This window comes from Triticum aestivum, chromosome 6D (assembly GCF_018294505.1).
Source record: "Triticum aestivum cultivar Chinese Spring chromosome 6D, IWGSC CS RefSeq v2.1, whole genome shotgun sequence".
Taxonomy (NCBI): Eukaryota; Viridiplantae; Streptophyta; class Magnoliopsida; order Poales; family Poaceae; genus Triticum; species Triticum aestivum.
The window spans coordinates 2275361-2347449 of record NC_057811.1 but is presented as its reverse complement, the minus strand read 5'-3'; the positions used below and the strand labels follow the sequence as shown (position 1 = coordinate 2347449).

The following is a 72089-nucleotide window of genomic DNA, read 5'->3' as shown; positions in this document are numbered from 1 at the left end:
TGTAGACGAATTTCTCTTATCCCTCAATCTTAATCTAATGATTAATCTGTAGTCTTCTTTTTACAACAGTAGTGTCCTTGGAGTATGGTGTTGCCGACTTGAACCGGTGGCGGATGAAATCCATGCGCCGCCTCAAACCCCCAACCCCCCCCCCCCCCCCCCCCCCCCCCCACACACACACACACAAACACACACACACTTTAGCTTCTCTTTCCACCTGTACTCGTCGGAGGGACAAAGAAAAGTCAAGCAACCATACTGTTTCAGAAAATTTGAAACAGTATTAAGTCCAGAAAACTTAGGCATCTATTAGGCTCCTTGGAGCCCGGTATTTTGAAAGAATTTGAAACGATATTTTTAAATTTTAAAACAGTTAATTATGGATGGTAGGCTCCCGACATGGATTAATTCCTTGTTTCTTCCCCTACCTAGCCTTGAGTCGAATGGCTCTGCATGATTTAAGGGAGCAGGATATGGTGAACCTTAGGAGTTTGCCAAAGCTTATTTGCCTTTGGAGATATGTTGAGGGGCCGCACGATGTACTCCCTCCGTTCCTAAATATAAGTCTTTTTAGTCATTTTAAATGGACTACAACATTCAGATGTATTTAGACATATTTTAGAATGTAAATTCACTCATTTTGCTTTGTATGTAGTCATTTATTGAAATCTCTAGAAAGACTTATATTTAGGAACGGGGGGAGTATCAATTATGGGGGGCATGCTTCTTTGTTTATCAGGAGTGTATTTTTAATTCGCTAACATCATTCATCGGGGAAACTACCATATTATGGTTTCTACAAAACTCAAGACGGTGGTTGGATCATATCCATATTATGAGCCCTTCTAGAAGGGGGTTTGGACAAAAATATCAAGACCTTCCATCCCTCTTAATCTGTACCATCCTTGAAGATCCAACAGTACAAATGCCTGGATTGCATAATCACACGTGACCTGTCGATCCTATACTAGTCTTCCTCCGGAAAAGTCAGAGAGCATCTTGTTAGGATGATCTCCATCGTGTGGGCCCAACGGCCCACCGGACCCATAGATCCGCGTTCTGATTGGAGGCGCTCAACCCATTATGGTTGACGGGCCCCTGTCACCTGCACTATATAAAGAGGTGAAGGTCGCGGCTCGCAACACGAGGTTTGTCACGACGACGTACACCCACCTACATTCCCTACCGATTTAGGGTTAGTGCAGTGCTGACAGGAAGCACCGCCACCGCTACTCTCAGTCATCACCGGCACCAGCACCATGGCCGGCACCGGGAGCTCCTCGAGTCATAAGGAGAAGGTAGAACTACTGCTAATTCCTAAGCCTATACGATCCACAACTCTATCACATCTTTGTCTCGCTCTTTCTTAGGGGAGCAACTAGTTGAGGAGCGCTCCTTCGGAAGCCTCCACAACGATCACATGGGGTGGGCTGAGAGCGCGCGACGGCACGCTCTAAAATGAATAGTTTTGTTCGCCGGCAACACAACCAGCGGTCGGCAACACAGTCAGCCTCCAAAATGAATAATTTTGTCCGCCAGCAACACAGCCAGCCTCCAAAATGAATGTGTTTCTCGCCGGCTGACAGCCAGCGGCCCGGCGGGTGGGAGGCACCCATGCCAGCCTAAAAAAGAACGGCCACGGCCGATCGGTCGACCTAGTTCAGGCCGTCGTCGTCGAACATCTCCTTCTGCCTGGCCTCGAATCAGCTCCTTGTCTTCTCGCTCATCTTGGTCAAGTCCACGCTCATGATCGCAAGGGCCACCTCCTTTGCTTTGGTTGCGGCATTGGTGGCCTCGATGTCGAGCTGCCGCTGCCTGGCTGAGACATTGGCGGCCTCGATGTCGAGCTGCCTTTGCCGGGACGCCTCCTCCATGTCGATCTTCCTCCTCTTGGCCGCCTCCTCCATCTCAAGCTTCTTCCTTTGAAGCTCTAAGTATTGCTTCATTTGCTCGTCCTTGCTTTACCGCTTCTTCTCGTCCATCACATCCTTTTGAGACACCATGCCATGCAAAGTCTCATGCAAGGCCATGGATGAGGCATCACGTATGTCATCCACCTTGGAGTTGGTCTTGCCCCTCGGCCTCTTCAACGCCTCGCCATCTCCACCTCTGGCAAACTTGGCCGTCTTCTTGCATCTCTTCCTTTGAAGTTCACGGTATTGATCCTTGAACTTAGGGCAATTGTTGATGATCCTCCAACAATGTGTAAGAGTGAATGGCTTGTCATTGTGCCGGGCCTTGAATGCTTCCAAAGATTGAAATGCCTACACCACATGATCAACAACAATTGAACATGCCAACATATACAAGGCCGAAGTCTCATGGCCGTAGCAAGGAAAGGACTAGGATAAGGAGAGCATACCATGTCCCCAACGCCGAGACCATTCACGGGCCGTGCTTCAACGCTCTCAAATGCGGCGCAATACTTGTTACACTCTTGGATGAACAACCACCTCTTTTGAATCGAGGTGATGCCACGGTTGCTTGTAATTTGGTAGGGCTCAAACATCTTCCTTTCATGGGATGTTTTGTGGACTCTCGTCCAAAACACAAGGCCCTTTTGTTGCGCGCCGGTCTTTGGATCTTGGCTAATCTCCATCCAACATTGGCAAATCAACTTGTCCTCATCTTGTGTATATGAACCTGGGTGAATGCTCTTCCTCCTCTTTTGTGCTTCCGCTCTTTGGGTGAGCTCGTCGATAAACGATGGCTCGCCACCAATATCAATCTCATTGCCTTCTTCTTCATCACCATCACCTTCGCAATAGATGTCATCGTCTTCATGCCACGAGTCACCATGGTCGTAGTCAGCACGGTCGTCGGCCTCTTCATCGGCAACGTACTGGACGCGGCCATCCTGACTTTGGGTCTCGTCGGGGTCATAGGCACGGCCCTACCCACCCTCGTAGATCACATCCTCCATGAACTGGTTGTAGAAGGGGTCGTCGACCGGTGGCGTTGGTGTTGGCATTCCGTCAAACAAGACGCGGGGGGACGGCATGGTGCCCATAAACAGTGGCCGTGCATGCTTTCTTTGCATCTCGACGGACGGCGGCCAGCCGCCGCTACTGGACCCAGGCGTGATGTTGAGGTCGATGACGGCCGAGGGACGCGGGGTGGACGGCGCGATCACGCCAACGTCCGGCGACCTCGAGAAACGGGTCTGGGCATCGTGCCTTGGCGGGGGAAAGCCGGGCGACATAGGCGTGGTCCGCGACGTTGGCGACTGGCAGTGCGGAGGCCGGGCGACCGACGAGCCTGTGCTCGCCGGGCCGACGGCCGCTGCAGGGAAACCGGCCGGACGGCACATGCCAAGCATGAGGAGGGCGTGCGCTTTGTTGATGATGTCCTCCTTGTCGACCTCGGCCTTGCGTCGTGCGGCCTTCGGTTCCTCCTCTTTGCCGATTCCGCGTCCAACTTGGCGATCTTCTCCGGCGTGCACTCCGACCGCGGCTTCCTTGGCGCCTTGGCCGCCTTCTTCTTCACCTTTCCGGGCGGGTCGACGGCCAGGCCGCCAGAATTTGGCTGGGCGTCGGCCATGGACAGGGGAGGGAGGGGGCAGCGGGAGGGACGTGGGAGGGTTTGGGAGAAAATGGCGCCAAATGGGGCGCGGGGGGGGGGGGGGGGGGGGGTTCTGCTTTGTGCCACCGACACGCGGGCCAGGGGAGGACAAGCGCGTGCGTCCCGCCCGTCCGCGCACTGTCCGTTTCACCCCAAAATTGGCGCAAACTTGGGCCGGGGATGGGTCGATAACATGAACCACCTCAACTAATAATAACACTAGTATTTAGTTTTTTTGTTAAAACTATATTTATGTTGGGTTGTTATTTTTTTATTAGGTACGTTCACTCTTTTGTTAGGTCATTGGGGTTAAGTGACAAGTCTCTCAAATATCCAATTATGAACCCAGCCTCATCTGAACTAGGTTAAGAGAAAATTCAGAACAAACACTTCAAAATTTCAAAAATAATCTGACTCTTTTTCCATGGAAGAAGATTTGGTGCATGAGGTCCGCTTTAAATTCCAGATCATTTGAACATATGAGTAGCTCTCATCAAAAAAGACAAATTCGGTGAGAAACAGCAGATGAACAATAAACTGTTTCACACATCCCAAATTTGTCGTCTAAGCATCTTCCATGAAAAAAAATCGGATTTTTATGAGTTTTTCTATTTATTTTTTAGAAACGGCATCCGTCTGCCCGCCTACCTCCATTAAACCAGCTCTTGTGCCGAGTAACCTACTCCGTCGTCCCGAGCACCACATGTTTGTCCCTGTGCCGACCGGCATTAAACATCTCTCCGGTTGCCACCTCGCATCTTCCCGCTATTTAAACGTGGCTAGGCACTGGGCAGGAACCACACTTCACACCTCCACTGTCAATCCTCTCCATCTACCACACACGGCATGGCCTTTCGCTCCAAAGTCTTCTAGGACGGCTTCTCTGGCATTGCTGTGGCCTAGGTTGCCCAGCGAGCTAGCAGGATACGGGCTGACTCCAGGCGCCAACCTGAAGTTGGAAGGAATCACTGAAGCCCTGATGGCTTTGCTAAAACACTCTGGACCTGAAACATGAACTCTACTACCAGTCGGGCGATCTCTGTCAAATCCCTCTTTGTGTGCTCTGTTCCTGTCGACTAGACCCTGAACGAGAATGGATCTCGCATCAAAGCCTGGCTCCCTTGGGTCAGCCGGTGCTCTTTGCTCACCGCCGTGAGCGCGTCTGTCATCATATTGCCGAGGCACATATGACCCACTCCTTGGGGGAGGTGTGGGCACTCGACGACGGTCATCACGGCCGAGTCGGTCATCATATTGCTCGCGGTCTCTGTACTGATCCTGTAAGCGCGCGACGGGTCGCCGCCGTCATCACCGCCGTCGTTGTGGTGAAAGCCGGGCGGACTACGAGGTCCGTCCACCATCAAGACTTCAGCCGCGGGGTCGCTGCTATCGCATTCGGATGTGGTCTCGACGGAGCCAGTTGTCAGATCGAACATGCCTTAGAGAGTTTCGTCGGGCTCGATTGCCGCGACTTGTGGGGTGGCCGACTGACGGGCCACCGCATATTTCACCCACTGCTAGAGCCGCGACCGACCGGATCGCTTGCGTCGGCGAACAGCGGGGAGCGAAGACACCACGGGAGCCGACCGATACTCAGTCGACGGCTGCCGAAGAAGGACGCCGCGATCGCATGCACGAAAGTGCGTCGCCCCGCGGATGGGGAGCGTCTCGACGTCGAGAGGAGCTTCCTGGAGCCAAGCGGAGTCGTCGGCAACGAAGACGAGCGCGCCGAGACGGATCTCACGGCCCTCAGCCAATCCTCCTCCGGAAACCATGATGATGGGATTCGGAAAAAATCGCAACTTCACCAAAAAATGCTAAGATGTCTGCCCCACGGTGGGCGCCAACTGTCGTGGTTCTAAGGCTGACAGTAGAAAGGGGGTAGATATGAGGAGGCAAGGTCTCTGCTATGGTGAAGTTGTACACGCGGTGTTTACGAGTGCAGGCCCTTCACGGTGGAGGTAGCAGCCCTACGTCTCGGTGCCCGGAGGCGGTCGACTGGATTATACGCGTGTTGAGTTACAGGGGGTGCGAACCTTTGTCCCTGAGGAGGGGGTGGCTTATATAGAGTTCGCCAGGCCCCTCCCGCCCTCAGTTACACAGGGTTTAAGGTACATTAAGATAGGACGTTTCCGGTAACGTCAGTGATAAAGTGACATAAATGACCATTAAGTCTACAGAGTAAACGCCCGACCGTTGTTATGCAGAGTGGCTTTAGGTCTTCTGGTCGTCGAGTGACAATTTTATGGTCGAGTGACATTGAGTCTTCAGAGTGGAATGCTTCTAGTCGAGTGGATGATGACATCCCTTGAATGCTTCTGTCTTTGGGCTGATGTCCTAGCGGAGGGTATCTAGGTCAGGCCTATGACCCTACCCTAGGTACATAGCTTCATCACTTGTTACTGAACCCCAGTAACCTAACAAAAGAATGAACGTACCTACTAAAAAATAAGTGACCCAACAAAAATATAGTTTCAACAAAAAAACCCTGAATACTAGTGTTATTACTCGTACTTTTTCAAATTTGTGAACCTTTTAATTTTTGCGAACTTTTTTCAAATTATGAAAGAATTTAAGTCTTGAATTTTTTTCAAACTCCTAAACTTTGTTTTCAATTATTTTGAACTTTTTTCTGAATACATGCTTTTTTTTGGAATTCAAGTCAACTTAATGTGATGGTCAATGGTTCAAGTCAACGGTGAATGGGTCAGCCAGTGGTCTGCAGGGTCAAGTCAAGAGATCAAACCAAGTCCCTATGAAAAAAACAAACCAAATTGATGGCTGGAGTGACTCGAGCGAGCGATCAGCTCATGTTCGTGGGCTGGCCATCAATTTGGTTTCCTTAGTCGGCAAGCTCACGGGGCGAATTGATGACCAGTTGGCTTCCGCCATAAAGGCACCGAATAGTACATATCTTGTGTTTTTTATTTATTTTTCAAAAACATATATATTTTGACGCATCCAGATCGGATGGCTATGGCTCAGTCGATCGAGAATTACCAAATCCGTTATTTCATTTTTTGTATTTTCAATCAATGAAAGAAGACTCTTCCAATCACGTGGGATGGACCGGGCGTTGACTCCAAGTTGCCTCCGACGACGGCAATGCGCTTGTGATGGTTACCATACAAAACTGTGGAAAAAATCAAGCATGACGCCAAACCAAACGCGTCCTTTTTCTCCTTTGCTCAACGGCGACAGAACTGCTGAGCTCCAATAACAATAATCCAGGTCTATATATCACCCCTACACCCAGCTGCTTGCTTCCCAAACCATGGCGGCTATATATGAGTAGGTGATGACTGATGAGAGGCAAGTGAACCACAGCGACTCCCTCCATCGATCTGAGCGATCGTCGTAGATATCATCTTGGTCAGGCCTGCATGCGGTCAGGTAAGCTCATCAATCCCCCTCTTCCTTATGATATGATGCTGCCTTCTTCTTCTGCTGCTGCTGCTGCTTCTTCTTCTTCTTCTTCTTGCACAAGGAATGGTGTAGCTTGCTAGTATCATCGATCCTTTTCGTTTATATTATTAAGTAGTCATATGCGTTTTTCCTCTCTTTTTTTCCGTAAAGAAATACCTACCTCTGTATCCTCCTACATATGCACACGTCCATAATTTTGTTAAGTTATTAAGAGGATGGCGATCATCCACGTATATCCAGCTTGCAGAAAATATAAATTGATAAAAGACCATCCACATATATATGGACTGCAAGACGACATGCTATTTGTGATAGACAGTTTCACAGTTCATTTTGTGCAGAATTTCCTCCAATCACACTGAGATGACATGTTGCCGATAAGCCCATCGTCCCGAAAATCATCAAAATTCAAACCGTCCCGCCATCCCACATGCCATCCACCCAGAATTCAAAAACCCGCCGTGGGCCGGCACGGCCCTGGCTGGCGGGCTTGTACCCACATACCAACCGCGTTCACAACCCACCTCACAGAGCATCGGAGATTTCCGGCCTCGTCTCTGCTTTTTCCTCCTTCTTTACCACCTCCCCCCTTACTCCTCTAAAACCCCACTCCTCCTCACTGTAAACACTCCCTCGCTCGCACACATCTCTCCTCTCCTCTTTCCGATCACTCCATTGAACTCCGCAAACCCCTAGCTAGCAAGCGAGCTGGAACCAGCCATGGACAACCCTTCTTCGACCACCCGGCCTCGCATCAGAATCCCCCTTACGGGCCTCATCCCGCGAGCGCAAGCCCGTAATCAGGTCTAGCAAGAGGTGGCCGTCACCAAGCGCCTGTGCTGCAGGATATTTATCAAATGTGGTGGCTATATAAGTAACAAGATATTTACTGGTAACTAACAAGATATTTACTCAACAAGAAAATGTGGTGTCTAGCTATATAATAATATTTCAAATCGCATAACATGATATTTATCAAATACATTCAACTCATTAAAAATGATGCAATCGCATTTCCAAGGGCTTCTGTACTAGATTATACTTAAAGTACAGACTTACAAACTTGTGTATGTCTTTTTTTTTTTGATTAGTTGATTGATAAGAGAGATATGGGTAGGAGCTTCGGTTGAATCGTTTTGTTTTGGATGATAAGATCGATATGGCTTTTCATGCATATTGTGTGTTTTTGTATGGAATTGGCCCCCTCTTGTGCTTTGATCACGCTACGCCACTGTATGTCGTAGTCATGCATGCATACGCATTCCTTGCTTTTTCTTATTATGCCTATAGATAATCCATGGAGGTAGCAACAATAATTCATTCTTTGGCTTTATGATTTACAGATATTTTTACAACGAATTAAGCGATGTTTGGAGGGCCACTGCACGTGTGGAACAAATATGCGATCCAAGTCCTCGTACTACTCAGCTTCGGTCTGCAAATCATTCTCCTTATCCTTGCCTCTACCCGCCGGCGCAGATCCTCCACCTTGCCGCGGATCTGCCTGAGGGTGCTCCTTTGGCTCGCCTATCTCATGGCCGACTCCACCGCTATATACACTCTTGGCCACCTTTCCATCAATGGTTGGTTGCCCGAACACGAGCTGGTGGCATTCTGGGCGCCCTTTCTCCTCTTACATCTTGGTAGCCAGGACAACATCACCGCCTACGCCCTCGAGGACAACCAGCTCTGGCCACGCCACCTGCTAACCCTTGGTGTCCAAACCGTTGGAGTTTGTTATGTGATGTATAAACATATGACCCACGAATCAGCCATGGTGGTAGCAGCCAGCTTGATGTTCATGGTTGGTTTCCTCAAGTACTTGGAGAGGACATGGGCCCTCAAGCGTGCCACCCTTGACAATATCCGAAGCTCGATCAAGGCTCGACCCTCTAGGGATGCGCCGGTAGGGTCAAAGAAAAATCATACACGAGACCCGGATGAAGAAGAGCTTCTGTTATTTGCTCACCATGTGCTCCCAACTTGCATGGCTGCACTGACTGATTATTCTGAGGATTCGGGTAAAGTTTCCCGACATTGGAAAGGGGGGCATATTGGCAAGGTAGTCGAGATGGAGCTCTCCCTCATGTATGACATCCTCTACACCAAGGCAACGATGATCCACTGTTGGTATGGCTACTTTCTCCGTGTCATCTCACTGATCTCCACTCTTGCTGCATTACGGTTGTTTCATTTCTATGGTAAACATGGTCATGCCAAAATTGATGTTATTATCACCTACATCTTGTTTGGTGGTGCACTGTTTCTGGACACGGTGTCGTTAGTCAAGGCTGCAATGTCAACCTGGACATGTGATTTGTTGGACAATAAAGGAGGATGGGGTAAGACGCTTTCTAATGTAATTCAGTCTTCCCGTCGCCTTGTGAAGGCGGCATCCAGTAGAGGGTGGTCAGGATCCGTTGGGCAGTATAATTTGTTTCACGTGTGCTCTCGTGACACGACCAAGACAAGCATCAGAGTATTACGGATGATGAAGCTCGATGATTGGTGGAAGAAATATCAGCACAAGGGGACCTTAGTGATTCAAAGGGATGTCAGGGAGTTGTTGTATGAAGCGATATGGTGCACGATAAAGAATAATGATGATCTCTCCGGGCTGTTCGACATGAAATTGCCGGAAGGTAATATCGAGCTTCAGGATGTGATCTTTGTCTGGCACATCACCACCAATATCGTCCTCTCGTATCCCGAAGCAAACGCAGTACAATCCCCGTGTGTGGGGGCGATCAAGGCCCTCTCGAACTACATGATGTATCTGGCGGTGGCACGCCACGACATGCTACCAGCCCTTAAGGTCCGCAGCATGTGCGAGCAAACCAGCGATGCTCTGCAGGACATATGGAGTGAAGCGACTTCGTGCCAAAGGACGGCAGGTTTTGGCCCCATACTGCGTGCCCTGGATATAAGGAGGCCGTCTTGGTACCACGACTCCGACCGCCCGTATACTACGGTCATCTATGGAACCCTGTTTGCCAAGGAACTGCTACCTGAGGCAGTGGAACATTCCGCTTCCGCCAATGAACTCCATAGAAGCGCACACTCGGAAGATCGCATGGATAAGCGTTGTCGTAACATTCTTTGGCGCATAGTGCCCGAGGCATACACAACTGGTAATCTGTCTGTGGAAGTGCTTCTGAAGCTCATCTTGGACGCATGGGTGCGTATGCTGGTCGCTGCGTCAATCAGATGCAGCAGGGAGTCCCATGCCAAGCAGCTCAGCCGTGGCGGTGAGCTCATAACCATCGCGTGGATCCTGACGGAGCACTTCCATAGGCCTGCTCGTCGGTGACCTGCTAGCCGATCACAAGTCCTAACATTGCCAGGTTGAGCAGTCCTCCTCCTCCTCCATGTAAAGAAGACCACTTTATTCAAGTTTGTAAGCGAAAAATATTTGCACGCATGCTGTTGGTCCAGAGTAAATCGAAGCTCGACCAACCTTTTTTTTTCCTCTGTACGGACACACATAATATCTTGTTTATTTCATCTACAAATTGAGTAAATTCCATCCATCGGACATCAAATTGTGAGGCGCGATCACTTTCATGCATGACGTTGTAAAGTGAATACAAGCAGACACCAATAACTGCAACCGAAAAAGAAGAAGGGGAAATCGAAAAATTCCAAGGTAGCCTCAAACTGCTGCCGCTGCTGCGGAACAGGACATCGATGATCAGAGGTGCTCCCTCCGTCCCATAATATAAGAACGTTTTTCAAGCTATGAGGGAGTATCTCTGTATCACCTCACAGGGGCTCAGATCTTGTCAGGCAAAAAATTGATACAAACTGAGTTTCCCATGCATGCTGAGCGAGCGAGTCCAAGTAGTTTTCACCCCTTTTGGGCGACTCTTTCGTTTTTCTGCCGTGCACAATAGGCAATTAAGGTGAGGCAACGATGGAAGATGAAACGAAGAGAGGAGGAAGGAAGCATGCAGCTGCAGGAGAAAGAGAAGACGAAGAAGATAAGGTGTGGCTTTGAAAGCAACAGGCTAGGCTAGCTGGTAAGAGTATTGGAGCATTATTGGTCCATCGTGCTTTATTCCACAACTTTCCTTTGATGTCCGAGTCTCAAGAGCATGAGCCACACGATCATTCTCCGCAGTATGAATGGATCATTTTCCACAATTTTTCGTACCGTGTGCTTGCTCATGGTGGCGGAGGTGGTCTTCAGCGGGCACGGTGCCTGGTTGCTAATGTGATCATTGGTAACATCACATATACCAAGACAAAATGAGTCTACGACTTAATAAATGAAGTATTGCATAACATCACACATATGTTACTCCCCACTATAGAGGTAGTAACATATGCATGTTACTAGTTTAAGTTACTCCCCACTATGGATAGTCTAATGCCTATTGTTGTGCTGTTAAAAAGGTGAAAGCAGCGGTGAGGCAACCAATCGACACCCATCCCAACCATCCCACCCTTCATATCTCAATTTCTAGTGAATATATCTGGAGTAAATGGCAAAAAAACTACCACATTACAGGTTAGGGTTACAAAAGCTACTCCCTCTGTCCGAAAATACTTGTCGGAGAAATGGATAAAATGGATGTATCTAGAACTAAAATACATCTAGATACATCCATTTGTGAGACAAGTATTTTCGGACGAAGAGAGTACATATTTTCTTAATCTCCCAAAAAACTACCACAAATTTGGTTTTTATTGTTCCAAAGAAAAAACTAGTTGCTGAAGCGTTAAGTTTTAACCACGTTTATGAAAGATTGGGTCAACTTGTCAGGCCACCATTACACTGGACCGTTAGTTGACCGTTATGACATATGAAGCCCACATGTCGGTCCCTACAAAAAAAAACAATCAGCTGAAAGTTTCTAAAGAAGCAATCACATCCCCATAAGTTAAAAAAAAAACAATCAAGCCCTTGCAAGTTTTGTAAAAAAAAATCGGTTCCCTGTTAGTTTTGAAAAACAATCAATCAGGTCCGTGTGGCCATGTTTGCTGGCCAGAGCACGCATCCGAGCTCGGGCATGGTGCTCTCCATGGTAAACATGGCCGCCGGAGCCGGAGCCGATGAAGGGATCTGAGCTTCTTCTCCTCCGCCTCGCTCTATCTCGCTCCCGTCAGCCCCGACACCATGGCCGGAAGCTGCCGCTGCTGCGTGCTGCTGCTGCTCACAGAAGCTGCTTGCGGCTGCAGCAGCCACGACTGGTGGAGTGGAAGATTGTTGCTGCTGTTGCAGACAGCAGGCCGCTGCTCCTTCATGGGCGGCCGGCCCTTGCCGCCGCTAGTGCTCCTTCATGGGCGGCCATCCCTTAGCGACGCCGCTAACCATGCCCCTTGACGGGAGCACTGTACATGTACGTTGACAAAACTCAACCTTAGCATCAATGAATTCAGTCTGGAGAAGGAACTTTGTCTCTCTGCTAGTAGCTAGTGTTGACAGCTTGCTTCTAACAGAAAGCAGAGTTGATGTCACCCGCCGGTACATGTCCTCCGGTGCCTCAACTGGGCAGCAGCAGTTCCGCTGCTCCTGCCACAGCAGGCTCACACCAACGTGGCTTTTCAGGCAGCAGAGGATGACAATGAGGCTGCCCAGCCCTGAATGATGGATTAAACAGAAGTATCCTAACATGATAAGAGGAACTTGTTGTTTCCATTCTCAATGATGCCTCATACCAATCCATCACAGAAAGCAAATAGAGGATGCAAGTCAAGATCCAAAACATATCTGCAGGACAGAAGACCTCACTCACGTATCGGATGGCGACGCCGACGCCGCGGGCGACGAGGGTGGACCCTCGGGCACTCGGCTCGGAGCGGCGAGACCAAGTACGATGAGGGGCGGCCCCGCCGGAGAGGGACGACAGCCGCTCGCCGCGTGGGCCTCGGCCTAGGCCGAACTCGGCGTGGGTGTTGTTTGCCGTCCGACGCGATCTGCGATCTCTCATAGTTGGCCCACGTCACTTCCTACGGTTGAGTGCCACCAAAGAGAACGTCAAATTCAGAGGTTATCGTTTCCTACGGTTGGAATATGAAGACCGGCTATTGTTTAAAAAAATAAACTTGTTCAAGTTTTCCTATGTAAATTTTTTGAAAATCTTCCTTTTATCCGAAAAAAAGTTGAAGAGACCAGCTAGCTACTAGACAAGCAGTAAAGACCCGGCACCGATTTACACGATTTTCACATGAATTTAGCTAGGTTATATTCTTTTTGCTATTTTTTCAGTGAAAATTCTGTTTATTTGTAAGTAAACGCTAATAACCATCCCATATGAGCATTGACTTTGGGAAAAATGCAAAGAGATGAAGAGATATTTGAATCAGGCAAATAGTCACTCCCACTTAGTTATGCAAATACAAATGTAGGCTGGGAAATAACTCTTCTTAAGTCAGACCAAGCACTAGTACAGAAGATATCGTCTCGTGTCAATGCCTTTGTCGAAATATAACTTCATCACTAGAGGAGAACTAGCTGAAGACGAAAATGAGGTTACCATACAAGTCATCAACCTAGAGACTAGAGGAGCACATAAGAGCTTCATTTCAGAACGTAATGCTTTGAGAAATGTGCGGCACCGTAATCTAGTCCCTATCCTAACTGCATGCTCAAGCATTGATTCCAAGGCCTTAGTATATGAGTTCATGCCACGAGGAGACTTGCATTAACTACTATAATCAACCGAGGCTATGAAGGCTCTTCAAATTTGGATCTTGTTACAATGTCTCAAAGGATAAGCATGTGATGGATATAGTGGATGCATTGGAGTACGTGCACCATAACAACCAAGGAACAATGGTTCACTGACATCTAATTCTAGTAACATTCTTTTGGATGACAATATGCAAGCTCATGTTGGAGACTTTGACCTAACAAGATTCACGGTTGGTTTCACAACGTCATCTCTGGGCAACTCAAACTCTTCTTCCACTCCACTAATTGGAACGATTGGATATGGTCACCACACTATTTCAACATCTATGTTAACCAAGGAAAGTGAAATTAACTCCTCTTTTATTCATTACTTAGAATATGCAGGGGGTGGTCAAGTTTTGATCGCCGGGGATGTTTACAGCTTTGGTGTTGTTCTCCTCGAGATATTTATTCGAAAAATGCCGCCTGATGACATATTTAAGGATGGACTGAACATTGTGAAGTTTACATGGACCAGCTTCCCTGATAGAATATGTAGGGGAACGCAGTAATTTCAAAAAAATTCCTACGATCACGCAAGATCTATGTGATGCATAGCTACGAGTGGGAGAGTGTTGTCCACATACCCTCGTAGACCGTAAGCAGAAGCGTTAAGTGACGCGGTTGATGTAGTCGAACGTCTTCGCGATCCAACCGATCAAGTACCGAGCGCACGGCACCTCCGCGATGTGCACACGTTCAGCTCGGTGACGTCCCTCATACTCTTGATCCAGTTGAGGCCGAGGGAGAGTTCCGTCAGCACGACGGCGTGGTGACGGTGATGATGAAGTTACCGGCGCAGCGCTTCGCCTAAGCACTACGACGATATGACCGAGGTGTGTAACTATGGAGGGAGGCACCGCACACGGCTAAGAGAAACTTTGTTGTGTCTTTGGGGTGTCCCCTGCCCACGTATATAAAGGAGGGAGGAGGAGGAGGCCAGCCCTAGAGGGGGCGCGCCAAGTGTGGGGAGTCCTACTAGGACTCCCAAGTCCTAGTAGGATTCCCCTTTTCCTTTCTGGAGTAGGAGAGAAGAAAGAGGGAAATAGAGAGGGGGAAAGGGCAAGGGGGGGGGGCGCCACCCCCTTTCCCCTAGTCCGATTCGGACCCATGGGGGGGCGCCTCCTTCCCTTTGGCCTGCCTCCTCTATTCCCGTATGGCCCAATAAGGCCCAATACTTCTTCCGGCGAATTGCCGTAACTCTCCGGTACTCCGAAAAATACTCGAATCACTCGGAACCTTTCCGATGTCCGAATATAGCCTTCCAATATATCGATCTTTACCTCTCGACCATTTCGAGAATCCTCATCATGTCCCTGATCTCATTCGGGACTCCGAACAAACTTCGGTCATCAAATCGCATAACTCATAATACAAATCGTCATCGAACGTTAAGCGTGCGGACCCTACGGGTTCGATAACTATGTAGAGATGACCGAGACACATCTCCGGTCAATAACCAATAGCGGAACCTGGATGCTCATATTGGCTCCTACATATTCTACGAAGATCTTTATCGGTCAAACCGCATAACAACATACGTTGTTCCCTTTGTCATCGGTATGTTACTTGCCCGAGATTCGATCGTCGGTATCTCAATACCTAGTTCAATCTCGTCACTGGCAAGTTTCTTTACTTGTTCCGTAATGCATCATCCCGCAACTAACTCATTAGTCACATTGCTTGCAAGGCTTATAGTGATGTGCATTACCGAGAGGGCCCAGAGATACCTCTCCGACAATCGGAGTGACAAATCCTAATCTCGATCTATGCCAACTCAACAAACACCATCGGAGACACCTGTAGAGCATCTTTATAATCACCCAGTTACGTTGTGACGTTTGATAGCACACAAGGTGTTCCTCCGGTACTCGGAAGTTGCATAATCTCATAGTCTGAGGAACATGTATAAGTCATGAAGAAAGCAGTAGCAATGAAACTGTAACAATCATAATGCTAAGCTAACGAATGGGTCTTGTCCATAACATCATTCTACTAATGATGTGATCCCGTTCATCAAATGACAACACATGTCTATGGTTAGGAAACATAATCATCTTTGATAAACGAGCTAGTCAAGTAAAGGCATACTAGGGACACTTTGTTTTTGTCTATGTATTCACACATGTACTAAGTTCCTGGTTAATACAATTCTAGCATAAATAATAAACATTTATCATGAAATAAAGAAATAAATAATAACTTTATTATTGCCTCTAGGGCATATTTCCTTTAGAATATTGTATATTGTTGATTCCCAGCTGTTACGGAGTTGGAGCTTTGCCAAGAAACTCAGATGGCCATTAAGGAAAAAGGTGTACGCTCTCTGATGTCTATCCTAAAGTTGGCCTTTGCTGCACCAAGCCGTCTCCTGGGGAACGTATCAATATGCAGGAGGTGGCTGTCAAGCGACATCAAGCGCGATACACACAACCATTTTATTATATAATTTAACAAAATGTGATAAAATAAATACATGGACCAACGCAAAGCCACCCGCCCCGCAATCATTCTCGCTACACCTACAAGCTTGACGATGTGCCCTCAACACGTATCAACACACTATCTAATCTGGTGGCCTCATCAAGCCGCCCAACGCCGAACCGGGAGCACCAACCGGTCTAGCAGACCCTCTGCGTGCACCTCATGCACACGCTGTAGAATCGGTTGCCGCCATTTTTCTGCTGTCCCGCCTTCAGGAGCGATCAACACATTCACCTTGCTTGGTCATGGACTGGTTAGACCCACCATCCGCACGACTGCCTAGTAAGGTGCCCAGAACAACACGCGGAGGTGCGCTCCACCACCAGTCCACTGTCGTTCGACGGGAAGCAAGTGACGATGGGATACACGGCCATAACCATGATCTTCTTGTTCACATCTAGATCCGACACGAGAAGCAAGAGTCATGCCACCGCCGACCACCGCCTGGAGCTTTGCCCGGACGACACCTGCTAGTGGCGGTGAGGGAGAGAGAACGCGAGGGGTCCTAGAGTGGCGTTGATGGTGAGCCATCAGAGTCGCCCGATGGGACGACGCCTGTGCGCTAGATGCATTTTCCTAGGATCAGAGATGCATATCTTATAGGACATTGAATAAGCACTTATGTTTCTTCAGTATTGTATTAGCTACATGAATATGTATTGTATAATTGACGTTTATCGCAAATTGTATATGCAACGACCTGGATTTTCAAATCTGAACCATCTCGGTGTTACTACAGCAATCCTGCTAGTGCACAGTAAAAAGCAGATATGAATTTTTCATGTACGATATTACCAAAAAAATATTTATATTTTATTGATCAATACATGATGTTCAGAGTTCATTTTTTCTTAATACATACCAGTTGAATTGAAGCTGTTGAACTATTCTTTTTGCTCATTCTCATCCTGAACGGGGCTGGCCCGAATCCATAGTACGGAGTATTACATGTGGCTAATCAAATCTTCAAGGAGCCAGTTATGTTATTGTGACAGTATGAACATTTCTATAACCTCTCGATGAATTTTGTCAGGTTCCCTTGAACTTCATTTTGTGTCAGCTCAAATATTCTCAGGCTACAAAGGCTCATCACTGCATCTGGTATCCTTCCCTTTAGAAGTTACCCCTCAGCTTAAGGACTTCAAGTGAGCTCAAGTTTCCCAACCATGCAGGAAACATGCCAATACCTCAAATATTCTCAGACTACAAAGGATCTCAACTCATGGTTGAGATATTTGAGGCTCATTGAGCCCCAAACCCAGCTAATAGCGTCCAACTGCATTTGAATTGAATTGCCATGATGTCGAGGATCTTAAGCCTAGTGAGGTTCGAAGGGGACACAAAGTGGCATGTGTTATGTAGAAAACAGGCGGATAACCTGGGGAACTCAAGAGAGGCTAGTATGTTCACTTTGTTAACCCAATCTATCACGGTGTGAAGGTTCACACAAGAAAAGAACATGACGTCAACAGTATTACGGGGTAGACAGGGGGCATTTGCCCCCCCCCCCCCCCAGCACTGCGCCATCGTGTATTTGTTTAATAGTTGTTTATGGTTGAGTACATATATTTATAATCGTTATATGCAGTGGCGGAGCCAAAGGGGGCGAGTGGGGGCAGACCTCCCCCTATCGATCTTTGCCTTAGAGAACCTTTTTCTCGAGCCACGGCTCCGGGTTTTCTCTCTCCCACCAATCGTCTTGATCGGCGTTTTCTTTTTGGTTTTGCGATCTAAAATCGATTTGCGTCGCCCACCGCTGTCGTTGGCCCGCATGCGCCTCCATTCCAACACCGGCGCGACCGGCCGGCCTCTCCTCCAACTTGGCGGCCACGCATGCCGAGGCTGCCCGTAACGGTATGCCGCCGTCCGCACGTCGGCCCACCCGTCGCCCTGCGCCGGTCGTCGTTGCCCTGCTCCGACCAGGAGCCCTGCATCACCACCCCACCTTCGCCGCGTATGTACGACTGTCTCCACACAACGTTGTGTTCAACGCTCGGGGCGGGCTGCTCGGGCGCTGCTGCTAGGTTAGCCGCCCAGGCACCGGCGCTGACGCGCTCGCCCGCACGTTGTGGCACGCCGGCCGTCGTCGCCGGTTTCATTTCGGACTCTGCCACCATCTCACCTCCACCGAGCGATGTCCACGACCTCACGCACGATCGGATTGATCACCTGCCCGTGCCACGATCCGCCCCGCCCACGTCGCGAGACCGATGGGGGGCCGTCGGTTGCGTGCGCCTCAGCAGGTCCCGTGAAGATTGTCTCGAGTACAACACACCCCTCTACCCATCGAGCATCGGCCAGCCGGGGCGTTGCCCTGTCGGGCCGCAGCGGCACCGCCCCATGGTTCTCCCTGTGGCTGCATCGACCCACGTGCTGCCGCGGCATCGTCCCTTCGGGTCGTAGTGCCGCGGCCCACGATCTACCGCTGCCCCGACATATGTTCTAGCTAGGTCATCTCCGTGGCTGCACCGACCCTCGCGCTGCCGCTGCATCGCCCCATCGCACTACTAGGGAAAAGCCTTGCAGTAGCGCGGATTATTGGCCTATCAGTAGTGCTGGCAATCGCGCTACTGATATGGCGCTACAGCTAAAGGTTAGCAGTAGCGTTTGCTGACACGCGATACTGCTATATCAACTTAGTAGTAGCGCGTGCAGCAACAACCGTTAATGGTAATTACTAGTAGCGCTTCTCTCTGCCCGCGCTACTACTATTATTCCTTATTCTATTTCTTTTTTAATTTTAGGTCGTATTCATACACCTTTATACAAGTTTTCATAAGTAGTAATTTAGAGATTTTTTTACATTATAATGAGTTACTAAATCACTAGGTGAAAGAACCGCGGATTAGTTTCAAATGGATGGATTCTAAGTGACCAAGTCATGGATTATCACGATAATCCATGACTTGATCACTTAGGATCCATCCACTTGAAACTAATCCGCGGTTCTTTCACCCAGTGATATAATAACTCATCATCATCATCATCATCATCATATTAATATAAAAACTCTTGCATTATATATTCACCAACAACACTAGCTAATAATCATCATAGTTATTGCCACCAACACTATTTAATCATCATAGTCATAGCTAATCACCACCAACACTAGCTAATAATAATCATCATAGTCATCACCACCAACACTCATTCTAGCTAGCTAATCACTCCTACTGCTCTCTCTCAGGTAAAATAGCATAGAACATGTGTAGCACTCCTGATTCCTCATATTGGGAGCATGCAGATGAACATGTCTCCTAATTGTGGGTTGCACTTCTGATTGCTGCTCCCTAGTACTTCTGTGCGATCCTTCACAATTTTGTTCCAGTCTTTGACTATTAAGACTTGCTTGCTTTTAGAAATCCTGAATGCACTCATGTGCAATGTAGGATGTCTTGGCCGTATGCAAACCATGGACATGCAACCTTTAGCCTCGATCCATTGAGGCACAACTATCATCGGGAGTCCCTGTTGAAGAACATCGTAGTAACATAGTTAGCAACAAAGTTTAGCTTAAAAAATAATGTATGCAAAAGATGCACCGAGGACAAAAAGTAAAAATCTTACCATCTTTCCTAAATAGATGTGACCGTAGTTTAGTACGAACACTATTGGTCGCACGTTTTGAGTACTAAGATTTTCAAGTTCAGGAAAATAATTTGTCTTGACTGTATGAAGATCCTCAAGCCTTGAAACATAATGACTTATCTCATCGTAGTTTAGTTTAGCCCCAGGACAGTAGTAGGTCATGTCTACCAAGCGCCGGACATGTTTGCTTGAATGGAAATAAGCTGTCAATAGAAATTAGTTGTCAACTATTTTTTGAATGAACAATGTCCAAGACATAAATATGGTTGAGAAACTCACATAATGGTAGAACTGGAGGCGTCTGCACATTGACCCAGATATCGATATTATCTTCAATATCATCTTCCGGACGAATATCAAAGGTGATAAGCATATCATGCTCAAATGCATAAGCCTTGCATAGTGCTCTCCATTGTTTGCATTCAAAATGGGTGTAGATGTCTGAATTGTATAATTTTGCGGTAAACCTATAACCATGCTCGGTCCTCAAGTTAACTCTATTTACTTCCATAGTTTTCATAGTACTGAAACGAACCTTATCCAAGACATACATTCTTGCATGGCAGGGGATACACTAGTAGAATAGCAAAAAATTAAAATTATAAGTTGAAGCAAAAGAAGTAGAAGTCATGCTTAATTACGAAAAAAGACTTGTCGTTGTGACTTACTGTGTCCACTTCGAAGGTGTCATCCAGCTTGATGCTGAAGCGCCTACCACCAACTAGGTGAGGCTTGTCGCACAGGCCGCGCTCGTCTTCGCAATATTCGCACATACCGAATTCCTTTTCGTCGCCAGACATTTCCTATGTTCATAGTTGAAACATTAATTAAAAATAAGGAGACTACCACGAAACTCAACACACAGATCACTATTACTCAATATGCAACGGGTTGACTTTAGGTCTGTCGAGTCTTCATTCCTAATCTCTCATCGCACATATATGGTGGGCACTCCCTCTCTGATATTGCGACCGTCGGTGATGGTCGCTACTCTTCCTTTCCCTAGTGCATTACAAATATCTAGCACAAGGAAAAGAAAGAGAAGCGACCCCCACGACAACAGTCGGCATTCTTCTGTGTGTTGCCGAAATATATCAAGCAATGACATAAAAAAATGCCCTATGTTTTGCCGAAATATCATTGAATTCCTGTTCTAGCAAATCACAAGCAGTCGATATGCCCTACATTGTAGCACAAGTCATGCTAAAATTCATGAAAAATTTCGGCATGACCTTCGCTAAAGACAAGACATATCGAGCGCCTGAAATTTGACGGGACGGAAACAAATCAACATTCCGGCAAAACATAGGCCACTCGGAGGCACATTGCAAACAAGAACACCAAGACATTCTATATATTCAGAATGCATCATCATCGACATCAATGACATGTCAACTATATAGCACTAGCATTTTCATCATCAACATTTACAACACATTATCATTTGGCTATTCTCACCTAGAGGTCTTAAGCGGTCGATGATGGGGACGACTGCGGGGATGAGGCAGGGGCAAACTTGATTTCTGCATAAACAAAATATATTAACCACTTACTATAAATAAACTAATTGTATTAACCACTTACTATAAATAAACTAATTCTATCAAGCACTTACTATAAATAAACTAGTTCTATTAAGCACTTGCTATAAATAAACTAGTTGTATTAAGCACTTGCTATAAATAAACTAGTTGTATTAAGCACTTATTATAAATAACCTAGTTAGTTAACCTAGCTAGTTAACCTAGATAATTAACCTAATTAAACTAGTTAACCTAGCTAGTTTGAATTTTTACTAATTCACTAAAATATTCTACTCTATGCAAGAACAGAGTGAGGAGAGATGAGGGAGGGAGGAGGGAGCAAGGGGTGGGGGGAGGGAGGAGAGAGGAGGAGGGGGAGGAAGGAGGGAGGAGGAGGAAGGAGGAGAGAGGAGGAGGGGGCGGTGGTGGGGAAGGGGGCGACCGGAGGAGAAGGGAGGAGAGAGGAGGAGGGAGGAGGGGGCGGCCGGAGGAGGAGGGAGGAGGGCGCGGTGGGAGGAGGAGGGAGGAGGGCATACCGAGGACGGCGGCGGCGATGCGGTGGCGACGACAATGTGGCGGCGACGGAGGAGCGAGGCAGCGGGGAGTGAGGGGAAGAAGAAGATGGTCGGGGCGCGGGGGAGGAAAATTTGGGGATAAGTCCCGCATAGAAGTAGCACGTTCACAGGACAAGCGCTACTGCTAAGACCAATAGCAGTAGCGTTGTCCATGTACCAGCGCTACTACTATACCTAGCCTGCCGGCAATGGTGTGGCAGTTATAGTAGTAGCGCTTTTCGCGTGGAACGTGCTACTGCTACTTACATAGTAGTAGTGATCTTGCACACAACGCGCTACTGGTACATAGTAATAGCGCATGTTTTTGACCATCGCTACCGGTAAGCTTCTGCGTATAAGCTAATCTTGTTGCTCCAAACTCGCTACCGTAGTCGAGGCTCGGTCTTCGCTGGTAGTCTTGTTGCTCCAAACTCGCTACCAGACAGACCTGAAGATAGATACACCGCCGTCTCCTAGCCGGCCACCACCAACACGCAAGCTCAAGGCAGGAGGCGATCGCAGCCGCCACACCGCCGGACGGGCCGAGCCCAACCTGGATGCCCGACCAGGGCCCTAGATCCTGGAAGGATCGCTAGATCCAAGCCGTTGAGCAGGGACCACCCAGGCTACACCGGCACCACAGCGCCCGCAACACCATGCCCTCCGGAGCGATGTGCTTGGCCCAACCCATGGCGGTGGCCGCCGCCGTCCGCAGCTCCTCTGCAGCGCCGAGTGCCCGCACGCCCGTGCCACCATAGGGGAAACCAGGTGCCCCACCGCCACCTTCGTCAGGGCCATCCCGTCCTTTGCCAGGGAGTCCCTTCCGGCGCCGGTGAGACTAGGAGGGGCGGAGAAGGAGTCGCGGCGGCTGGGCTGTTTCTCCTCCCGAGCCGCCAGGGAGGCGACGCGGTGGTCGTGACTGTTCTAACATAGATGGGTGAGAAAATGTACTTGTCAGAGTTAGAAGTTACCAAAGATGGTGTCACCCAAGGTTATGGTGAATTCTGCCTTCGGGATCAAAAGGGTTCGGCGACAAAATCATCCTCTCAGTCTAGAAAAATCTGATGATTGGTCAAGTGGATTGAGTCGACGTCCATGGAATCAAACTTTCGGGAGCTCAGTCAGCAATTGCATAGCTCAGAAGCCATGGAAACATCTAATGAGGTCCTCTTTCACTAAGTTTCACCATTAGAAGGCTGCATTTGGTTCAAAGTGTTATTGCTTTGGTGAAATGAAGTAATTGAACTCTATCTTTGATTCAAGGTTTGTTTGATTTTATCAAAGTGAACTAACTGGACTCTAACTAAGGTTCAAGGTAGCCGCAAAAAAAGAAGTAAGGTTCAAGGTGTTATTTCTTTTCACAAAATGAATCAGTTCGTCCTTCACCTTTTCAAAAGGTCAGGGCTGAATTTGTTAAGTTCGCCTTAAATTGATTTCGAAAAATGCCGGAACTAATTGGAGTGTGTTTACCGGGAAGGTTCAGACTAAAATATGAATCTGGTATTCAGCAACTTGCGGGGCACTTGTTTCTTTTGCCAACCATTAGAACAACCTGTAGTTGTCCATTAGCGTTTGTAACTAAACGATTCCATCTTGGTGGTCCTATGCAGCCTTATGTGCAGTATCTTTGATTAGATTGCTAATGAACTTTTAGATGGTCATGCATCTCACATGGGTGAACAAGTTTATCATGAGACGTACTCTTTAGTTGGTACCCTTGGTGGTGCACTAATCTGTCTCTGGTGAGCATGAGGCCACACACACAGACGCACACTATAAAGTGCTCGCAGCATTGTTTACCGTTGGACATATAAACACAGTGCCAAAAATAAGAATGTCCTCAGTCTTAGCAGCCTTTGCACAGGGAACCATAAAATAAGCATGGTTTGAGACCGGGATGCCTATTGTTCGTGGACGACCCAGCTTTGTGATCTGTTTCGCTACTGGTTCGGAGCGATCACTGTTTGTTGCCATTGTTGGCGTGAGCAGAGGAGCCAGCCGGAGGAGAGCAAAGCACACGACGTGATAGTCTTGGACTAGAGCACGCTAGCAAGTGCTCTGGGCATTGTATATTATACAGTATTAATAAACAGTAGCAAGTGGACGAGCATATTGTATACTCAATATATTATTCAATGCGTATCACAATGTAATTTATTTCTACGGTGTAATTTTATGGGGACATTTACATTTGTCTCCCTAATTCGGACCCACGACTCGCATTATCCCTACAAATTTCATGTGCTCAAATTTGCTCCTATTCTGTCTAATGCACCTATTCGTATCATAATGTAGTTTTCAACGGGGTTTGACCGGTGGACCTTTTTCACCGGGTTGTCATAGCCCAGCCCATAGCTACGCCCCCGAACACGGTCCCGGCCCGATCCACCCCAAGATTCCCTCCTTGTCGGACCGACGTCGTCGCTTCTCCACTCCGTGACACGGCGGCAGCGACGCCTGTGAGAGGGGGTACACCCCGGAGCCGCGTGTCAGGTGCTTGCGCCTGCCACCACGCTTCCACAAGCATAGGAGGGCCCACCGCAACACCTGGCGGCCTTGCTACCCCCCAGGTACCCCGTCTCGTCTAACCCTGACACAGTCGACCAGCGGATCTAGCCCTTTGACTTTTGCCGGACGGGGTTTGACCGGTGGACCTTTTCATCGGGTTGTCATAGCACAGCCCATAGCTATGCCCCCGAACACGGTCCCAGCTCAACCCACCCCAAGATTCCCTCCGTGTCGGCCTGACGTGGCCGTTTCCCCACTCCATGACACGGCGGCAGCGACGCCAGTGAGTGTGGGCACACCCCGGAGCCGCGTGTTGGGTGCTTGCGCCTGCCACCATGCCTCCACAAGCGTAGGAGGGCCCACCGCAACACCTGGCGGCATTGCTACCCCCTCAGGTAACCCGTCCCATCTAAACCTGATTCCCTCCATGTCGGCCGTTTCCCCCCTCAGTGACACGACGGCATCGATGTCCGTGTGGGGGGGCAATCAAAATATCATTGAGGTATGCTTTTTGTTTAGATAAGGCACATTTAAGTTCTGAAAAAGGAGAAAATAAATAAAATAGGAAAAAAATTAGCACAAAATCTATGCTACGACCACAGATCGACGATGCCCTGGATCGATGAGGTGGCATAGCACGCGGATCCATGATGTGGCGGAGGACATGGCCAGGCCTATGACGACGGCTAGGCTGTCGGCATACCTCTGCCACCCCCACGGCCTCCGTCGGCCTCGAATTGATGACGTGGACAGGGCGCGGACCGAAGACGTCAGCAAAGCTATGCCAACTGCCCCCATTAGCTCCATCGGCGTAGGACCAACGTTGTCGGTCGTCGCTGACCGCGTAGCCGGGCCCGCGGCTATGCTGACGACCACCGTAGGCGTACAGCCAGCGCTCCCGACGGCTGAGGTATGCCGACGGCCCCCGTCGGCATAGCTGAACATATGCCGACGGCTTTCCTACGCCTACTGCTTGACCTAGGCCGTCGGGATATATCCATCTATGCCGACGGGGGCCGTCGGCATAGATGTGGCCGTCGGCAATTAGGTAAATTCTGGTGGTGGGTATGCCTATTGCTCGTGGACGACGCAACAATGGCGACACTTGAACATGAACCAGCAGCTTTGTGATCTGTTTCGTTGCTGGTTCGGAGCGATCACTTTTTGTCGCCATTGTTGGCGTGAGCAGAGGAGCCAGCCGGAGGAGGGCAAAGCACACGACGTGATAGTCTTGGACTAGAGCACGCTGGCAAGTGCTCTGGGCATTGTGTATTATACAGTATTAATGAACAGTAGCAAGTGGACGAGCATATTGTATACGCAATATATTATTCAATTCGTATCACAATGTAGTTTCCAACGGTGTAATTTTATGGGACATTTACATTTCCCCACTAACTCGAATCCACTACTCGCATTACCCCTGCTCAAATTTGCTCCCATTCCTTCTGGTGCGCCTATGAAAATACCCTTCCATGATCTCCTCGGCAACATGGCTTCCAATGCGAACACCTCTTCTTCTACTGCACCATATGTATTCTTGTCCCTTCTGTTAGTGATTTTCTTTTCTTTGGACTACTGTTGTTAGGGATTGTCTTGTTTTTTTAAATCTTATTTACTACTCCCTCCGATTCAAAATAAATGTCGTGGTTTTAGTTGAAATTTGGGGATCAGGGGGAGTAGTTCGCATGACTGGTTTAATTATTTTGTTAGTTGATCTAGTTTATGACTATCATGTTTTATCTACTGTTTGTCCAGATTACCTTGAATGTAAAATTGCTCCTAAATTTGAGACCATGTTGGGGAGGGAACGGGCGACCAGGACGGTGAAATGTCAAATTAAGGCTCCAGGCAGGCATGCTATCGTGCGGCTAAATGAATGAGTCGTACCATCGATATGATGTAGGAGGGTCCAGAAGTGCTCGAGGGGCCATAGGGGTAATTAAGAGCTAATGATGGTCACTTAGTACAAAATATACTCTCAAACTGGCAGTGCTTCTATAGCTGCCAGACATGCAAAGGCTGAAATCTCATCTAGCTGGGAGACAGGCGGAATAAATTTTGGTAGTGGAGATGCATATAGAGCGCCGGCGTGCGTACTTTACGTACAAAACCAAGCATTATTCGCCAGCCTTTGCAGCTCAGCTCACCATAGAATAAGGACGTCGGACCAGGTCGGGGTTGGCGAGGAACGCCGCTTGCAGTGAGTCCTAAAATAAGCCTCGTCACTCGTGGGAGTCGCCATGGTTTTGTGTAGGCAACCATAAAGAAATAAGCAAGTCGCCAGGCTTTGCACACATAAAATACGCATGGCTGCCATTGGAGGTTGGCCGCTTCTTGTTGTTGGTCTCTTTCATTTCAGTCAGCTGGTAGGGAAACCTCGTGGGAGTAGCTTTCGGCTTAGGAGCAGTTTCACACCATGAAACCTCGTGGGCGCTTTCTCGACCCTTTCCTGCTCACCCTCTCCATCGTGCTCGTCAATTTTGGATGGAAAAAGTTGGTTGACACGAGGGAGAGAGGAGGAGAGCACAGCACAGGTAGGTGATTTTTAGATAAAGGGGAGACGCACAGGTACGTGATGGTCTTGGAGCGCATGCATATTGTCCGTGTGGACTTGAAAAATCATTCCGGCAATTCTAGATCGTCCACATTAAAGCACACACTTCCACTCGGATCTGAGATTTAAGTTTGAGGTGAACTCCGACCAACCAGTTTGCGAACATATTCACTATATGCTGCTTGTTGGTGGCGGCACACATGAACGTTAAACGGGCATGCTGGCAACTATGTTTAACCAGGTTGCCTTTCGTTAAGCCCACTTCTCTTTCTAAGCTAGTGTCGATATCACATGTTTCATCTAGAAATATCACATGGAGATCTTGATTTTTAGTGTAGCTTTGATCTTCCAAATGTATTGCTTGCGAAAAACTGGACAAGTGTATATATTCATTTGATGGTGTAGACACCGAAAGAATGTAATTTGCAATTGAATGCATCAGGTTGCTACGACCAGCTGGTCCCCATGAACCATGAATCACATGTAAACATGCAGTCCACTTGTCCAAACTACTGAACGCCTGTCAAAACACTGTATTCAATGGACTCTCCCCTAACACGGAAGCAACGGAAAGTCTTTCCTCTTGGCGATGATGTTTACCTGTTGGCACTAATCATTACATGGAGTGGCATCCTTCTGGTAGTATATAAGACAAGTACATGTTAGCCAGACGGCACCAGCCTACCCCCAACGCTCTCTTCCAGAGTTTGTTCTACTTTCGCGTTTCATGTAAGTCTCATCATCGTATGTCCTAGTCATGCATGCATATGTATTCCCTTGCTTATTATGCCTGTAGATAATCAATAGATGTAGTAATAAGAGTTCATTCTTTGGCTTTATCATTTACAGATACATTTACCGTTAATCAAGCAATGTCTGGAGGGCCACTGCACGCGTGGAACAAATGGGCAATTCAAATCCTCGTACTGCTCAGCTTCGGTCTGCAAATCCTCCTCTTTATCCTTGCCTCTACCAGGCGGCACAGATCCTCCACCCGGCTGCAGATCTTCCTGAGGCTGATCCTTTGGCTCGCCTATCTCATGGCCGACTCCACCGCCGTATACACTCTTGGCCATCTTTCCATGAGTGGTTGGTTACCCGAGCATCAGCTCGTGGCATTCTGGGCGCCCTTTCTCCTCCTACATCTTGGTAGCCAGGACAACATCACTGCGTACGCCCTTGAGGACAACCAGCTCTGGCCACGCCACCTGCTAACTCTTGGCGTCCAAACCGTTGGGGTTTGTTATGTCTTGTATAAACATATGACCCATGAACCAGCCATGGTGGTAGCAGCCAGCTTGATGTTCATTGTTGGTTTCCTCAAGTACTTGGAGAGGACATGGGCCCTCAAGCGCGCCACTCTTGATAACATCCGAAGCTCGATCAAGGCTCAACCCTCTAGGGATGTGCCGGTTGGGTCAAAGGATAGTACAAGAGATATAGATGAAGAAGAGCTTTTGTTGTTTGCTCACCATGTGCTCCCTACTTGCATGGCTGCGCTGACTGATTATTCCGAGGATTCAGGTAAAGTTTCTGAAAATTGGAGAGGGCAGCATATCGGCAAGGTAGTTGAGTTGGAGCTCTCCCTCATGTATGACATCCTCTACACCAAGGCAACCATGATTCACCATTGGTATGGCTACTTTCTCCGTGTCATCTCACCGCTCGCCACTATTGTTGCATTCTTGTTGTTTCATTTCTATGGTAAACAAGGACAGTCCAAAATAGATGTTATCATCACGTACATCTTGTTTGGTGGTGCACTGCTTCTGGACATGGTATCATTAGTCAAGGCTGCATTTTCTACATGGACATGTGATTTACTGGACAATAAAGGAGGATGGGGTGCGACGCTTTGTAAGCGACTTCAGTCTTCTCGTCGCCTTGTCAAGGCAGCAGCCTGTAGGCCGATATGCTCTAGAGGTTGGTCAGGATCCATCGGGCAGTATAATTTGTTTGACGTGTGCTGTCGTGATATGGCAAAGAGAAGCATCAGAGTGTTAAAGAAGATAAAGCTTGATGATTGGTGGAAGAGATATCAGTACAAGGGGACCCTGGTGATTCAGAGTGATGTGAAGAAGTTGTTGTTTCAACGGATATGGCAGTTGATTCTGAAAAATGATGATCTCTCTGGGATGTTCAATGTGAAATCCGCACATGGTAAAAATATTGAACTTCAGGAAGTGGTTTTTATATGGCACATGGCCACCAACATTTTCCTCTCGTATCTCCAAGGAGCAAAGGTAGAACCCCAATGTGTGAACACCATCAAGGCCATCAAGGCCCTGTCAAATTACATGATGTTTCTTGCCGTGGCACGCCACGACATGCTACCAGCCCTTAAGCTCCGCAGCATGTGCGAGAAGACTAGCAATGATTTGGAGGAAATATGGAGTGCAGCGGGTCCTGAAGGAAGGAAGGCAGGGTTTGTAGGCATACTGGATGGGCTGACCTTCATGAAGAAGACTGGACCCTTCTTCTTGTATGATAAGCGCGACTATGGAACCGTGTTTGCCCGGCAACTGGAACGTGCGATAGGAGGTCAGACTTTGCGTGCAAGAATTGCTATGGACCATGAGAGCAGACGCATGTTTGGGCATATACTGCCTAACTTTGGCGGACACGAAACTCCAGTGGGAGTGGAGAAAGTGTTGGACCTCGTCTTGGATGGATGGGTGCGTATGCTGGTCGCTGCGTCAATCAAAAGCAGCAGGGAGTCCCATGCCAAGCAGCTCAGCCACGGCGGAGAGCTCATAACCATCGCGTGGATCATGACGGAGCACTTCCAAAGGCGTGTGCCTCGGTGACCAGTTTGCTTCATTGTACTTAATCCTTTTCCTTTTCTTTTTTAGTTGGTCATTGCACTTGTTCTTGTTACTGTGTTGTATGCGACCAGAAGTCCTGAGTCCTGTTGTTGTTAGGTTATAACTTGTGTCTATCGAAGGAGATTGTGGGTGGTGTACTACTTTATTCAAGTGTTTGTAAGAAAAATAAATGTTGTGAGTTAACTATTTTAGTTTGAAAATGATTGAGTATGCTTTTTTTTGCATGATAATACATCTCTCATTCATATGACAAAGATCATAGTACAAGCCATGTATACGCCGACCAGACAAAACTGAAAAGACAGAAGAACGCTAGCTTCTACATAAAGGAACCAATCAAAAAGAAAAAATACAAACACGACCAAAATATCCCCTGAGCTTGACACCAACGCCCGTCACCTGCCTCTCCGACCACCACAACAACCACCAAAGAGAAAATTGACGGATCACCTCGTTATTCGAGCTGACACACCATCGAACTCCAGATCTGACACCCCCCCCCCCCGGCGCACGACTAGACAGTCGTAGGAGGAAACCATACCTGCCAGCCACCAACCATGAACCAATCACATGATCCCATCCCATATTATGGTTACATAGAGGAGATATGAGAACTTGACTATGGATGTGGTTCGAAGGTACCTTTGTTTCAGTGCAAATGGGTCAATCTGACAGGAGGCAGGTAAAGGAATTCCCGCAGTACGGGATGACAACAGTGGATCTCAACAATCTTGGTTACGCTGACGAACCATTTGTCCTAGCCAATTATGTGGCGCAGGTTTTTTATGTGAAGGACATGTCTACCAAGCCGAAAAAAAGAAAAGATAAGGAAGCGAATACATCATACAATGAGCCAAAGCACCACATAGTTCTTTCAGGAAAAAGAAACATCGTGGGAGTGGAGGACAAGACAGACACGTCAGAAGATTATGAAAAATTTCATGAAATTGCTCCCTTCATAGTGAATATTGACCCGAGCATCCCGTTAAATGATGAAGATTATCCATGGTTACGGCGAAAGGAACACATGCGAAGAAAAAGTTTTATACCCCAAGATCCCACTCTGGGATGTGACCGGCTTCACCGTCGTCACTTTCTTCTCTAGTGAGTTTCCGGACTTATATATATCTGGAAAGTCCCGCTTCGGACAAACCGGAGGGAATCTTTGTAATAGTTTGTGTTTTGGCATTGGAATGCAAATAAATATTATGTCCAAACAAAATATTTCATGCATTTACTGATTTTTTAAGCTGACCCTGAAATTGAAAAGCACTACAAATGAACTCTAAAAAGGTTGAAAGTTGGCATGGTATCATCATTTCACCCACATAGCATGTGATAAAAAGTTGAGAGGATTACGGCAAAAACTGGATGCACTTCGTGTATAAAATGGACAATCTTTTTCGAAGTATCAGAGTTTCGGACGAAAACTCATCTGTTACAAAGGTATTTCATTTTTTTAACTTATTTCAACTCCAGACTTTTTGTGCATTCAGTATGCACCATTCAAAGCCACATCATCAATTTTCAACCCTTTCTGACTTCATTTCCTAATTTTCATGCATTTACTGAGTTTTTGAGCTAAATGACCCTGAAATTGAAAAACACTACAAATGAACTCTAAAAATGTTGAAAGTTGGCATGGTATCGTCATTTCAGCCACATAGCATGTGCTAAAAAGTTGAGAGGGTTACGGCAAAAATTGGATGTACTCCGTGTACAAAATGCACAGTCTCTTTCGAATTATCGGGGTTTCAGACCAAAACTCATGTGTTACAAAGGCCTTTCATTTTTTTAAACTTATTTCAACTCCAAAGTTTTTGTGCATTCAATATGCACCATTCAAATCCACATCATCAATATTCAACCTTTTCTGACTTCATTTTCTATTTTTCATGCATTTAATCTTTTTTTGAGTTAAATGACCCGAAAATTGAAAAGCACTACAAATGAACTCTGAAAAGTTTGAAAGTTGGCATGGTATCATCATTTCACCCACATTGCATGTGCTGAAGAGTTAAGAGGGTTACGGCAAGAACTGGATGCACTTCGTGTACAAAATGGACAATCTCTTTCAAAGTATCAGGGTTTCGGACGAAAACTCATCTGTTATAAAGGCATTTTATTTTTTTAAATGACCTAAGAACTACCAAATTGAATATAATGATAAAACACACTAATATTAAATAGCAGAAAAAAATCACTGATAAGTATATTTTTAAAGTAAAGTTATTCACAAACTAGTGATTCACACAAATTTCAAATAATTCAAATTTAAACTATTCAAATGTGAAAACTAATGGCACTAACAAAAAGTTTATAATTTTTGTGACCTAAGGCAAAAAGATTCACTCATAAGCTCTAAATATTTGGCTGTAAGCAAAAAAGGGTTTTTTCTTTTTGCTCTTTCCTCAGTGAAAATTGTGTTTTTTGCAAGCCAACGCTAATAACCATCTGATATGAAATTGACTTCAGTGCAAATACAAAGAGATGACGAGATAGTTAAACCAGAGAAATAGTAACTTCCACTTAGTTATGTAAACACAAATATATACTGGGAAATAATTGTGCTTAAGTCACCAAGAACTATATAGTCATCGCCTCGTCGGTGTATTCGTCACAATGTAATTACACCACATACTCATTTTAGACCTCATTAGCTAGATATCTGAACGGTGGGCTTGATGGTGACCTTCTTTCAGCGACTCAGCCTCTCGCCTCTCGGCATGGCCGCGTGGGGGCTGGCAGTGGGTTATCTCCCGTCTACGCCTAAAAGGTGGCGAACAGGAGAACGGAAGAAGTAGATTGACTGAAAAAACAGAGGAGATATAGATCGATCTGGTATTTTCAGGGGTAGATACAGATGGGAAGAATGGATAATTCTCAGTGGATTCCATGTATAGAGCTTTGCTCCAATCGGATATGCCAGTTGATAAGATATGGAAGATGAAGATACCTCTTAAATAAAATCTTCATGTGGTATCTTCGTCGCGGAGTCATTCTTACTAAAGATAATCTTATTAAGAGGGATTGAAATGGAAATACACAATGTGCTTTTTATCAGCATGATGAGACAGTAAACATTTGTTCTTTCAATGCAAATTGGCTCGTTCTATATGGTCGGTCATCCAAATACCTTCTGGCTTGTATCCTTCTTGAAGTGTTGCTAATATATTTAGCAACTGATTACATGCGAATGAACACAGATTTAGAACTCTACTCAAGGTGGGAGCGCTTGCCGTTATTTGGTCGTTTTGGCTATGTAAAAATGCTAAGGTTTTTAATGGAAAATGTCCTTCTTTTATGCAGGTTATCTACAGATGTACCGGGACGCTTCGTTTATGGTCGTCTCTACAACGTGTGAAGGATTGAGACCTATTTACGAAGGTGTGTACACGATTGGAGGCTACAACAAGAGATACTTTTATTCAACATGGGTGCCAGCGTGATCTTAGATTGGCCCCCCAAAGGCTTAGGCGTTATACAGAATCTACATGTTTCTTTCTTCTTTTGTTTTTTTTTGTGTGGACTTCTTTTGGGTGTGAATCTCAGTTATGCAGAGGCCATGTGTAATGCTTAAACCTTTTAAGTAATAATACGCCCTTTATCGAAAAAAGATAGAGATCGATCTGGTGCACATGCATGATTTCTTCTCGAGACTCGGTGGCGTGGCTATCCACTTTTCTCCCGCGGGCCTGCAGTATATGCTATGAAAATTGCTTCAGACCAAGCCCACTATAGAGTCTATAGTAGAGACTAGTCAGCTGGGACCCCTTTGCCTTTGGGGGCCCGGGGCGACCCCCCCCCCCCCCTCCCCCGACCAAGCCCGCCAAGCTGATTGGGCACCGCGCCAGAAAAAACCATGGTAGACAGGTTGAGATATTGCGGGTTTTCTACGAAGTCCAGGAGTACAACTTGAACTTGGATGATGGCACATGTGGTTTCTGCAAAACTCAAGACGGTGGGTGGATCATATCTACATTATGAGATGAAAGCAGGGCGGTTTGCACAAAAATATGAAGACCTTCCATCCTTCTTAATCCATACCATTCCTTGAAGATCCAACGGTCCAAATGGCTGGATTGTGTAATCTCACGTGGCCTGCTTATCCTATACTAATCTTCCCTGAGAAAAGTCGGGGAGCGTCTTTGTGTCACTCTTTTTTTAGAGAAGTTTGTCTTCCCTTGGCGAGTCTTAAGAGATGCTTGCCTTGACGCTTCCTTTGTGGGCTGGCCCAAAGCAAGAGGACTATTGGTTTCTTTTTCCTCCTTTTTTCCATTTTACTACTTTTATTTATATTTATGAAAATTGAAATCTTATACTTAAATTAATTAAAGGTTCATCCACACATTTGGAAAATGTTCATGCCGAGTTAAAAATATGCTTGCCCAACTATTAACAAATGTCCAAAGCATCCAAATAATGTTCATGCCTCTTAAAAAAATGTGCATCCATTTAAAAAATATGTTCATGAAATTTAATAAAATATTTCTACAACCTGATATTTTTGCATGGTTTTAAAACATTAAATAAAATGTTCAACGTGTGTTTGGAAAATGCTTAACACGTATTAAAAAAGTATTTGAAAATTTTCAACGTGTATGCAAAAAATGTTAGAGATATAGATTGAAAAATATACAAACGTACTAAACAATTTCATGTATACAAAAAATATACAGCGCGTATTAAAACATATTAAACAGGAAAAAAATAACCAATAATGGCAAAGAAATACAGAAAAACTAAAAACCAGAAGAAAACGGTTGAAAACCAACACAGAATAAAATTAGTCCAAACCTGTCACAGAAGCTTCCTCAAACTGCTCCCCCAGGAAAGCATATTGGGCCGGCTCATCTAACAACCGGCTAATGCGAGACATCGCTCCCGCGAGGAACGCCATGGCTATTTTTCACCTACTGCTCTAAAGCTACAGTAGCCGCCCCTCTCGCACAAGGCTAGTGGGCAAGCCACTCATAGAGTTACCTTTGGCGTGAGTTTTTTTAATGTGTTTATTAAGTCGGTTTTCACTGTTTTCTTTGGTTTTTCTTTTTTCATCTTTTTTAGTTTTTTAACACATGTCTATTTTTTTCAAATAAACATTGTACATATTTTTTATACATTTGTTGCTACATGTTGAACATTTCAATATATATGATGTAAATTTTTTCAAATACATGTTCGAATATTTTTTAATACATGCTAAACATGTTTCAAATACGCATTAACATTTTTAATGGCACAAAAAATTTTCTTTAAACTATGAAATAAATTCTTCTGCATATCGTAGAAACATGTGAACATTTTTTAAAAAGGTCACATACATTTCTTCGAATGGTACAAAACTTCTTTTTTTAGAATTATTCAAACATACATTTGCATTATGTAAACACTTTTTAAAAATGTCAGAAACAGCTTTTAGAAATAGATGAATACTGTTTTTTAAATATCACTTATATTTTGTTAGTGGCACGAGCATTTTCTTTCAAGTATGCAAACATTTTTTTTCATTGGATAAAAAATTATGAAAATTGTCAAGAACATTTTTCTGAAATGCCTGAACATTTTTTGAAAATTTCAATTGCATTGTTTTAGTTGCTTCAATATACTTTTACATTGTATATACTGTTTTGAAATTGCACACACATAGGTTTCAATTAAGTGAACATTTCTTACATTTAAAAATGTCACGAACATATATTTGAAATGCGTGTATATATTTTTTAAATGTCATGACCATTTATTTGATTAGTGCGAATTCTTATTTGAATTACGTGAACATATATTTACAATGTATAAACTTCTTATTAAATGTCATGACCATTTGTTTGATTTGTGTGAATTCTTATTTGAATTACGTGAACATATATTTACATTGTATAAACTCTTATTAAATGTCATGAACATTTTTTGGGAATGGGTGAACATTAAGTTTTAACGACACACATATTAGTTTTAGATACAAAACATTTTTTTGAATTACGAGAACATATTTCGACATCGTATAAAGTTTACTTAAAAATGTCACGTACATTTTTACGAAATGCGTTTACATCTTTTTTAATGGTACGAAACATTTTTTGAATAAGGAAAATATTTTTTCGTTGTATAAACTTGTTTTAAAAATGTGAAAAACATTGTTCTCAAAATACCTGAACATTTCATAAATGTTACGCACATTTGTATTGATGCTATATCAACGTTTTTTTTTGTGTTACACAAGCAGTATTACAATAAGAACGCTCGACCCTTGACATGACTGGGCTTCGGTCAACACTCGGCCCAAAGACTGGACTTCTTCCTCTGCCAAGGCGGTCCATGGGCTTCTCATTCCTTCCCATTCTGGTGCCTCCGCCACCCGCGCCTATATGGCCACCTCCACCCCCACCAAACCTCGTGTTCATTCGTCGCGCAGTGCCGCCTCCCACCCTGTCCCCATCTCATCTCATTACAATAATTCATCGCCAAGTTGGAGCTGGCAGCGTTGTCTCAGGCATCTGGTGTTTTAAGCAACTCTAGTCGATCTCCTAAAAATAGATGAGTATGTGGCCAAGTAAAGCTTAGTGAAGTAAAAAAATACTCCACTAACTGTTGATCAGACCTAGTCGATCCCCTAATATAATAGAGTAAAAAACAAATTTGATCAGATGAACATGGATTTGATTTAAACAAACTTCTAAACCAAAATTTGACACAAATTTATACTATCCACCAATACATGGTCTAGTTTAAAGTTTAAACCGATACTAAAACTTGAATCTAAACATAAACTAGAACTTAAATCTAACCGGAAATTTACTCGCTGTCAGGCTTTGCGAGGGACAGAAAAATACTAGAAAAACTCATAAAAATCCGATTTTTTTTTTACATTGAAGATGCTTAGGTGCGTGTTGTCGGCTCCAAATTTCAGGTCATTTGGACAGTTGAGTAGCTCTCGGCAAAAAAGACAAAATTGGGGTGTGTGAAACAGTTTACTGTTCATCTACCTACTGTTACTCACCCAATTTATCATTTTTGCGGAGAGCTACTCATGTGTTCAAATAATCTGAAATTTAAAGCGGGCCTCATGCACCAAATCTTCTTTCAGGGAAAAAGGTTCGGTTTTTTAATTTTTGAAAATTTGAAGTATTAGTTTTGAATTTTCTCTTAACCGGGTGCAGATGAGCCTGAACTCAGAATTGGATATTCGAGAGACATGTCACTGAACCCCAATGATCTAACAAAAGAGTGAACGTACCTAATAAAAAATAAGCAACCCAACATAAATATAGTTTCAACCAAAAAAAACCTAAATACTAGTGTTATTACTAGTTCAGGAGCCTCCTTTCTCCTTGGATGTGCAGTGCATTTTAACCCAGGGTGCAGGTCACACGCGTTCACACACTGTAGCAAACAGGCACTCGGTCCTCATTGCTCCTACATTATTGCTCTGCACTGCAACTGCAAAGGTAGGTAGAAGCAGAGAGCAAGACCGTGACCAGCAGTAACAATATCGCTCCTCCATTATTGCACGGAGCAGAGCATGCCCATGGGCAGCATCCAGCAGCAGTAACAACAAGGGAAGGCACCGCTCCTCCATTATTGCCTTGCTCTGCACACTCTGCTCTCAATTCTTGCTCAGCTTGCTGCGTGCTCCATCCAAGATCAAAATCCAAGCATGGCGCTCAAGAGGAAGAGTAGATCCATCGCCTTCCTCAACCGCCATTGCTAGCTAGCTCCTGTAACTGTAAGCGCTCTGCCTTCTTCCCCTGAAATCAATGTTTTCCTGCTCCTCTTCATCTTGTGTTTCCATCTCTCACCTGACCATAGCTGCTCCTCTTCATCTTGTCCCAGCACCCTACACCGCTGTCAGGGGATCTGCCTGGCATTTCGAGGCCGGATCTTGCTGGAGGATTTCAACAGAGGGCGGCCGCCGGCAGACAGCAGCATTTGGATTTGGAGGCGGCCGCCCAAGAGTCTGCTCACCTATGCTTTGCTTCTGCTTGTACTCCTACTCGGTAAGGCCTTGTTGTTGTTGGCTACTTAGTTATTAAATCCCCAAGCACACATTCTGATTCTGTGATGTACTAAGCAGTCAAATATAAATCTGTTCAATTCACAAAATTTATTATATCCCTGCAGGGGTTGGGTGCCACCTTTTTGTCAAGCATTGCTGTCCACACTCAGATCCAGCGACATACTCATCATTCAAATATTATGATAACAGAAACTCAAAACATTTATGTATACATGAAATCTGCCAAAAAAAGGACATTATGAAGATCATCTGTCCTTGTTTTCAGCTCACAGGAAAAAAAAATTAGAGCCACATACTTATTTTTAAACATGGAAATTAATGCTCAATTGTTACCCTAAAATACTAGACTCTTCAGGAGTGAGCAGAATAGGAGCAGTGAACAAAGTTGTAATAGGTTAAACCATTGAACTCCTATATATCAGTGCAAGCAAGCAGATGAACAAATGCCCAGTGCAATGCTTCAGGTTAACATATATAGAACTATATTTCAGCTCATCGACGACATCTTCAGGTAAGCCCCAAGTCTCAAACAAAGGTAGGCATACGGTCCAATGTAAGAACAGACATGTGGAAATATCAAACATGAATTTAAATCACCTCTCTTTGCCCAGTCCAGTGTAAGATTAGAAGTGTGGCAATAACCAATCTATATTGTTTCAGAAGGTACTAGTTACTTCCTCTGTTTGACAAAAAAAAAAGGTAACTATTTCCCTTTTTACATGGCGTCCTTGTTTCTGTGTGATGACCACTCACTTGACTAATAGTATACGGGGTGTAACCGAACGAGGCCTAAGCAGCTATTTTTCCTTGGTGTTGGAGTGGATGCATTTCTTTTCCTGTGTATTTCCTGCGATAGAGAACAATTTCCTTTGCTTTTCTAACTTCCAATCCTTGTGTGTTACAGCACTGCTTCCTAGCTAAAGGATCCATACACTGAGAACGAAGATCCACCGGTTCCACCATGGAGGTGGTGACCGGTGCCATGGGAAGCTTGCTCCCCAAGCTCGGCGAGCTGCTCGTGGGTGAGTACAAGCTGCAGAAGGGCGTCAAGGAGGACGTTGAGTCCCTCCAGAGGGAGATGAAGAGCATGAACGCTGCCCTCGTCAAGGTGGCGGAGGTGCCAAGGGACCAGCTGGACAACCAGGTCATCATCTGGGCTGACGAGCTCAGGGAGCTTTCATACGACATGGAGGATGTTGTCGACAACTTTCTTGTGTACGTCAAGGGATCTGAATCCGATGCTGTCACCGACTCAAACAAGCTCAAAGGGCTAATGGTGAAGATGGCCAACTTGTTCACCAAAGGCAAGACTCGCCATCAGATCGCCGATGCCATGAAGGACATCAAGAACCGCGCCCAAGAGGTGGCTGACCGGCATAACAGGTACAGGGTCGACGATGCAGTTGCCAATGCAGCTAGCAAACACAAGGTGGACCCTCGTGTGCTGGCTCTGTACAAGAATCAGAAAGAGCTCGTTGGCATCGAAGACGCACAGAATGAGCTAACCAAGAGGCTCACAGATGGTGATGGTGATGGTGATGGCGATGTTCCCAAGCAGCAGCCCAAGATGAAGGTAGTCTCTATTGTTGGACCTGGAGGGCTTGGCAAGACTACACTTGCTAAGGCAGTGTATGATAGGCTTCAAACACAATTTGAATACACAGCTTTTGTTCCGATGGGTCGAAACCCTAGAGTGAAGAAAGTTCTCAGGGATATCCTCTTGGAAGTTGGCAAGAGTGAGTGTATTGGTGATGTAGCCATACTGGATGAAATACAACTCATTGACAAACTCCGACGACGACTTGAGAACGCAAGGTACACACCATCCACCTTAATCAAGCTTGTATTTCAAAAAGTTAGCAAATTGATGTCGGCTAATCATTCCCAGTTAAAGAGCTATAAGTTGAAAAGACCATCATGTAGAACCTAATGCTTTAGATGTAGTATTACATGTTAGGATGAATACCATCTACATGGAACTGGCAAAATGCATAAAGAAATACCATTCCATTTGACTCTTATCAGCTAGCTGGTGGATCTCAACGTTTTATATAAAGGGGGGTGAAAGCCTTTTTCGGTTTAAGGGTGTTGAATCAAACGAAGCAACCAGTTAAAAACATGTTCATTTCATTTTAAGATCTTCTAAATTTAGATTTGGAGAGCACATTCATGTTCGGATGTACTTTCAGAAAATCAACTAGATTTTACCATGTTTTCCAGCTTCAGTGTCATTTGGGTCTTGAACAACTACCAAACATTCTCACAAGTTTTTACTTCCGAACTGGAATATAAATCTGAGTTCACGCTAATAATTCAAAACAAAATTCAATATATAAAACATATTTAAATTTGAGTTTTTACTTCCGAACTGGAATATAAATCTGAGTTCATGCTAATAATTCAAAACAAAATTCAATATATAAAACATATTTAAATTTGAGTTTTTACTTCCGAACTGGAATATAAATCTGAGTTCATGCTAATAATTCAAAACAAAATTCAATATATAAAACATATTTAAATTTGAGGGATGCAATTAATAAGAACTACAATTTTGATCAAAGAGAATAGATCAATCAAATCCATGAATGCATTTTTATAGTCGCTTACTCACTTCTTTTCTTTATTATACATCCTGTAAATTAAACAATTCCATACGTCTTTTTATTTCTTCTTGAGGTGGCCACTATACTTTTTTGTTGTTGCATATTTTCTAACTGGTTCTATCATATTGACAGGTACTTAATTGTCATTGATGACATATGGGATTTAGAAGCATGGAAAATTATCAAATGTGCTTTCATTGATAACAATCATGGAAGCCGAGTAATCACAACCACTTGTATTCTCGATGTTGCCACAAACACCGGTGATATTTACAAGCTAAAACCCCTGTCTCAACATTTGTCTGAAGTATTATTCTATACAAGATTGTTTGGTGGTAAAGATAAATGCCCTTTTGATCAACCAGCTGAAGTATCGGACAAAATTTTACAGAAATGTGGAGGTGTGCCATTAGCTATAATTACAATAGCTAGTTTGTTGGCTGGTAAACCTATGGAGAACTGGTCTAAAGTATTCAACTCTATTGGTTTTGGATCTGGAGATAATAACACAGATGTAGAGAACACGAGGAAGATATTATCATTTAGTTATTATGATCTCCCTTGTTATCTAAGGCCTTGTCTCCTACATCTGAGCGTATACCCAGAAGACTATGTGATCATGAAAGACAAATTGATATGGCAGTGGGTAGCCGAAGGTTTCGTCAATAAGGAACCAGGGGTAAGTTTATATGAGACCGGAGAAAGATATTTTAATGAACTCTTAAATAGAAGCATGATCCAGCCGGTAGAGTACCACCATAGTTACATAATAGATTCTTGTCGTATTCATGATATGGTGCTGGATATGATTTGTTCATTATCAAAGGAGCAAAATTTTGTTACTATATTGGATAGTAACGAAGAGCACACACCTTCACAATGCAATGCCCGCAGGTTAGCTGTCCAAAAAAGAGTTGTGCCTCTGACTAACATGAACATGCCCAAACTGAGGTCGTGCTATGCCACCATGTGTGATCCCAATGCGGTGCCATCACTTTCAAACTTTCAAGTGCTACGTGTTCTAGCCATGGAAAAGTGCAGTTTTAAGAGGGACCGTCCTTACCATCTTGAGTATCTTGGGAGGTTACCTCAGTTGAGATACCTGGGTCTGGAGGGCACACATATTAGTAAGCTGCCAGAAGAGATAGGAAATCTGAAGTTTCTGCAGACACTGGACTTGAATGACACTAATATAGAAGAGTTACCACAGAGTATTGGTTTGCTAAGAAAACTCAAATGTCTGCGTGCTGATGTGTATGATGATGGTATAATAACAGTGCCGGATGGGATAGGGAACCTGACATCCTTGGAGGAGCTACATTTGAGTATTGTTGATGAGTCTTATATCTTCGTGAAAGAGCTCAGCAAGCTGACAGAGCTGAGGGTGCTCACCTTCACTTGTACTTACACTGCAGGTGTGGATGAGTGCTGGAAGAAAAGTTTTGTAGAGTCTTTATGCAATCTGCAAAAAATACAAGTCCTACAACAAAACTTTTGCTTCACTGAGGAGAAGATTGAGACGTTTGAGGAGGTTCCCTGTGACTACTGGGAAGGCTATAAGCCCTCTCGGCAACTACGTGATTTGGCCATAAAGGGCCGTTTCAGCAGATTGCCGGCGTGGATTAATTCCATGTTTCTTCCGAATCTCTCCATCCTAAACATAGACGTGGATGATTTGGGCGAGCAGGACGTGGTGAATCTTGGGAGTTTGCCAGAGCTTACTGTCCTTGGAGGGAATTGCGTTCTGGAGGGCATGGAATTCCCTAATGGCACGTTCCCCAAGTTGAGGAGTTGCACATGCAAGGTGTCTGGGCCATTCTGGTTTCTGCAAGGATCTATGGAGAGCCTTGAATCCATTTTTCTTGAAGTGTGTGCCTGGAAGGATGCCAGCACTGGCTTTGACTTTATCAGTAGCCTGGGGAACCTCCCTTCGCTTAAGAGAGTGATCGCTCAGGTCTATGCTTCTGATGTTGAAAAGGTGCACGCAGCGGTGAGGCAAGCAATCAAGACCCATCCCAATCGTCCCATCAGTTATCTCTTACCATATGGTCAATCTCAGGTACGTATTACTACATGCTTCTCTTTTGTCTATCTGGTGTGGGTTTTTCTTTCAGTTCCCTGACAGCTACCAGTGTTGGCGTTTTTCAGACTGATGAAGAAGAATCAGACTCGGAACAGACCAAACGGGAGTTGCTAGCAGCCTCCTCTTTGGATCATACTACCACTGTTGATACGTCTGCGCAGGTAATCGACAACAGCAACGACAAGGAAGAAGAATCAGACTCCAACCATCCCGTCCCTCATCTGACAGAGAGCAGCATTGACGCCGCCAGTACATCTCCTCCGGTGCGCGTGCAGTGACGGACGTGGAGGCAGTGGGTGTGCCTCCCTTGCCTGAACTTGGGCAGCAGCAGTGCCGCTGCACCTGCCACGGCAGGTTCAAACCAGTTTGGAGCTTCAGGACAGGGGACGGATCAGGCAGCAGAGGATGATAAAGCCCAGCCCTGAATGATAGTGTTGCTCTGCTGAATGGCCGGTTAAACTGCAGTACTACTTCTGTTAGACATGTTATTAAAACTGCTTATAATTCCTACTACTTGGTTTGTAATGATAGGATAGCATGGTGCGCCAGGTTTTTTGCCCAGTAGTCTATGTCTATGGTCATGAACATGATCATGATCAGGCAAGGACAGCGGGTTTTCCTTGGCTTTGCTACAATCCTCTTTTTTTTCCTAGTTTGTTAAGACATGTTCTCTCTATAGTGTTCTAGGTGCTGAAAAGTGTGCTGTGCCCAATCCTATTTTCCATTTCCTTGTTAAGAACATACTTCTTCTTTCAGTTTTGTATTTTTATGAAAAAGAAGAAGAAAAATGTAGGAGAGGCTCTCTCTGACAGTATAAATCATATTGCTCAGAAGATAATTTGTATGCATATTACACAGAAATATGAAAAATTGACATAGAGGGCACTTCCTCTTTCTGTTATGCCAAGTAGGAAATGTCAATATTCAATTCATGGTTCCATAAAGTTCCCCCAGGTTCAATCATGAATTCGTCCTAATGAAGCTTTTACCACTTCACAAGCCAGGCTCTACTAGTTCAGCTATATTATTGTATTATTAGTATAGATTCCTAGTGTTGGCAAAGCAATTTTTTTTTTGCTTTGTCCAAGTTGAGCCAGGATGCACATGAGCATAGCAAAAAGACTCGCACCAATCTCAGCACAATCTACAAGCGCCTAGCAAATACATCACGCATCCCTCAAAAAAAAATCATCCAAGTTGAGACACAATGCCCTGAGCATAGATCTGCTAGAAAACCTCACGTAACGGATGGGGGATGGCGCCACCGCTGCCGAAGAGGGCGGCCCGTGGGGGATCAGCTCGGGGCAGCCAGACGACAATGGTGTACGATAAGTGGCAGCGCACGATTGGGAGACATGTTAACAGTGCACCTACTAGTCAAGCCCACAAGGAAGAAGCAATCTTCATAACCAAAGAGGGTCGGCCCACCAACCCTCGACCAGTTATGCAGTAGACCCGAGATGTTAATCTCTTATCTTATCTTACTTACTACTCTTAAATCTCTGCTCTTAAAGGACTTGGTAGCTTCTGCTCCACGCTTCTTTTTCGCCACACCTATCACAACCATCTATTTAGTCTGAGTTTTTTCCGCATCACCTCTCACCACACTCTCTAGTTGGTTTTCTTATTTACTGATTTAGTTTTCTCTCCACTCTTTGAATAGAAATCAACATTTTCCTAACGTATAAAAGATCACTAATCTAACTTTCCTAACCTACCCAAATCAATTGATCACTTCCAACCGTGCAATTTACTTTAGGAAACAAATAACAAATTTTAAGTAAACAAATAATGAATTTTATGGAAACAAATAACAGATTTTAATCTCTACTTCTATTAGAGAGTCCGTCGGTTGTTCCTTTTTTGATTGTACTCCCATCGATCCACCGGAACTCACACCCCCGTCGACTTTTATTCATGTGGAAACCGGTGAAGAAAACCCCCCAAAAAAATCCGTGTGAGGAAACCTAATCCTTCCCACGCTTGTACCCTGCCTCCTTTCCCTCCCTCCCGCTACGGCGCCACCCGTTCCTCATGAACGCCATGGCCGCCGCAGCCTCCTGATCCGAGAGCTAGCCTGGAGGCGGAGCAAGAAGGGGAAAAGGCAAGGACTTCTGAGCCGTGACTGATAAGAGAGGAGTTGGATTAAGGGTTGTTCGGTAGCTCTATGGCTCTCATCAAATATATGTATGCTAAACTTTTATACTTATTCAAATTTATATTTACAAAGTAGTGCAATCTTAATGAAAACAATTTTATATATTTTCTAGAATAGTTAACCACATAATAATGCTGCTAAATATAAATTATATTGTTCTTTGTTATACACTTATGAAATATCATGTGTATTAATAAATTTGTTGTTATTTTAAATTTAAAGAATGTGCTGTAACAAACATTCTCTTTGTAAATTTAAAGAATGTGTTGTAACAAAAGTTTTCTTTAAAATATCTTCTGAAAACTTCATAAATTGTATATATTTGTCTATGTGTGTGTTCATGTATATATCACTATCGCTATAGAGATCCCAGCGTACAATTTATTTGTTATCTTAGTTTGTGATTTCTAGTGTATTATTTACAAGCACAATTATTAAAACTTCTAGAATGAAAGTTATTGAGTACAATTGAACATCTAGCAAATAGATTGACAATATGTGCATGTTTTGTATACTTGGCATTGGAGTAACATCCCTTGTAGTAGTCACGGGTGAACATAAAAATGTCATCATTTGCATACATACATTCTAACTATTTGGCACTCGTCTGATCATATAGTGTATATAAGAGCTCGTGACATTTTGTACAATAAGAAACTGCCCAACAGAACGAAATATACTAAACAAAGATATCAATACACGATATCGTTTTGCCGTGTAGACCTGCTCTGACTTTTCTCATATCCATATTCTTTTTTAGACAGTTCCCATGCGGTACATCTTATTGGTTCTTAGTGTAGACTCGCTTCTGTAAATTGTGGATTTTTACATAGTCAATATTCTTTCTGGACGCAATAGACTTGGTGGTTACTATTGTATAATTTAGTATTTATACCCACTTCTCCTGGGACTAGGGCAGTCACCCAGTTTGCTCGACTTATGGCTCAACCTACCATTACCAGCACAACCAATACATTATACTGGCTAGCTAGCTGGTGTAGAGGGCGGGGATTGTCATTTTTATTCGAAGAAGAAAACCTAGCTAGCTGGCAAGCTAGATCAACTCATCTGGTAGAACCAACCTCGACGTAAACTTCGAAGCATGGACGGACGAGACGTAAACTTCGAAGCATGAACCAACCTCGACGTAAACTTCAAAACATTTACTTTGATATTGCATAACCATGCCTGATGTGGTAGAGCGAAGGCGTTCGTGGAACTTAAATGGGTTGCGGCAGTGCGGCCCATTTGCACATGTTCTTTTTTCTTAGAAATTTGTAAAAGGTATGTTTCCCTAAAAAAGATATGTAAATTCTAATCTCAGTAATAAAATAATGTTTAATTATTCGTGCGGTGTAAATATTATACAAATGACATTACTTTCTTTTCAAGATTGTTCAAGTATCGTTTAAAACCATTCATGTATTTAAAATAATACTTATGAATTAATTTTTTTGTATATTTTAAAACAATAATAATATTTTCAACATTACAATTGAAAAATATTATTTTAATTCTACAAACATTTCAATAATTCTACAGACATTTGATTCCTTCAATGTTTTTATGATTAAAAATATGCATAATATAAATTTAATAACTCCATACAAATATTCAATCATGGTTAATGTCGTGGAATTGTCACGGCAGATGTCTTCGTGGAAGGACTTAGTCGTGGAGCCATCACAACTAGGAAGCTTAAAGGGGTTAAAGCGGGACAAAGGACACGAGGGTTATACTGGTTCGGCCCCTTACGGTGAAGGTAAAAGCCTACTCCAGTTGAGGTGGAATTGCTAGGGTTTCGATGACCAGGGAGCGAATCCGCTATGCCCGGCTATCGATTTGATGTTGCTTACCCTAAGCCGCCGGCGGGTCGTCCCCTTATATACACGGGTTGACGCTCCGCGGCCTACAGAGTCCCAGCCGGCTCATAAACAGTGTCCGGCTCGGTGACTAGTTAATTTTGCCTTACAACACAAGTCATGCCATTACGGCGGTTTATCACTACAGGCCTTAAGTCACCAACGGGCTTTAGGTCCTTTATTGAACCGCCATCTTCAAGCTTGATATTGGGCTTCATATGATGAATCGCCATAACGTAACCCGGCCCCTCCTGGGCGGGTTACGCCAGTAGTTATATCCCCAACATTAGGCCCCAGATTGATTTGAACTGGTTCATGTCAATCTTCAATACCTTAAGAAAAAACCTTCTGGCTTCTGTCTGTGCAAAAGTTATAACCCGCCATGACATCATCTTCTGGATTCATGATAACACGCCATGACGTCATCTTCCATTAAATTCATTTTTTATTTTGTCATATCCCAACGGATCCTTATCTTAATGACCATCCCGAAAATCGAGGCGTCGGAGTAGCTGGGTAACCACGTCTGGCCCCCATGTTTCTCGCGCCCTCTCTGTTAGTGTTTTCCTTATAAATAAGCATGTCCTTAGGTCTTCCTCATTCTCCCCCTTTTTGTCGTCTTCTTCCTCTCGCGACTGTGCTGCCGCTCGAGCTCCGCCGCCGCCGCTGCTGCTGCAGAGCATCTCATCTTCGTCAATCTTGGCCGCTGCATCAACCTGAACCGACCAGAGAACGGCGGCGATCCTCCGTAGTAGATCTGCAGCTGTAAGTCCTTGCCGTCCCGCACCCCAGATCCGCATTTAGGGTTTGCAAGTTCTTCTGTGTTCTTCGTGGTTCATCACGGTTTCTTCGTAGTTCTTCCACTGCGGCCTCATTTGATCCAAAAGTAGTATGGAACTCATGCGGTAGTTGTTTCACGTCCATTTTCGATACTAGCAGATCCCTTTTGCTTGCAAAAAGGCCTCATTAGAACTCATGAACTCATCTGTACCATGGCTTTAGGTCTTGTATATTTTCTTTTCTGAACAACCGTTTAATCCAAAATAACAGCTGAAACCTGCGAAACTTGTTTGTGCGACACTTAGGCAAAAAAACTGTATCTGTTAGCCATGGCGACTCTTATCGCCGGCTTATAAAGGAAATGCTCAATCAATAATCCTGATCACTCATAGTGGCTTTAAATAACTTAACTGCTTATGATGCCCATGGCGGCTTGAATAATCTGACACAATTAGCCATATGTCATTAGGCCCCTTCATAAGCCGCCATCTTGAATATGAATTGAAATATTTTCTCTGGCTTAAATTTGAGCCGGAAATTTTTACTTTGTCATAGGCTTCCATCTTCATAATGCCGCCCAAGGCTCCCAAAGCACCCGTCACATGCAACTGGGTTAGATCCATCGTCACCGATAGCACCTTAAACGATTTTGTGAAGACTGATTATCTGCCGAAGAAGGAGGTCATGTCCTATCGTGCTCCTGATCCGACAGAAGAAAAACCTCAACCCAAGGACGGGGAAGTTGTCATTTTTACTGATCACATGAACCGGGGCTTTGCTTCACCCGGCTCAAAAAATTTCAGAGACGTCTTGCACTTTTTCGACCTGCGACCTCAAGACATCGGACCCAATTCCGTGTCAAATATCTGCAATTTTCAAGTGTTCTCTGAGGTGTACCTTGGAGAAGAACCCAGCTTACTACTCTTTAGAGAGTTATTTTATCTGAACCGTCAAAACGAACGTGCCAATGGACCCAGCTTGGAGCTTGGCGGAATCTCAATCCAGCGACGGAGAGACTGTCTCTTCCCGTATGCCGAACCGCCAAGTCACCCTAAAGATTGGAACCAAACATGCTTCTATTGTCAAGACACTTCTCCGGCTAATGAGAACCCTCTTCCCGGCTTTCTCGCCCTGCGCCTGGAGTCAACTCACCCCTTACCAGATAAACTGTCTCCGGCTGAACGTCAAACACTTGCCCCCACCATAAACAAGGTCAAAGCTCTTCTAGGGAACGGCCTAAACAGCATTGACCTGGTCCGAGTTTGGATTGCCTGGCGGGTTATTCCTTTGAGCCGCCGCCCCGGCTTGATGTGCGATTACACAGGCCAGAAAAATGATCCTCTACGGCACAGTCCTGACGACTTACCTGAAGATGTTGTTGATGATATGACCAAGTCTCTTCTGAACGAGAGCCTGGCAGACTGCGGGAAAGTGGGCTTAAGTCCTTTCTGCAAGGCTAACCCGGCTCCATCGGTAAACCATTGACTTGAGCATTTTACCTTCCACTTTGACAATTTCGTCTTTACTCAAAAACCTTTGTTGTAATTTACAGGCTGATGATAAATTTTGGAAGGTCAAGTATGACCATGAGGCTGCAAAGAAAGCCAGAAAAGCTAAGAAAGCCGCCAGGAAAGCCTCGGCCCGTAAGAAGGGGAACAAACCTAGCGCCTCGGATATGCTTCATCTGAAGGATACCTCCGAGTCAGAGGTAGCTCTTGACTCTTTAGGCTCCTTTTTTAACCATCTTATTGACACTGATTATCAGCAGGAGTATACAGGAGCGAGTCATGTAGCGATTGAAGAGGTAACTATAATTTCCTCCGACTCCGAGCCTTTGCCAAGACAGAAAGTCCGAAGAGTAACCGGGAAAGTAAGATTTTCATATCCTTTAAATTATCAAGATCCTCAATTTCTTTTGAAGCGACAGATTCACGAGAGTCGAAGGCAGACCCGGACCAGTAAAGATGCGGACCTCTCCTCCGGCTTACCCGATGTAACAAGAAAACGCCGGACTGAGGTTACCCCCGATTTGTATTCTTTGTATCCTTTGGCGGATTTCACTCGTCAACCACTCAATTCTTCTGACTCAAACTATCAGGGGACTTCACCTTCCTCCGGCGAATCAATGCAGTCTAACATGCCGGCCTTCAAAACCGCTCCAGGGTAATGATAATCTGTTTATCTTGTGCTTATCTTACTCATGTTTTTGTACTAACCCTTTGATCTTCACAGTGTACAAGTAAAGCCCAGCAAGAGGGCGAACAAAAGTAAGCCGGCCGAAGAGCCGATCTTGACTGAACCGGAGCTCAGAACGGCTGCTCCTGATACCTCCGCTCATGAGCTGCCGCCTGAACCAGCCCATGATATTCCAACGCCTACCACTGACCCGCCTGTCGAACAAGCCATGGAAAGTTCTAAGAACCCGGAGATCCCTAGCCCGGCCAAGGCGGATGACCCGGACGTCGAAATCATCCGGACTGACTTTGTTGAACCGGGGAGACCCACCGTGCTGGCCAAGTGCTCCGCCAAGGAAGAACTTATGGAACGCCGCAAAGCCAAGCTGGATGTCATTGATTATACTCATCTGAGTATTAGAGAAAACGTCTCTGGTTATGTAAATCAAGTGCACAACAGCCGTGACCTGGAAATTGACATGGTGAAACAGATACACCAAAAATCTGAGGTATAACTCTCGTTGCTATTCCTTAGTTATCCTTACTATACCAGCCCCCATGTCTATTGCTTATGATGAAATATGTTGTAGACTTAACACCAGCTTAGTAATACATGCAAGAAACCCGGCTTATCCTGTAGCGCCCAAGGGCCGGCTTAGACAACATGTTTGAACCGGTCCTCACCGTGTTTTAATCAAATACTTGAACAGCAATATGCATTAGCCCCCAAGTGCCAAGTACCTTTGCTTGCAAAGTGCTTGGGACTTATTTCCATGACCCGCACCGTAAATAGAGTTCTTCAGCACACATTAGCCCCCAAGTGCCAAGTATCTTTGCTTGCAAAGTTCTTGGGACTTAATGTTGCATTATGATGATCCTGACTGTAACCCGGCATTTATACAGGCCGCCATTAATCAATTTTAATCGGAGATCTCTGACTTGAAGAATCGCCTGAAAACTCAAGAGAGTGAGACCCAAAAGGCCAATTCCAAGTTTGAATTCAGTGTATCCGAACAAGAGAAACTGAAAAAGAAGTTTGAAGCAGAGAAAAAGGCCTGGGCTGATGAAAAGATCACTTTGCTCAACCGGGCTAAACAAGCGGAGGCTACCCTTGCAGAAACAACCGCCGAGTTATCCGGTTTAAAACGCCATGTATCTCAGATGGTCTCAGCAATCTTTGGTAAGTTACTCTGCAAGTGTTAGCTATTTTAAATCTTTTTCAACAAGTATCTCAATTGTCATCAGCTCACCTGACTTTGTAATGCAGGCCCCAGGAGTTCCAATCTTAACCAAAGCATGCTGACAAAGCTGAAGGCCATTTATACACTGGTGGAACAACTCTACACCGGGTCACAACGTGCCTTAGCCGTCGTGGCTTTGTCAAATGAAGTTCCCACTCACCTGGCGGATGTACTAAAACGGCTTGCCGTACTACCTCAGCGGTTCCAGGAATTAAGACGAGCTTCTGCAATAGCCGGAGCCATAGCCGCATTAAGCCGGGCCAAGGCGTGGCTACCGGAACTAGACCCGGCCGACATCGCCCTTGGGTATCCCAGCCTAAAGGAGGACGGCACCCCATTTGACCAGAAGAACTTCGCCGCTTGCGTGAAGGAAATACGCCCTGTGGCCACTCTGATCGGTAATGACACGGATCTTACCAAGTACCAACCGGGTTATGACGCCGAGAATCAGAGAATCCCAACACCACATGATGAAGCAATCAGGCTGATCCCTCCAATTCGTAAGCATACCTTCGCCCCTGAAGTTGATCCGGACGGGTTAATTGATGATGAAGCTGAATTTGAAGCTTTGAGTGGCATTGACTGGAAATCATCAACCTTCCAGGACAGGGAAACAGACGGAGGAGCGGAAAGGGATGAACCGGAAGCTTCAGGCCAACAACACATTTAATCCATCTGGCGGCTTTATATTTATGCCTTGATGAAAAACAATGCTTCCTTGTTTGGACTCGGGGAGTCATGTAATAGAGTAGAAAAACACTTAATTTTGTCGTGCCATCGCGCACTTGTGTGGCGCTCAACACTGTTTAAGCCGCCGTCTTATATTCCCCCGTATTATGCTGATCCTCTGCTTTCCTTACGTTTAAAGAACTGCTTTAATTGTCCTGCATAGAGAACAAATCACAAGTCCCTTGGCGGCTTACCGCAAGGAGGGTCATATATTTTACATATAACCCGGTGTATGAATCAAAAAGTCATAAAACCCGGTTCTCAATTATATATTTGAGACATAATCATAACAGCATACCTGTGATCCTTCGATTACGCTGCCGGTTTATGTGATCCGAACAATGAGGGTGAGAACCCAACTCTGTAATATGATGTTTATTATGTGCTATCAACTTTATTGATCAAGGTTAAGCCGGTGAAATAGAAACCACCCTTGAACACTTTAGATATGATCAAAAGAACTTCAAGTAAAATCCAAAAAATTGTTTGCAAAAAGAGACTTAAAAAATTTTGAGGCTTCTGATTCGAATACGACCAGAAAACCGTCCCAAAGGGGTTAAGCTAAGATTCGAATACGATCATATAGCCCCCAGTGGCTTTGGCGTTGCCGATCAAGAGGGTACCGACAGCTATGTTCTCTTTGGTTCGAATACGACCTATGTTTGAACAGGAAGCCCCCAAATGACCTTGAGAGTTGTTTAACGACGCTGATTCGAATACGATCCACGTCGGTTCCCAAAGGGGGTTGAGCTATGATTCGAATACGATCAAGAAGCCCCCCAGTGAGCTCGGCAGTGTGCCGATCAAGAGGTACCGACAGCTATGTTCTCTTTGGTTCGCATACGACCTATGTTTGAACAGGAAGCCCCCAAATGACCATAATATTTAACGGCTAGATTCGAATACGATCATAAGCCGGATCAGCCCCCAAGTGATCATGTGGGATTACAATGAAAATAACAATGACACATTTATCTTTGAGGGGAAAAAAGGACAGAGGTCCTGCTTTATTATTTATCATAATATATACATTGTCAAAAAATATGTACATCATGAGAGCCGGTGGCTCAGGTGTAGGAAGGCCGAAGATGAGCGATATTCCACGGCCGGCGGGTCTCCTCCTCCGACTTACGTGAGGCTTTGTGCTCTCGAACATCGATAAGATAGTATGACCCGTTGTGCAAGTTCTTGCTGACCACAAAGGGCCCTTCCCAAGGTGGGGATAACTTGTGTGCATCTGTTTGATCCTGGATGAGCCAGAGCACCAAATCACCTTCCTGAAAAGTTCTGGACTTAACCAGGCGGCTGTGATAGCGGCGCGGGTCTTGTTGGTAAATCGCCGAGCGAGCTGCTGCTACGTCACGTTGTTCGTCCAACAAGTTAAGAGCATCTTGACGCGCTTGTTCATTGTCGGCCTCAACATAAGCCGCCACGCGGGGCGAGTCATGACGGATATCACTAGGGAGAACCGCCTCGGCTCCGTAAACCATGAAGAAAGGCGTATAACCCGTAGACCTATTCGGAGTAGTATTGATGCTCCATATCACAGAGGGTAATTCCTCCACCCAACAACCCGGCGTCCGCTGCAAAGGAACCAAAAGCCGGGGCTTGATGCCTTTCAAGATTTCCTGATTGGCTCTCTCAGCTTGACCATTGGATTGGGGTGAGCCACTGATGAAACATCAAGCCGAATATGCTCTCGTTGACAAAATTCTTCCATGGCACCTTTAGACATATTAGTACCGTTGTCAGTTATAATGCTGTGTGGGAAACCAAAGCGAAATATCACCTTTTTCATGAACTGAACCGCCGTGGCTGCATCACACTTACTAACTGGCTCTACCTCAACCCACTTTGTGAACTTGTCAACCGCCACCAATAGGTGGGTCTTTTTATCTTTGGACCTTTTGAAAGGCCCAACCATATCGAGCCCCCAGACTGCAAACAGCCAAGTAATCGGAATCATCCTCAACTCTTGAGCCGGCACGTGAGCACGTCTTGAGAACTTCTGACAACCGCCACATTTACTGACTAAGTCCTCTGCATCAGCATGAGCCGTCAGCCAATAAAAACCATGACGAAAAGCTTTGGCCACAAGGGATTTTGAGCCGGCATGATGGCCACAATCCCCCTCGTGAATCTCACGTAAGATGTCTTGACCTTCCTCGGAAGAAACACAACGCTGAAAAGCCCCAGTGACACTGCGATGACGCAACTCGCCATTGACAATTATCATTGACTTAGACCGTCGGGTTATTTATCTGGCCAAAGTTTCATCCTCAGGCAATTCTCCTCGGGTCATGTAAGCCAAGTATGGCACTGTCCAATCTGGGATAACGTGAACAGCCGCCACCAACTGTGCTTCTGGGTCTAGGAACAGCCAAGTCTTCCTCTGTAGGTAACTTGACAGAAGGGCTTATGCAGAATATCCAAGAAAGTATTAGGCGGCACCGTCTTTCGCTGAGAGCCCAGCCGGCTTAAGGCATCAGTCGCCTCGTTCTTTCTGTGGTCAATGTGCTCCACTTGGTAACCCTGAAAATGCCCGGCAATGGCATCAACTTCACGGCGATAAGCCGCCATGAGGGGGTCCTTGGAATCCCACTTGCCTGATACCTGTTGAGCCACCAAATCTGAGTCGCCAAAGCACCTTACCCGGCTTAAGCTCATCTCCTTAGCCATCCGAAGACCATGGAGCAAGGCCTCATACTCAGCTGCATTGTTAGGACAGGGAAACATCAACCGTAGCACATAACAAAATTTGTCACCTCGAGGGGAAGCTAACACGACTCCAGCCCCAGAGCCCTCCAATTGCCTGGACCCGTCGAAGTGAATAGTCTAGTATGTGTTATCCGGCTTCTCTTCAGGCATCTGCAACTCTGTCCAATCGTTGATGAAATCTACCAATGCTTGAGATTTGATAGTAGTGCGTGGCACATACTTTAGACCATGAGGCCCAAGTTCAATGGCCACTTAGCGACTCTTCCTGTGACTTCTCTGTTTTGGATGATATCTCCTAAAGGAGCAGAACTAACCACAGTGATAGGGTGGCCCTGGAAATATTGCTTAAGCTTCCGGCTGGCCATGAACACCCCATAAACAAGCTTCTGCCAATGTGGATACCGTTGCTTGGACTCAATAAGTACTTCGCTGACGTAGTAAACCGGCCGCTGAACCGGATGTTCCTTACCCGCCTCCTTGCGCTCCACCACGATGGCCACACTGACGGCTCGTGTGTTAGTGGCCACATACAATAATAAGGGCTCCTTATCAATGGGAGCAGCAAGAACCGGCGGCTTAGCTAATTGTCTTTTCAAATCTTCAAAAGCGGCATTGGCAGCATCACTCCAGACAAAGTTATCTGTTTTCTTCATCATCTGATACAGTGGTATGGCCTTTTCGCCCAACCGGCTTATAAACCGGCTTAAAGCAGCGATACGACCCGCCAGACGCTGGACGTCATTTATGCACGCCGGCTTAGCCAGAGAGGTGATTGCCTTGATCTTCTCCGGGTTAGCTTCAATGCCTCTGTTAGAAACCAGAAACTCAAGAGCTTGCCTACAGGAACGCCAAAAACACACTTGGCCGGGTTAAGCATCATCTTGTAGACCCGAAGATTACCAAAGGTCTCCCTCAGATCGTCTATCAAGGTCTCCTTCTCTCTGGATTTCACCACAATATCATCCACATAGGCATGAACGTTGCACCCAATCTGATCATGAAGACAATTCTGCACGCACCGCTGGTAGGTCGCCTGGGCGCTCTTGAGCCCAAAAGGCATAGACTCATAACAGAAGGCTCCAAACGGAGTAATGAACGCCGTCTTCTCTTGGTCCTTAACTGCCATTTTGATCTGATGATAACCAGAGTAAGCATCCAAAAAACTCAAACGCTCACAACCCGCCGTAGCATCAATAATTTGATCAATACAAGGGAGAGCGAAGGGATCGGCCGGACAAGCTTTGTTTAAATCCGTATAATCCACACACATACGCCAGGTGCCGTTCTTCTTGAGCACGAGCACCGGGTTAGCCAACCACTCTGGATGAAAAACTTCAACGATGAACCCGGCCGCCAGGAGCCGGGCTACTTCCTCACCAATGGCTTTACGCCTCTCCTCATTAAACCGTCGAAGAAACTGCTTGACTGGCTTAAATTTTGGATCAACATTAAGAGTGTGCTCAGCGAGTTCTCTCGGTACACCCGGCATGTCCGAAGGTTTCCATGCGAAGATGTCCCGGTTCTCACGGATGAACTCGATGAGCGCGCTTTCCTATTTAGGATCCAGATTGACACTGATGCTGAACTGCTTAGATGAGTCGCCTGGAACAAAGTCAATAAGCTTAGTCTCATCGGCCGACTTAAATTTCATTACCGGCTCATTCTCTGTGGTCGGCTTTTTCAAAGACTTCATATCTGCCGGGTCAACATTATCCTTGTAAAACTTTAATTCCTCTGCCGCACAAACAGATTCGGCGTAAGTAGCGTTACCTTCTTCGCACTCCAAAGCTATCTTTCGGCTGCCATGAACCGTAATGGTCCCGTTGTGACCCGGCATCTTGAGCTGCAAGTATACGTAACACGGTCGTGCCATGAACTTGGCGTAAGCGGCCGCCCAAACAGAGCATGGTACGGGCTTCTGATCTTGACCACCTAAAAGTCAATTTTTCCGCCCTGGAGTTGTACTCATCTCCAAAGGCTACCTCCAGTTCGATCTTGCCAACTGGATACGCCGGTTTACCGGGCACCACGCCATGGAAGACAGTATTGGATTGCTTGAGGTTTTTGTCAGTTAATCCCATGCGACGGAAGGTCTCATAATAGAGGATGTTGATGCTACTGCCTCCATCCATGAGCACTTTAGTGAATTTATATCCACCAACCTGAGGAGCCACCACCAAGGCCAGGTGGCCCGGATTATCAACCCGGGGAGGGTGATCCTCCCTGCTCCATACAATAGGCTGCTCAGACCATCGCAAGTAATGTGGAACCGCCGGCTCAACAGCGTTCACAACCCTCTTATGAAGCTTCTGGTCTCGCTTGCACAAACTGGTAGTAAACACATGGTACTGTCCACTACTGAGCTGCTTTGGATGGGTCTGGTACCCCCTGCTGCTGCTGTTGATTACCCTGGCCAGATTGCTGGTTAGAACCACCTTGATTACCTTGAGAATTCTGAAAATTAGAATTTGAGCCGGCGCCCTGGCCATGAAAACCGCCGCCACCTGAGCCGCCGCCCTGTCCATTATTGCCGTCGAACATGCTGGAATTCTTGAAAGCCTTCATGATCGTGCAGTCTTTCCATAGATGAGTGGCCGGCTTCTCCCTAGTGCCATGCTTTGGACAGGGCTCATTCAACAATTGCTCAAGCGTTGGGCCTGACCCGCCAGACCGGGGAGGTGGTCTCCCCTTATGTCGGTGATTGTTACCCTGCGCGTTGGTGTTAGCCACAAACTCCGAACTATCATCAGCCTTACGTTTATTACCTCCCTGATTCGCCGGGTTATGCTGAGGGCCCTTGCCGTTGCCATTCTTCTTTCCCTTCCCTGTCTTTTCATCATCAGACGCGGGATCCTTGGTACTATCAGAGTCGGCGTACTTGACCAGAGCCGCCATCAGCGTACCCATATCATTGCAATCGCGCTTGAGCCGCCCAAGCTTCATCTTCAGGGGCGCAAAACGACAATTTTGCTCCAACATTAAGACCGCAGAGGCGGCATCCATCTTATCAGACGAATGTATTATTTCCTTGACCCGGCGTACCCAATGGGTTGTAGATTCGCCTTCTTGCTGCTTGCAGCTAGTCAAATCCACAATTGACATAGGCTGCTTGCATGTATCTTTGAAGTTTTGGATGAACCGGGCTTTCAGCTCTGCCCATGACCCGATGGAATTAGGTGGCAGTCCCTTCAACCAAGTGTGGGAGTCCCATCCAACATCATGGTGAAGTATTTGCCATCGCCGCGTCACTGACCTCCAGCAACTCCATAGCCATCTCCTAGCTTTCAATCCATGCTCCGGGCTGTTCAGCCGTGTAATTAGGTACCTTCCTAGGTCCTTTGAAATCTTTGGGCAGACGTTCGTTATGGAGAGCTGGCACCAGACAAGGGACACCTCCGGTCCTTGTAGCTACGCCTGCCTCGATAGAAGCCGTCGGGTAAACCGGAAAGGGCTGGTAAGCTGTCAGCTGAGCCGCCTGCTCAGCCTCTTGACGTGCTCTGTCTTGATCTACCGCGTTAAAGGCTCCGTTATGCGCCGGGCCATGCCCACCTGACAAGTCACGGCACCGGGCGTTGCTTGAGCTCTGCTATAACTCGGACTCCGGTTTGGATGAGGGGTTGAATGAATCCTGTCCCGGCTATATGAATATGCCTCCTGTTGCGCCAAAGCCGTCTGAAGAAGTTCTCTGACCCTGCGGGTTTCGACCGCCGTTGGAGAATCGCCCTCGACTGGGAGAGCCGCCAGTCGTGCCGCTGCAGGGATCATATTTTCCAATGGGTTAGAATAATGACCCGGTGGTATTGGTACATATTGAGGTGGGGCAGTATTCACACGGGGAGGCCCCATCACTTGTGGCTGAACCAGCGTTCCAACCCCGGGTGCCGTGATCCGATTCATCTCTGGCGGGTTACTAGGCCCTGCACCGGGCGTGTTAAAGAGGTTTCGAGGATCATAAACTGGAGGGAGCCGAGATTGAGCCTTCTGATGCCTCCTTCTCATGACCTCATTGGATGCATTCTGATCCATTGTGAGCCGGAAAGACTGTGCCTGAATCAGCTGAGTCTGGGCGTCCGGAGCCGCCCGCTCTGCAGCCATCCTGACTCCTTCCGCTGCCAGATCTTCCTTAGCTTGCACTATATCCAGCTTTAGCCGTGCCACTTCTGCATCATGTTGAGCTTGATCCGCTGGGACGACCGTGGTGGTTAACAAAGCAGTCATCTTATCCGTGAGATCCATCAGCACCTGAGCCAGCGAATACACAGGGCTTCCTACCGCAGCGGCGGAGTCTTGAACAGGTTGCGTGCCGGCCATGAAGATTCCAACCCGGCTTGGTGGCTCAAAGGGGTCCGGAATACTGTTGCCATCGGAACAACCCCCGAGTCTGCCGTCTTGAAGTTGATACAACGAGTCCGTCTCACCTGTGGACGATTCACCATCAGAACAGATGGTCGTCTCACCGCCAGATGTAGATCCTTCAGAAAGTCCTCCGTGGATGCATCCCACGAAGGCATGCTTTAAGGCAGGCAGAGTCTGGGCGGGTCTCGCACGCTGAGCCGTCTCGACGAGGTTGGTGCAGATGTCCAGCTCAGGGCCCGGCTCGCCGATCTTGCCAATGAAAACGTGGATTTCGCCAAGGGGACCCGGTACCCGTACTCAATTGAGTCGGCGTCGGGGCCCCAGCATGCGTCGTCGATGTAGAGCTTGCCGCGACGACTCTTGGTCATCCGGCCCACAGCGTATCCCTTGAGCCCTTCGAAGCTTCCCTTCAAGAACTCAAATCCACCGTGCGCTGGCGCCACGGTGGGCGCCAACTGTCGTGGAATTGTCACGGCAGATGTCCTCGTGGAAGGACTTAGTCGTGGAGCCATCGCAACTAGGAAGCTTGAAGGGGTTAAAGCGGGACAAAGGACACGAGGGTTATACTGGTTCGGCCCCTTACGGTGAAGGTAAAAGCCTACTCCAGTTGAGGTGGAATTGCTAGGGTTTCGATGACCAGGGAGCGAATCCGCTATGCCCCGCTATCGATTTGATGTTGCTTACCCTAAGCCGCCGGCGGGTCGTCCCCTTATATACACGGGTTGACGCTCCGCAGCCTATAGAGTCCCGGCCGGCTCATAAACAGTGTCCGGCTCGGTGACTAGTTAATTTTGCCTTACAACACAAGTCATGCCATTACGGCGGTTTATCACTACAGGCCTTAAGTCGCCTACGGGCTTTAGGTCCTTTATTGAACCGCCACCTTCAAGCTTGATATTGGGCTTCATATGATGAATCGCCATAACGTAACCCGGCCCCACCTGGGCGGGTTACGCCAGTAGTTATATCCCCAACAGTTAATATTTAAATTATATAATTTTTAATATAATTCACATGCAAAAATTATACAGTAGTGAATATTCATCAATTTTTAGTAAATGTTTGATTCATCATTTTGTATAATTTAAATATAAGCTGCAAGTTTATAAATGTTAATGCAATCATTAAATGTTTTTATTTAATTAGTATATTACATATTTATTAAACATGTTTATATAATACATGGGTGTATAATGAATGTTTTATTTAATAATTATTTTTATGTATAATATTTATAACACACGATTATTTTAACATTATTTTATAACATACTCTTTATAAAAACCTGTAAAAACTAGTCCGTGCAAAATGGGCCACACTAACAGCAGCCCAGATAAGCCCCACATGCGATCTCCTTCTATTTCATTAAGGTCTGGGAGAAGTCCACTGAATGACATAGAAATATCTAGAGAAGTTTTTGGCATTGTTTGAATTCAAACCAATGGCAAAAGATATAAATAAAAGAAAACAGAAACAGAAAAACAGAATGAGGGAGAGAGAGAGAGAGAGTGCGGCCCAGCCCAGCTGCTCCCCGAGTTGTCTTCCTCCTTGGACAGAAGGACAGGGCCGCGTGGTCGCCGTGTGCTGGCACGCGCCGGCCACCTCCTGCGTGTCTGCTTCCTCCCCAATGTGTCTGGACGACGCCACACACACCCCTTTACATCGACATTAGATGTAGGAAGATTTGTAGTTTAGTGGTTCGACTGCAGTAGGTCTCATGTTCGAGACCAGAAGGCATGTCTCCTCTTTTCTCATAGAGTCGAAAACTGAAATGTCAGAAAAAATCAAGGGTGTTTTCGTAAAAAAAATGCTACACGTGCTCCTCCCTGCCTTCCAGTCGCTGGCAACGGGCCCCCATGCCACGCTAGCGCGCCAAGTCAGCGTTGATTTCGTATCAAACGCGATGAGATCGGGAGGCATGTCTCCCCTTTTCTCACAGAGGCGAAAATTGAAATGTTCTTTGCCAAGTTAACAGGTGCTTTTTGTGAGAGAAAAAAATCAAGGGTGTTTTCGCGAAAAAATGCCACACGTGCTCGCCTTCCCGTCGCTGGCAGCAGGCCACATGCAACGCTGGTATGCCAAGTCCGCATTGATTTCGTATCGAACGCAAATAGCATCATATTTACACGTCCGAGCCAAGTATTTGCACTAGTTCAATATATTGCCCCAAGTTCTATCATCAAATTGACCATTTGCGCCGAGTTCAAGCATCACGGCCCGTGTAATTGACTCTAAAAATCAAAAGAAAATGCGACGAATCACCTCTATAAGCTTTAGGTATGAAGAAAATGCGACGAATGACTCGCGCGCGGCTCGCGACGATCTACCATTAGTTGCAGTGCAGCAGCAAGCCACCAAGAATGGCCACTCCAAAGCAAACTCCCAAGCCAAACGAGGGGTTCGAGTTTGTGCCGCACCCCGAACTGCTAATGGCGGCCCGGCACGGCGACTGGGCGCAGCTAGAGCGTCTCCTTTCCAAAGAAGAGGAAGTCGTCGATGTCGAGCTATCATGTACAACCCCAATCCAGGCAGTCACCCCGGCGCGGGACTCCATCCTCCATGTGGTCGCTTCGAGGGGAGACGGCGACGAGTTCCTGAAGAGCGCGACGGTGATCCATGGCAAGGCTGGCCACCTGCTCGATGCCAGGAACAAAAATGGTGACACGCCCCTCCACTGCGCCGCCCTGGCAGGGTGGGGCAGAATGGTCGCTCATCTCATAGGTCTTGCCAGGAATGGCGACGGCGGCGACGAGAAGGCGAAGGCGATGCTAAGGATGCAGAATGACAAGGGCGAGACGGTGCTACACCAAGCGGTCCGGGCGGGTAGCAGGGACTTGGTCGGCCGGCTGATGTCGGAAGACTCACAGCTGGCTCGTGTTCCACCGGGCGATGGCGCCTCGCCGCTCTATTTGGCCGTCTCGCTGGGCCATGACGATATTGCACGCCAGCTGCAGGAGAAAGACGTGGCGCTGTCCTACTCTGGACCAGGTGGGCGAAATGTGTTGCATGTAGCCGTTCTCAAGGGCGAAGGTGAGCAGGGATCTCATCTTCAAAGTAACATTTCGGCACTATTTTGAAATTACTGTTATTTCTGTAGGTTAAATATTTCTTTGCCTTTCATTCTAAATATCTCAGTGGAACGAGTATCCAGGTATTAAAAATACTAGAAAACCTTTACCCTTTTTTTGTTGGATCATAGTAAAAATTTGTCCATGTGGATATTATGCAAACAAAAATGTTAGAGGCTTGCATAAACCATTTCATTTGCGTAAATGGGTTGAAGCATGCACTCGGTTTTGAGAATTAAAGATTCTAACTCGGTCCTAAGTTCACGGGGGAAATGTGTAAATACTTGTCTCCGCTTGTGTAGCCATAGAAATTTAGTCAAGTATGCATACAATACTTCTCATGACATATAAGTCTTATTTCATTGTTCAAACTGACAACCCAGAAAAACAAAGGGGCCTTACAAACCAGAAGAACAAAGTACTAAAGAAAATAAAGGCGGCGGCAGGGTGTGTGGATTATATGTGTGTGTTTATTACCATATACTCTCGGAAAAAACCTGTCGACCATCTGCAATCTCATATATATTTGACTACATCTATTTTAGTTCTATACCGTTTTTAACACGCCAAGGAATTACAGAAACAACAAAAATGCTATTGAAATGGAACAAGGTCAAGGATCTCATCAAAGAAGCAGAACGATCCACTGGAAGCACGCCCGTTCACGTGGCCGCATCATGGGGGAAGTCTGCGGTGGTTAGATTACTGCTGGACGCTAACCCATCCGCAGCATATCAGCCAGACACCAACGGATCGTTTCCCATACATGTGGCCGCGGCCACAAACAATGTTAAGACTGTCTCCATCTTGCTCCACGGCCGCCAGGACTCCACCGAGCTACGCGATGCCAAGGGCAGGACCTTTCTCCATGTCGCCGTCCAAGCGGAGGGTTGGGACGTGGTCAGGCACGCTTGCAAGAGCCATACATTTTCATCGTCCTTCATGAACATGCAGGACGAAGAAGGCAAGACCGCACTGCATCTAGCTGTTGAGGTCGGGAATCTACAGATCTTCAATCGCCTGTTCACAAACCGACACGTCAAGCTGAATCTCATAAACAACATGGGGCAAACACCACTTGATATTTCATCCATCAAGAAGCCCAGAGGGGTTCATCACCAATATGTATGTATGCTCCTCAATTCTTTCAGTTGCGCTTAACTACCGAGGCATCCACATTAACTCATACAACTTCCGCCAATTTTTCTGTCACTTAAGTTAGGAGACAAGAGAATTAGGATACATCGGCTGCTACGTGATGTCGGTGCCCAGAGTGGTGCTTTCCGACAGGACCACTTCCGCGAAGAACACGTTGGTAGCCTTGATGAGAAGGAACAAGAGAAGAAGATATCCGATTCCTCGCAGACCATGGGCATTGGCTCCGTGCTGATCGCGACGGTAGCGTTCACCGCAGCCTTTGCCTTGCCTGGCGGCTACCGAGAGGATGACCACAAGAATGGCGGCACGCCGATGCTCGCTGGGCACTACGCCTTCGACGTGTTCATCATCGCCACCACGCTCGCGTTCATCAGCGCGATCGCATCCCTCTCATTTCTCATGTACGCAGGGATTAGCATCGTCGACAGACGCACCCGCTTGCGCTCCTTCAACATCTCCCTGGCATTCATGGCAGGCTCATCGAGGAGCCTCGGCGCCGCCTTCACATTCGGGCTTTACTTGGTGCTTTCCCCAGTGGCGCACACCACAGCTGTTGTGTCTTGCGCGATCACGACTCTGATGGCGTTGGTAGACATTGTTTGGTTGATCGTGTTTATGGCCGCAAGTGAGCTGACGGTCATTAAGAGGCTTGGAGTTGGTCAAGCATGGTGGAGACTACCAACTATGCTTCTACTCATATTGCTTTGGCAGTTTTGGCCGTACATCGTGATAGCTGGCGTGGTGACCTATTCCAGAAGTAAGAGAATGCACTGACATGAAATGGAAGGGGTTCAATGTTGCTCGACCTCCACAGGAACTTTCTGGAAATGGAATTGCATCGCTCGAATGGGTGCACCATTTATGTGTAAGTACTTTACATTTTGTGTATATGACAGGAGTGATTAGCAAGTGAACAAATCTCAATAAGAACTTCGAGAAGCAATACAAAGTTAATACTATCTTTTTAGCGGTTTTGCTAGTCATCAGTTGTTTGCAGTTTTTTGTCAATATCAGTCACCTACTCGAAAATTTGTTTCTAAGCACGAGCTCAGCTGCACGCGAAATCTTAGCTGTGCGTTCGCGTGGGGATATGTGTGTCTCCAGTACTTATAGTCGTATCTGTCGGTTGTACTCCTGTCAGTCCTTTTTACTTTGCCTTTTATATTTGTGTCAAGTCAAACAATGTAAAGTTTGACCAAATTTATATTAAAAAATATCAACATCTACAAGACCTTATATATACACTATGAAACTACATTCCATAACGAATTTAAGAATATTGATTTGGCATCGTAAACTATGACATCAGGCCGCGCTAAGCTCAAACTTCATGTCTGGCTGGTAGTCCTTAGTGGTTTGGGTGGTTCCAACACTTTGAGTCGAGCCCAGGGGCTGTATGTGCGTGGTTTACTTCATGGTAAGTTTCTGGACAGTAACTTGTGGAGTTAACTGTGAGTGATTCATACTAGTAGAAAAAGGGTTAAATGGTCAGCTCATTAGTCCCGGTTTGTATTTGAGCCCGCACTAATGTGACCATTAGTGCCGGTTCCAACGGCTATGCATTAGTGCCGGTTCGTATTGAACCTTTAGTACCGGTTCGTGCCACGAACCGGTACTAAAGGGGTGGTGGCAGGCTGGCATCAGGTCGGGGCCCCACGAGCCCCTTTAGTGCCGGTTTGTGACACAAACCGGTACTAAAGGTCTAACCTATAGTACCGGTTTGTGTCACAAACCAGCACTAAAGGAGTCTTAACCTATAGTCCCGGTTGGAGACACAAACCGGCACTATAGGGCAATTTTCAAACTCTACCCCCCCCCCCCCCGGTGTATCGCCATTTCAGTTTTGAAAAAAACAAAAGAAAATGATAAAAACTTCAAAAATTAAAATCCTTCGAGATGTAGTTATGTTACTACATCTACTAGTTAGGAAAATTTAAAAACTTAAATTTGGACATGTTTTGCAAAAATGTGTGATGAAAAAGTAAAACGACCATATCTTTTGCATACGATGTCGAAAAAAACATATAATATATCAAAATGTTCAGCACGAAAATCCGCATCCGGTTTTGACGGCCGTAGGCCTGTTTTGCAAATTTTTAGAATCCTCGAATTCCAAAAGGAAAAAAAATTATGCTCAAATTTCTGTTTTTTTGAATTTTGGTCAAACTGTGGTCAAACTACTTATTCAAGAAATATTAGTGTTACTAAATAATTATTCAAGAATATTAGTGTTACTAAATAATTATTTCAGTTTTTTGAATTTTGGTCAAATCTGGTGAAACTATGGTCAAACTACTTATTCAAGTAATATTAGTGTTGCCTAATAATTATTGTTTTTTAGAATAATAGTTTCAAACTCAAACGGTGAAACGTGTGACCTAATGCTCAAGCTAAACTCCTGAGGGTTAATAGGATTGACAGCTTACTATTGTCAAGAAAATAACAAGTGCAGACTTGGAAACTAGGGGGAATAGAACTCCGAATTTAAGCGTGCTCAGGCTGGAGTAGTGAGAGGATGGGTGACCGGCCGGAAAGTTAGACGATTTGGAATGAGTGATCCACACTTGAGCAGTTAAGAGGGGTGATTAGAGACTAAAAAGTCAAATAATTCAGAAAATTGAAAATGAAAAAAAACTTTTTTTTCCAAAAAAATTCAAAAAAACCTTTAGTGGCGGTTCACCATACCACGGCGCGGGCTCGCGCCACGTGGTGGGCCTTTAGTGGCGGTTCGTGTAGAACCAGGACTAAAGGGGAGGGGACTAAAGGTCCCCACCCTTTAGTGCCGGTTGCAGGACCGGCACTAAAGGCCCTTACGAACCGGTGCTATAGCCCGGTTCTGCACTAGTCTCAGTAAGAGTTGAGGGCTTAGCTTTGGGGTTTAGCAATCTCTTAGGAAGGTAATGAAGCTCAAGAAAAATCAGCCTCATTGGATCAAGGAAAAATGTACTTGTTGTACAAAGTGCCAATTCCAGAACAGAAATGATTTTCTATAGCAAAAATATTACAAAAAGTGATGCAATATTTTTGCTCGGGAAGGTGCCCTAGGGTTCAAAGAATATTTGGAATTTTCTCAGAATTTTAGGAGCAATAAAATTGAGGGTTGCTTTGGAGTATATGTTGCTGATTAGGGTTTTTGAAGAGAAAATCAGAGAAGAAATGATGGTTTGGGAGAGAGAGGAGCCACTTGGGTGAAAATAAAATGTATGCCCAAGGGTTTAAGTCCAACTGAGGTGATTCAAAAACCCAAATTAAATTCAAATGGCAAACAAAATCAGAAAAAGAAAAGAGGGCAAAAACCAGGCTATCACATTTATATTTAAAAAGTAGTGCAATCTTAATGAGAACAATTTTATATATTTTCTAGAATAGTTAAACACATAATAATGCCGCTAAATATATATTATATTGTTCTTTGTTATACACTTATGAAATATATTTTTTGAAGGTCACCGGGGGAGGGCAAAGCCCTCCACCTGAATCTTTTTTCTTTTTCTATTGAATCACACCCTTGGGAGAGGGAAGAGTTTTACACATGAGAGAGAGAGGGGGGTGGCACACGCGCCACACAAACCCCCTAGACTAACTTGCACGCGAGAACACGCGCAGCCACCTATCTACGCACGGCCGGTCGGCCACTTTCAGTCGGCCTTTCCATAGGATCGAATCCTCCCGGCAGCATCCGAGCAAACGGGCCAGGGAAGGCTGAGCACCTCGGAATACCACGGCATTCCTATGTTTCCACAGTTGCCAACAGCATAGAAGAGTGAAGGAGGCCTGGGCAGCTTCACCGGCCACGCCCCGCACGTCGAGATCCTGAAGCGCCCCAACATGGTAGCCCTTCCCGACCACGTCGACCCCCACACTCAGCCAGAACGAACAGGCGAGGGGACAATCGAGGACCAGGTGATCAGCCGTCTCGAGCGCATGCGCACAGATGGGGCACACAGCCTCCTCCGGCGTCACGATGGTCTTCCGGAGCAGGACGTCTCTTGTATGAATCCTCCGTTGAACGAGGAGCCACCCGAAGAACCGGACACGGGACGGCGCAGCGCACCCCCAGATGAAATCGGCGAAAGATGCCCGCGTGCCACCGAAGCGTTCCAGGGCGTAGATGGCCGCCGTGGAGATGCCCCCACGAGCGCCCCGACTCAGCACTGGGCAGTGTTCGTCGTCGCCAGGTGTCTCTCGAACGCAGGGCACTCCAGCCTCGGCGTGTTGCCGCCCTTGATGTACTCGGGGACGGCCTCCAGCGTGCGGCCGGGCACGCCCCACCATCGGCGGCGCCGAGTGTGGCTACACGTGGTATAGGGCTGCTCGTCCCGCCTGTTGAGCCTCCCGGAGGGGACGACGCCGTTGGTGGCCTCGAGCTGCTCGGCGTGGCGACGATGGAAGTACGGCTCCCACAGCGAGCTGTCGGGGTGTACCTCGGCCCTTCTCTTGCCGCCTGCGGCAGAGAGGCACGGATCCGGGCGATCTCCGCACGACGCGCCGCCCCGGTGGGCGGCGGTGGCACCGGGACCCCGGCGGCGCTTATCCTCCATGCCCCGGGCACCCGCATGTCCGGCGGGACTGGGTACTCGGCCTCATAGAGAAGCCGGGCTTCGTCCTCGTGAAGGTGGCGGCGGCCGAAGCCGTTCGCCGCCGCGCCATCGCCTGGGTATCGCTCGGCCATTGGGTGAACTGGAAACGGCGAGAAAAGAGGGAGGAATGGGGGCGTCGGTGGTGGAGAGCGAGGTCTGTGCGTGGCTCACCGGTGCGGGAGGGGGCGACTTATATAGGCGGCGCCCGCGTGGCCGCCGTGTGTACGCGTGGCGGGTGAGGGACACGCGTGGCAGGTGAGGGATGCGCATCGCCCCGCCTTCACTGCGTCGCCCGTGAGGGATCAATGGAGGCTGACCGGCGCGGCAGCTTTGGCATTGATTCCCCCGCGGGAACCGAGGCGATGAGGACGACGAAGCGACGAGAACAGTCGAGTCGCTGCCAAGGAGGGCCCGCCGATTTTCGTGCCAAAAACGATTCGGCCGGCGCCCCCAAGCGCGCCGGGTTCGGCCTTGGGTCCGCCGGCACCAATTTCGGCCCGAGCTGGCGAAAAAAGGGCCTTTGGGGGTGCGACCGGGCCGATTTTTCGGCGCCGGCGGCCAAAAAATCGCCTGGGGGCCTTGTTGGGGGTGCGGCTGGAGACGCTCTTACCAATACATGTCCCGTTGCAGGTCACATGTGTTCACACACTGTAGCAAACAGTAGCTCGAGAAGACTCGGGCACTCGGTTGTCTTCGGGTGTGTTCAGTTGGGGGACCAACTGTCATGGAATGGAATGGTTCCATTCCAGAGGAACGGGTCCGTTCCATTCCCGTGTTTGGTAGGAGCAAAAGAGTAGAACGGCTCGGTTCCGTTCTGGTGTTTGGTTGGAAGCACGTAATGAAAAATGGAACGACCTAAAATTTAAAATTTCGGCAGCATTTCGTTTGTAATTTGATTAAAAGCAACATAACAATAGATATTGACAAGTTTATAACACATGAATGACAGCACAGAACATAATTTTCAACAAGTTGCACATACAACCATATAGTTCACATAAGAAATTCCCAAAAGCATCAAAAACAGCAGCCAATGCAGCTAGTGCAACAAAAACAGCAGCTCCCCTAACCATCTTTTTTCTTGTGTTCATCTTCATGACCATCTACAAGTTACCAATGATGCTTACATCAACATATATATTGCAAACATACACTGGACAACAAATAAACATGAACAGTAGCTGCATATACAGGGGGGTGGGGGGGTTATTCTACCTTCACAGTTCGAGTCCGGCCGTCGAGCACCCGCTGCTTGGAGTCCTTTCGTCGAGCTGCTGCAAAACGATAGAGAAAGAGAGATTATCAGGCATCCGGAAGGGAGGAAACGGCCGGCATGGATGCGAGGAACCGGCCGCCATGGAGAGGAGGACCCAGCCGCGGCCGGGAAGAGGAGGAACGGGCGGCCAGGCATGGGACGAACTGGCGCCGGCCGACTGGGAAGGGAGGGCCGCTGCAGCTCAGATCCATGGAGTGGGGGAGGAGGGGAGAGGAGGGGGAGGCAACCGCCTTAATCAAACTCAGAAAACTACTTGAGAATGGAAGGTACACAACATCCGCCTTAATCAATTTATATCTCATAACATTAGCAATTTGAGCTGAGTAATCATTCCAGCTAAATAACGTATAAGTTGAAAATACCATTGATAATATATAATGCGTAGAAACTAATGCGTCAGTGCTTTATATATAAAGCGGGGCGCGAGCCTTTTTCGTCATATGATGTGTATAACACTATAACTTAATGCGTCAGATGTAATGACACAATGTGGCATTGCATGTTAGATGGATGCCATCTGAGTAGAATTGGCAAACGCATAGATAAATACTATTCCTATTGACTTATTAGCAAGATGGTGCATCTTAACATCATAAGGGCGTTGAGCCCAATGAAGCAACCAGCTACAAACCTGTGTTTGGATTTGGAGAGGCTATTAATGTGCTGATGTACTTTCAGAAAATGGACTAGATTTTACCATGTTGGCCAGCTCTAATATCATTTGGGTTCTTGACCAACTAGCAAACAATCTCACAAGTTCAGTTTAGAGCTGGAATACAAATCTTTGTTCAAGGTACCAAATTCAATATATAAAAACCTATTTATATCCGAGGGATGAAATTTTGTAAGAACTACAGCTTTGATAAAGAGATTAGATCAATAAAATCCATGCATGCATAACAACAATTTGGAACAATTCATACATATTTTATTTCTTGTTGAGGTGGACGCTATGCATTTTTTAAACATATTTTCTAGATAGTTTTACTAGCTAATGCATGACTCTTGTGTTGTAATATGGATAGGTTCTTCATTGTTATTGATGACATATGGGATTCAAAAGTATGGAACATTATCAAATGTGCTTTGCTTGATAACAATCATGGGAGCCGAGTAATCACAACTACTCGTATTCTCAATGTCGCCACAGAGACCGGTGATATTTACAAGCTAAAACCACTTTCTCAACATTTGTCCGAAGAACTATTGTATACAAGACTATTTGGTGGTAAAGATAAATGCCCTTTTGATCAACCGGCTGAAGTATCAAGAATTTTTTTACAGAAATGTGGAGGTGTGCCATTAGCTATAATTACAATAGCTAGTTTGTTGGCTGGTAAACCTATGAAGAACTGGTCTAAAGTATTCAAATCTATTGGTTTTGGATCTGGAGATAATAATACAGATGTAGAGAACACGAGGAAGATATTGTCATTTAGTTATTATGATCTCCCTTGTTATCTAAGGCCTTGTCTCCTACATCTGAGCATATACCCAGAAGACTATTTGATCATGAAAGACAAATTGATATGGCAGTGGGTAGCCGAAGGTTTCGTCAATGAGGAACCAGGGGTAAGTTTATTTGAGACCGGAGAAAGATATTTTAATGAACTCTTAAATAGATGTATGATCCAGCCGGCAGAGTACCAATGCTACACAATAGTTTCTTGTCGTATTCATGATATGGTGCTGGATATGATTTGTTCATTATCAAAGGAGCAAAATTTTGTTGCCATATTGGATAGTAATGAAGAGCACACACCTTCACAATGCAATGCCCGCAGGTTAGCTGTCCAAAAGAGAGTTGTGCCTCTCGCTAACATGAGCATGCCAAAACTGAGGTCGTGTGATCCCAGTGCGATGCCATCACTTTCAAACTTCCAGGTGTTACGTGTTCTAGCCATGGAAAAGTGTAGTTTTGAGAGAGACCGTCCTTACCATCTTGAGCATCTTGGGAGGTTATCTCAGTTGAGATACCTGAGTCTAGAGAGCGCATGTATTAGAAAGCTCCCAGAAGAAATAGGAGATCTGAAGTTTCTGCAGACACTGGATTTGAGGGACACTTATATAAAAGAGTTACCACAGAGTATTGGTTTGCTAAGGAAACTCAAGTGTCTGCGTGCTGACACGGATGGTGTTGGTATAACAGTGCCGAATTGGATAGGGAACCTGACATCCTTGGAAGTGCGAGCCTTGAAGGATGCCAGCGCTGATTTTGACTTTATTGGTAGCCTGGAGAACCTCCCTTCGCTTCAGAGAGTGCATGCTAGCATCCGCCGCGATAATGCATATGTTTGTGATATTGACAAGGTGAGCGCAGCGGTGAGGCAAGCAATCGGGACCCATCCAAACCGTCCCACCCTTAATCTCCGAGCAGTGTTTGGTCCACGTCTGGTACGTATTACTAGCTACATGCTCTTTTGTCTACTTGGCATGTGCTTTTTTTCTTCAATTTCCTGATAGCTACCAGTGTTGGCTTTTTTAGACTCTGAAACATATGGAACAAGAGGTACTGCCAGCTTCCTTTTCGGATCATACTACCGCTGTTCATACCTCTGCTCAGGTAATAGACGATGACAAAGAGGATGAAGAAAAATTGGACTCCGAGCAGAAAGAACAAGAGGTACCTACTTATCTAGCTGCTCGGTTTCCTTTTCAATTTCTGTAATATTGTACCTCTTCATTCAAATTTCCTTATTTATTTTGCAGCCCCACTCCCATGATGATGACAACCATCCCGGCCCCCACCTAACAGAGAGCAACGTTGACGCTGCTGGTACATCTCCTCCGGTACCTGAGCGGCGACGGACGTGGAGGCGGTGGGCGTGCTTCGCTTGCCTTGACTCGGGCAGCAGCAGTTCCGCCGCTGCACCTGCCACAGCAGGTTCAGACCAGTGTGGAGCTTCAGGACATGGGATTGATCAGGCAGCAAAGGATGATAGTGAGGCTGCCCAGCCCTGAATGATAACGTTGCTGTGCTGAATGATTGGTTAAACTGCCTGAGGGTGGACCCTCGGGCACTCGGCTCGGAGCGGCGAGACGAAGTACGATGAGGGGCGGCGCCGCCGGAGAGGGACGACCGCCGCTCGCCGCGTGGGTGTTGTTTGCCGTCTGATGCCATCTGCGATCTGATGGCCCGCGTCACTTCCTACGTTTGGGTGCCACCAAAGAGAACGTCAAATGCAGAGGTGGCAGTGGAATACGAAGATCGGCTATTGTTTCAAAAAAAATAAACCTGTTCAAGTTTTCCTATGTCAAATTTTTGAAAATCTTCCTTTGCCAACGTTGCATGCTGCCATGCTGCCTTGTCGGCCTATTCTTTTTAACGTGTGTTGGTATTGACTGTGTGCATCTTGTCTATGCAGAGGCCGGGCGTGTGATCATTGTGTGTGCATCCTTTTGATGCCCCATTTTAAGCTAATAAAATCCACCTTTTATATATCGAAAAGAAAGTTGAAGAGACTAGCTAGCTAGTACACAAGCAGTAAAGACCCGGCACCGATATAACTTCATCACTGGAGGAGAACTAGCTAAAGACGAAAATGAGGTTGCCATAAAAGTCATCAACCTAGAGACTAGAG

At 46.1% G+C, this 72089-nt stretch overlaps 3 protein-coding genes across 4 annotated transcripts; all 3 read left to right on the top strand.

Annotated features, from left to right (window-relative positions):
* Positions 1-6753: 6753 nt before the first annotated feature.
* On the top strand, positions 6754-10399 carry LOC123140658 (uncharacterized). Its single transcript, XM_044559943.1, has 2 exons — positions 6754-6954; positions 8331-10399. The coding sequence occupies exon 2, from the start codon at positions 8354-8356 to the stop codon at positions 10295-10297; it is 1944 nt and encodes a 647-aa protein (XP_044415878.1). The 5' UTR covers positions 6754-6954; positions 8331-8353; the 3' UTR covers positions 10298-10399.
* Positions 10400-37149: 26750 nt separating this feature from the next.
* Positions 37150-43229, top strand: LOC123142908 (disease resistance protein PIK6-NP). 2 transcript variants are annotated; one of them, XM_044561614.1, is made up of 5 exons: positions 37150-37428; positions 37536-37699; positions 38624-39534; positions 40458-42384; positions 42474-43229. In XM_044561614.1, the coding sequence occupies exons 3-5, from the start codon at positions 38681-38683 to the stop codon at positions 42684-42686; spliced, it is 2994 nt and encodes a 997-aa protein (XP_044417549.1). In that variant the 5' UTR covers positions 37150-37428; positions 37536-37699; positions 38624-38680; the 3' UTR covers positions 42687-43229. The 2 variants fall into 2 exon arrangements, with proteins under 2 accessions (XP_044417549.1, XP_044417548.1); XM_044561613.1 differs by having other exon boundaries at positions 37824-39534.
* A 25853-nt stretch (positions 43230-69082) lies between these two features.
* LOC123146421 (disease resistance protein RGA5-like) lies at positions 69083-71469 on the top strand. Its single transcript, XM_044566070.1, has 5 exons — positions 69083-69168; positions 69534-70080; positions 70225-70818; positions 71072-71131; positions 71218-71469. The coding sequence occupies exons 1-5, from the start codon at positions 69083-69085 to the stop codon at positions 71467-71469; spliced, it is 1539 nt and encodes a 512-aa protein (XP_044422005.1).
* Positions 71470-72089: the final 620 nt, after the last annotated feature.

What these genes read in the sequence shown, in the direction of transcription:
- LOC123140658 (XM_044559943.1), top strand. Translation starts at nt 8,354, where the DNA reads ATGTTTGGAGGGCCACTGCACGTGTGGAACAAATATGCGATCCAAGTC.
- LOC123142908 (XM_044561614.1), top strand. Translation starts at nt 38,681, where the DNA reads ATGGAGGTGGTGACCGGTGCCATGGGAAGCTTGCTCCCCAAGCTCGGC. An exon ending in CGACGACTTGAGAACGCAAG is followed by an intron (nt 39,535 to 40,457) that starts GTACACACCATC and finishes TCATATTGACAG; the next exon opens with GTACTTAATTGTCATTGATG. An exon ending in TACCATATGGTCAATCTCAG is followed by an intron (nt 42,385 to 42,473) that starts GTACGTATTACT and finishes GGCGTTTTTCAG; the next exon opens with ACTGATGAAGAAGAATCAGA.
- LOC123146421 (XM_044566070.1), top strand. Translation starts at nt 69,083, where the DNA reads ATGGTGCATCTTAACATCATAAGGGCGTTGAGCCCAATGAAGCAACCA. An exon ending in GATTTGGAGAGGCTATTAAT is followed by an intron (nt 69,169 to 69,533) that starts GTGCTGATGTAC and finishes TAATATGGATAG; the next exon opens with GTTCTTCATTGTTATTGATG. An exon ending in CCGAGCAGAAAGAACAAGAG is followed by an intron (nt 71,132 to 71,217) that starts GTACCTACTTAT and finishes TTTATTTTGCAG; the next exon opens with CCCCACTCCCATGATGATGA.